General features: G+C 46.6%; 2 protein-coding genes across 2 annotated transcripts; both read right to left on the bottom strand.

Moving 5' to 3' along the window:
* Nucleotides 1–2332: 2332 nt before the first annotated feature.
* Nucleotides 2333–33305, bottom strand: SLC6A7 (solute carrier family 6 member 7). Its single transcript, XM_020964315.2, is given in 16 exon segments — nt 2333–6877; nt 11266–11433; nt 11765–11865; nt 14483–14582; nt 14920–15051; nt 15154–15266; nt 17395–17519; nt 17687–17790; nt 18376–18510; nt 19107–19245; nt 20780–20867; nt 20870–21013; nt 21794–21925; nt 26814–26997; nt 32528–32801; nt 33016–33305. Coding segments are annotated over 15 exon segments (1905 nt in total). The 5' UTR covers nt 32561–32801; nt 33016–33305; the 3' UTR covers nt 2333–6670.
* A 13991-nt stretch (nt 33306–47296) lies between these two features.
* On the bottom strand, nt 47297–59715 carry CDX1 (caudal type homeobox 1). Its single transcript, XM_020964197.1, is given in 5 exon segments — nt 47297–47624; nt 48795–48940; nt 57302–57307; nt 59275–59664; nt 59667–59715. Coding segments are annotated over 5 exon segments (816 nt in total). The 3' UTR covers nt 47297–47399.
* Between the last annotated feature and the right edge of the window lie 1233 nt (nt 59716–60948).

The raw sequence follows: 60948 nt of genomic DNA, 5'->3' as shown, positions 1-60948 counted from the left end.
GGGGAGTAGTGCAGTCCTCAGGGTAGGCCCTGACTGAGACAGGGCCAGCTCAGATCTCCTCTCTTCCTGTCTTCAAGACAGCCCTTGGGTTGCTGCTTGATCAGAGCAGATGAGAAAAGATCTCCTTATGTCTGGTGAGACTCAGTGGCCCTGAGCAAGTAGCTGTCAGGGGAATGACACTAGAGTGGGAAGGCTGGCCCTTGTACTGGATCTCTTGGAAGGGCTGAAGATGCCCTACCATGGATGGTCTGGATGATTCTCACACCTATGCCACCGAGAGCATAGGATGTTAGACCTAAATCTGTTAGATCTGTGGCTAGATCAGGAATTTGAGGGCTTGGGTTTGGGATACTTTTTCCTAAAAAAGGGCTATATTGTCCCCACTGAAATCAGTGGGATGATGAGAGAAGACCATGACATTACCTTTAATTAGGAAGCTCAGAACATATTATATAGGCTTCTGATTTGTTTACACATCTCCCCTTCCTATCATCACCATTTTGTCTTCCAAGATCCTCACAGGGGAGGAAGGCATAACAGCAATCCCATTTTACAGATTGCAAAGAGGTTAAGTGATTAAACTAGATTCACCCAGCACAATCAATGTTGGATTCAGGACCAGTACCTAATTCTTTACCTACCTGTGTATTGGACTCAAATTATTTTTAAAAGTGAAAAAAAAAATTCAGAAAACCTGCCATCTCATTTCCATACTGCTACTAATAAAAGTCGCAGCATTTGAGCAGCTCTCTAGGGCTTGAGGTTGTCCTTTGTAGCATGACGGGGTTAGGCTAGGTGACTGAGGTACTTCTAGCTCTGACAGCCTATGACTGGCACTTAGACTTACTAGGGCAGTTAGCAATCGAAACCCCCACAAGCAAAGGGGACGTGGGTAGCTCTAGGGGCAGGACAGAAGGTTTAAGGAGCAAGGGCTGAAATGGAAGAAAGACTGTTTGATGAGGCCCACTGGAGAGAAGAAGGGCCTGGGACATCAGCCATCAACAATCATCTAGGGTCCAAGGAAACAGGAAGTCTTGCGGACAGTGAAAGATTCCAGGGGTAGGGGGTGGGCAGAGGTGGAAAATGAAGGCCAATTTGTCCTCTGGCGCTGCAGCTTCCCAGAGTGACGACGTCTGTCTTCAGGACCTTTGGCCTGCAAGGGAAAATATGCCACAAAGACGCAAAACTTTCCATGACCCACTGACAAAAATATGAGACTGACTGCCCCGGCAGCTGAAGAAGCATTCTCTGCAGACTGACACAGCTCTGAGTCCGGTGGGACGAAAGGTCACCTGCAAACCCCAAGAGTCCGAGTCTGCTTTTTAACCCTTTCTCTGGCTGTCGCCTTTCCCACAGAGTCACCGGCTTGAAATAGCACACGATCTGGAGGAAAGCTGGAGGCAGGATCCTCACTCATGGGCGCTATCGAAAGAAGTGAAGCCAGCAAGAAGGGAATGGGAGTGTTTGGACCTTTGAGCAGGAAGAGGGATTTAGACATCACGGTTCCCTTTCCCCTTCCCCTTAATAAAAACTGGCTAATCTGATTTAACTGGACTCAGACTGACTTCAGACATGCCATGCCCCAGCCCAGTCAGGGACGATGTTGAGTTGTTCAGTTGTTTTTCAGTCATGACTGTCTATTTGTGACCCCATTTGGGGTTTTCTTGGCAAAGATTCTGGAGTGGTTTGCCATTTCCTTCTCCAGCTCATTTTACAGATGGGGAAACTGAGGCAAGCATTATTAGATGGCATGCCCAGGGTCATACATCTAGTGAGTGTCTGAGGCCAGATTTGAACTCAGGGAGATGAGTCTTCCTGACCCCAGGCCTGGTGTTCTATCCATTGAGTCACCTACCTGCCCCTTGGGATATTAGGGACACCAGAAGCCCTCTGAAGTGGAATTCTGTCTATCTGAGAAGGTATCTTTATTGACCTATGCCCATGACATTGGCCAAGGGCATCAGATGAGATTTCTGTTTATCACTATAATGGAAATAGCTCTTCTTGTAGCATAAGAGAAAGAGAACTGGCTTTAAAGGAAAGATACCTGATTTCTGGTCCCAGATCTACCACTAACTTGCTGTGCATCTTTGAGCAATTCACTTGCATTTTCTGAGCTTTCATTTCCTCATTTGTCAAATGAGTAGAATAGACCAGATGGTCTCTAAGATGTCTTAGGCTAGCTCTGACATTCTCTCTTCTGAAGCCTCTTCCATTTCTCACCTCTATGGTCCTATGTCCTTACTACCCTCTCTGGCCTCTCCTGAGAGCCACGTTAGAAAAGGGTTAGGAAAGGTTATCCTAGAAATCAGGCACACAAGGGAAAGATGTCTGGAAGGTTACTCACTGAGTGTTTATTAACACTGAAGTAACAGAACACTGACAGTCAAGAGAACAGAACACATCAGGAGAAGGGATATGATTCACAGAAGACCATTGCACTGTTCAACTACACCTTAAGAGAGAGTGCCCTGCACCCCTTATATAATACTATTTGCAGAAGACAAGCTGCCTCACAGATATGTGCATCCTCCTACCAGGTCCCAACAGTTCAAGGGGCACAGATACCACCTGGATAGATCCCCCTCCCTAGATAGAATGAGAAATGCCCAAGGTACTGGGATAAGAACACTGGGTTCTGCATTCCTTCTCTCTGCTTATTTCTCAATATTTCTACCTCAAGGAGATTGGTTCCCTGCCCACTAGGGTGGGCAGAGGCCCTGAGCCAGGCAAAGTCTCTGCTAGGATGCCCTTTGGTAGGCAGGGGAGCATCTCCCATGGGTGCCCTGGGTGGGACTTGTAGTTCTTCCTTTAAGGTTATTCTCATCCATGTTGCTGACTTGGGCAACCACCCTCCCCCCACCAAGCAGGGACAACTTTCTGGTCAGGGAGTTCCTATCTGGTTTCTGGGCCTTTTTGGCCACAGAGATGAGGAAGGAGGGGCAGACCCTTAGCATCATTGACTGCATGGTTGCTTGGGGCCTGGGGCAGGGTAAGTAGTATATAGAAGAGAGGCCCAGGATTGAACTGCTGTTGTGGGGAACTGGATGTCATCTGAGCTGGCCCAACTCTGGAAACATTTATTAAGTACCAACTATGTACAGTGTTCTGTACTAGGTGCTGAGTGGGATACAAGAAAACATGGCCCCCATCCTTGTAGAACTTACAGTCCAGCAGAAGGATATAAGTCATGCTCAAAGAACTATACTGTTACTCCAAAATGCTGAGATTTCCTTAATATTGGTCCTCTATACATCAACACATCACAGACCCTCTATGCCTTGTCAGGCAAGCGATGAGCCTTTAATAGTTAGCTGGGCTGGTCCTCAGATGAGAGACACAAGTCTGGCATGGGGCCAGACAAATAGTTATGTAAAGTACTACCGAAGTGCACCAGAAAAATACACAGTGCTATGTGAGGGGCCAGGAAGAGAAATGAGGGCATTAGAGAAGACTTCTTGGAGGAGGAGACTTTATGAGTGATTAGAAATTCAACAGACGGGTCTTCTACACCCAGCTTTCAGGCCTCTGGACAGTGTTTTTAGACCCACAGCTTCATCCTGCTCCAGGGAAAAGGCCCATTTGCCATCTGTGAGGAAAGGCGTGGGGACAGGAAAGTACAGGGTGTTTGGAGAATGGTGAACAGCCCAATATGAGAAGGCTGGAAAGGCGCAGTAAGTATGGTGCATCAGGCTCTGGGTGAGGGAAGTTGTCTAGAAGGTCAGGCAAAGGAGTTGGAATTCCATGCTGCTGTTGAGTCATTTCAGTCATATTTGATTCTTCAGGACCCCATTTGGGATTTTCTTGGCATCGCTACCAGCGTGGTTTGCCATTTCCTTCTCCAGCTCATTTTACAGATGAGAAAACTGAGGTAATCAGAGTTAAGTGACTCGCCCAGGGTCACACAGCTAGTAAGTGTCTGAGGCCAGATTTGAACTCAGGTCATCCTGACTCCAGGCCCAGTGCCCTGTCCACTGTACCACCTAACTGTCCCCAGTTAGAATTCTACTGAGTAGAACTTTTGAGCAGAGAGGTGACATAACTTGTAAAGATGCCCAAAACATCTGGCAGGGGTGTGAAGGAGGGGCTGGGAGGACACAGTGGAAGTGAGAAGAAGCTATTGCAGCAGTCCAGTGGGTGGAAAAGAGGGCCTGTATCATGATGGTGGGAGTGGAAGAGGAAAGAGGGGACTGAGGCAAAAGATACTGCAGAGGTAGAATTGAAAAGGACTTTGTAAAACTTTGGGGAATGCGGTGGGAGAAGGAAGAGGGAAAAATAACCCTGAGGTTAAGGGACATGGGAGAAAAGGACTCAACCAAGGCAAGGCAAACTCCTATCTCTTCTTCCCCCATCTCCACAGTGACTCATGGATAGCTGCCTGCTCAAAGCAGAAGAGGACGATTCTTCTCGTGTCCAGTGAACTTAGTGACCGAAATAATGAAGTAGGAGGAAAAGAAGTCTGGTTGGGGTGTAGGTGTGGGGAGGGTAAGGACGTAGAAGTCCAAGTTTGTCCAAGTTGAATCTGAAGTGCCGCTGGGACATGGAGATAGATTCTACGAATCTAGATAGAAGAGGTGGGTCTGAAGCACAGAGTGGGAGGCAGGGCAGGGGATGTAGACTCTCAGGTCCTAGGTGTAGAGGTGACCACTGAAGCCACAGGAGGGATGAGATCAGCAAAGGAGAAGCATATGGAGAGAAGAGAAGAGAGGGCTAAGGAGAGAACCTTGTGGACCACCCATCTTTAGGACCTTAGGAAGAGGGCAGTACTCCATAGAGACAAAAGCGGGAGAGAGAGGTAGCAGAGCCAGGATAATACAGTGTCCTGGGAAGTAAAAGAGGAGGGATCATCTAGGTGGGAGAGAGGAGTTAAGTGCCACACCCTTTTGGGAGGTCATAGACAAGGAGGAATGAAAAAGGCCATTTGATTCAGCGACAGGGGGTCACTGACACAAGCCAGATTGCAGAGGGTAGAGAAAAGAGTGGGTGGTTAGGAATGGGAGCCATGCATGTGGCTTCAATAAATTTGGCAGGGAAGGGAAGGGGAGAGAAGGAACCATAGTCAGAAGGGGTGGAAGGGTTATGAGACTCTGAGTTTTGGGGAGCTTGGAGAATGTTTGTAGGGTCTTGGAAAGAGGCCAATGAAAGATTGAAGATGCCTGAAGAACAATGGGTGATTGCTAAGGAGGGGCCTGGAAGAAGCAGGAGGAGAAGGCCATAGGATTAGCATCCCTAGGAAATAAGGGATACTTCTTTCTTTGTGGTGAGAAGGGAGGACAGGGAACTCAGAAGGAGAGCTCCTGTCAGATGGCCTCAATCTTCTCAGGGAAGTAGGAGCCTAAATCATCTGCTCTAAGTGTGGGAGGGGGAAGGGGAGTTGGAAGAGAAGAGAAGGTCTGCAACTGTTGCTGTGCGGATCAATAATGAGCCCCCTGTTGTCTCCTTGACAACTTAGGTGTGAAGCCACCTATGGGCCTTTCACATCAGACTCCTCTGGTCTGGATCCCGGGCAGTATCACTGCTGGGGACCCCTCCTGCCATAGTGTCTTCTCTGATTCTGTTTGTCCTTTCCCTTCTTCTCTCTGCTGGCATTTGGCTTCCTCCATCCAATTCAGCTTATACATGGGGACTTTCAACTTCCCAAACCCTGCTCCCCACAACACCTTCAATGGCTCCCTACTGCCTGCTCTTAGCATTTCAGGTTCTTTCCCATTTGCTCACACCCCTCTGTCCTCCATTTCAGTTCATCTCCCCCTTCTCTGTTCTAGCCAGGTCAATTTCATCCCTATCCTAAACTTCAGCTCAGGCTGTTTCTTCTTCTAGCAGATGCTGCCAGTCCTGATTCGAATCCCACTTATCCTTCTGGGTCTATCTCAATCCCTGCATCCTCCAGGAAGTTCCCCTAAACCCTTCAGATTCATCGCCATCTCTCCTACCTCTGAATTCCTATTGCACTGACTATAGAAATCTGGCATATGTTTGCGTCTGCTTGCCGCCTTATTTCTGCAGTTTTACTGTAAGCTCTTGGGGACAGGGACCAGGTCTTGTACTCTCCTTTGTTCCTCACAGTCTAGCACAAGGCTGGGCCTACAGGAAATGTTCAGTGAATGGAACAGCTGGGGCCCAGTCCACTGGGAAACAAACAAGATCCCCTTAGATCCTTTAGTCTCAGGCCCTGAAAAGATCTAGGCGGATGACCCAAGTTGCCAGCAGGTCAGTGGCTGTGCTAAACCCCTGCTCCAAACATCTTCGTGGACTCCCCTGCCCTGCCCCCCAGGTCACAATGGAGAGATTCCCCACTGTGGCATGAGTTTGGTGCAGTTTTCTGGGCCACAGGATAGGTATGCAAGGAGAGTCCAGGTGAGGAAATGGGAGGAGTCAGGAATGATTGTTTTGATGGTGACCCGGCCCTAAAGGAGATGGGTGAACAGTGAGGACGGAAAATAATTCCAGCAGGACAGGGCCTGATTTCTGACTGCACCTGACAGAAAAGATCACCTCATCCTGCCCCATTAACTCCCAGGGACCTATAGGAACACACCCTCAAACAGCCTCTAGGCCCTGGGAGAGAAGTTTCAGACTCACAGTATTACCCTGCTCAAGGGGGAGGGCCCGTGGGGCCCATAGTACTGCCTTCAACAATCCTCTGTCCCAGGGGCCCTGCTCCCCATCCTCACATCATGGACTCCTCTTCTTCAATCTCCCGGTCCACCTCAATGGCTGTGTTCTCGAAGCTGGTGATGCCACCATATTTCCTCATGTGGACCATCAGAGGTTTGGGGGACTGGCTACCCGCCAGGGTAGCCACATACATGCCTGTCCTGTTCTCCTCCAGAGAAGGACCCCAGTCCATGGCTGGACGGCTGGCTTGCTGGATCCTCTGGGAATAGAGGAAGAAGAAGAGGGGTCATTTGATTTCTTCCTCAACTATCCAGAGATGGAGGGAGGGGAGATACCTTCTCTCTCCTGAGCCATCCGGGTTCTACCCCAAGATAATAATCCCTAGGATGGAATCCAGGGGCTCAGGCATCTCTTCCTTTGGCCCCTGCTTGGGAAACTGATGTAAATATGGGTCCCACCTCCAACCAAGGCAGCCTTTGACAATGACTGACAACCCTTCACTCACATCCCTCCTCCCACAAGCCAAGGCTGAGAACCTTTCCTACCCTCATAGGCTTTTCCTTCTTAAGAGATCTAGGGGTGCCTAACGGGACTCAGTCCGGGCCTCACTCTCCTTTCTAGTCTCCATTTACATCCTCCTTGCCAAGGACTGCTATATGTGATTCATGAGCCAAGCAGGAGGAATCCCTCATGGTGCTCACTCCTTTGAAGAACCCTGACCATGAAGAATGAGACAGATTGTTTTGAACATGGTCCATGTGAGAATTTGTTTTGCTTGAGTAAGCATGTTTATTACAAGGGTTTAATTTTTTTCTTTTCTTTTTTTTTCCCAATGGGGGATAGATGGGAGGGAGAGAAAATGAATTTTTGTTCATCGAAAACAATAAAATTAAATTTAAAAAAGTACCCTCACCCTCAGAGTCAAAGAATAATAATAGCTAGCATTTATATGCCACTTTAAAGTTTGCAAAGCACCTTACAAATGTTCAAAGCACAACAACTCTGTGAGGTAGGTGCTATTATTAGCCCCATTTTACAGATGAGGAAACTGAGGCTGACTGAGGTTAAATGACTTTCCTGGGTCACACAGCTTGAGGCAGGATTTGAACTCTGGTCTTCTGGCTTCAGGCCCAGCATTTCAATCATATTGTGCCACCTAGCTGCCTTACTGGAGATCAAAGGGCCCTTAGATCATTTAGTTTCAAACCTTTATTTTGTAGATGATGCAGACCTAGGGAAGGGTGCCTTTCCTGTTTGACTTGGCCAAAGCAATGCAGCTAATGCCAGAGACACACTTTGAACCCAGGTCTCTTGAACCAAACCTTGGACTAAGGTAGCTGTTGACCTGAAAGCTTAGTCATTTGCTGACCCCACAACTTTTAGTGGACGGGGTTGGGCCGTTTGGATAGATTCCAGACAATGGACTAACTTACGAGCCTGGAAGACAATGTATTACAGTGGAGAGAATGCTGAATTTGGAGTCAGAGGACTTGGGTTCAAATTAAGGTACAGCTGTGACATAAGTGACTTTGACTAAGTCATTTTATTTCTCCAGGGCTCAGCTTCCTCAACTGTAAGATTGAGGATTGAATTAGGCGATCTTGAAGGTCCCTTCCATTTCTTTCTTTTTTTTTTTTTTTGGTGAGGCAATTGGGGTTAAGTGACTTGCCCAAGGTCACGGAGCTAGTTAGTGTCAAGTGTCTGAGGCTGGATTTGAACTCAGGTCCTCCTGACTCCAAGGCCAGAGCTTTATCCACTGCACCACCTAGCTGCCCCTAGTCCCTTCCATTTCTAAATCTATAATCGTATGACTAGCATGGCCCAGACACTAGAGAGTCGGGCTTCTTCACATAAGGTTCCTTCCCTTGGTCTAATCATCATCCTGTCCCTACTAAGACAAACTGGGCACCAGAACGCCTCGGGGGCTTTTGGCCAGCAAAGCCACCCTCATAGCTCAAGAAAGTATGGGCTAGCCTAGAAGCCTTACCCCAAGACTCCCTAACCCTGTTCTTTGAATGTAGTGAGTAGACACCATCTGGCAAGCAGATCAACCATGCCACTAGCTATATGACCTTAAACAAGTCATTTGAAGGGCAGCTAGGTGGCACAGTGGATAGAGCACAGGCCCTGAAGTCAGGAGGACCTGAGTTCAAATCTGGCCTTGGACCAACCACCTGACACTTACTAGCTGTGTGACCCTGGGCAAGTCACTTAACCCCAATTGCCTAAAAATAAATTTTAAAAAATTAAAAAAAACAAGTAATTTGATTCTTTAGGCCTTGTTCATCTGTAACTTGAAGGAGTCAGAGCAAAGTTCCTTTCATTTCCAAAGTTCTGGGATTCCAAAACTTGGCTGGGAAAGTGAATGGGTCTTGGCTAGAGCTCTCACCAGTAATGCTGGCAGAATCAGCATGTACCCACCAGAGGGCACCCTGAACACACAAAGCTCACCCCTAGGAGAGGTCGTGGAAGCAGGGAGCAGAAAAGAACTTTGGTATTTTTTCTTTTTAACAGATTTTACAGATTACTCATTTTACAGATGAGGAAACTGAGGTGTAGAGCAGACAAAAAAGCAAGATCACAAAGTGAATTATTAGCAGAGCCTGCACTTCGGACTCCTAGATCAAGGAGGCTAGCACCCTTTCTTGATATGCAATGGTCTTATTACAGGCTAGTGAGGAGAAGGGTAAAAGTTGAAGAAGTGGAAAGAGCAATGGAAGTCCAGTATTTCACAAATCCAAGAACAGACCCCACTGGGGGAAGGACTCCCTCTTCAACAAAAGCGATGAGAAAACTAGAAAGAAGTTTGACAGAAAATGGGCTCAGACCAGCACCTAATACTCTATACCACCACGAGCTCAGTGGATATGTGACCTAAGTATAAAAGAATATGTTATAGGTGGTCCCTATCAAATGTATGGTCAAGAAAGAATTGTCAAACGATCAATTGTCAAACCGAGGCTCAGAGAGTTTAAATGATACAGGTGAGCATAAAAGATAAAAGAGAATTTTGATGACACAAAATTAAAAAGCTTTTTTTTTATGAACAAAGTCAATCCACAGAGAATAGGAAGAAAGACAGATAAAAATCTTTGAACCAAATATCTCTGATAAAAGTCCATTGTGCAAGATATACAGGAACAAATATGACCAGGAATCATTCTCTAATAGGTAAGTAGTTAAGGGATAAATAATAAAAACACATCCATAGATTTAGAAGAAATAGTCCAGAGGTCTAATGACTTGTCCAGGGACACCTAGGCAGTAAACATCATCTGTGGAATTTTCAAGCCTGGTATTCTGTTGACAGGGCCAAGTGTCCCAGAGGATATGCAAATGGTTATAACACACATTTTTTAAAGTTCGAAATTACTAATAATAAGAGAAATGGAAATTTTAAAAATTCTGAGGTTTCACGCCACATTCATTAAATTGGCAAAGATGATAAAAATGTAAGTAGTTAATTTTGGAAGTGTTGGAGAAAGACAATAATAGGAATCATATAGTGCTTTAAAATTTGAGAAGCACTTTATATATATCATCTCATTTGATCCACAAACCTGAGAAGTAAATGGTATTATTATCTCCATTTTACAGATAAGAAAACTGAGGTCAAGAGAAGTTAAGAGACTTGCCTTGAGTAACATAGCTAGTAAATGACTGAGGCAATATTTGAACTCAGTTCCACCTGTCTCCAAGTACATCACTTGATCCACTATGCTACCTAGCACAGAATTACATTATTGGTGGGACTGCAAGTTGGTACAACCTTTATGCAATTTGAAATTAAGGGGGAATAGTCAACGAATTGCTCATATCCCTTGATCTGACAATTCTACTATGGGGTATATGCTTAATGAAGTTTAATGACTGAAAGAAAAGTTTTACATATAACAAAATATTCGTGGTAGTCTTCTTTGTAGTAGTAAGAAACTAGAAACAAAATGAATGTCCATCAACTGGAAAACAGCTGACCAATCTGTGGTATATGCATGTCATGGTATATTACTGAACTCTAAAAAATGACAAATAAGAGGAACTCAGAGAGATATACAAAGACAGGATTACACAGGATAACAGATCAAGGCCATCTTGTCCAATCCCATCATTTAACAGATGAGTAAACTGAGATCCAGAGAGTTCAAATGACTTAACTAAGGTCACATGGGTATTAAGTGGCCCAGTAGGAAGAAGGATTTGGATCAAATATCCCTAAGATCCTTTTCAACTTTATCATTATGCGAAACTTTGCTAAGCAGAGAAGGAGCCACATGCCTCATGGGAAAGAAGATCCCTCCCAGTCTCTTCAATCCCATCCTCTATCCCTTCCACCTTGGATTTCATCTGAGCCTAGGCTGGGTTCCATCCTTTAGCCAAGCGGCCAAGGATCTGTCTTGTGTCCTTCTCCCTGGTGGGCTTCTATCTTTAGGAAGAAAAATGCCATTGAATCACTGAGTGCTGGAAGAGAGGTTAGCAATGGCCTCGGGTAACTCTTTCATAAACATGCCCAACATTTCAGAGAGCTGGTATTTAAACCCAAGTCCTCGGACTCCAAATCCAATGCTCTTTCCGCTACCCCTGAATGGGAATGGGGATAGGAGACATAGGGTTGGGGTTGAGTTCAAGGTCGACCAGTCAGGGACTTACCTCCCACAGTGTGCCCTCTTCCTTGAGCACAGCTGCTAGCATGCAAGCAGGAATCACTATGCAAGACAGGAGGCCCATCAGGATGCCCAGGAGCTCAGCCCAGTATGGGAACCGGTAAGTGCCATATTCTGAGGGTTGGTATTTCACAACGCTGTAGACCAGCAGCGCCTGTGGGGTAGTCACCCTAGTGGTTACCATTGTGGCCCCAAGATACCTCAGCCCAACCCTGGACCAAGCACCTACCACTGACTCAGTCTAGGCACAGGCCTGGAGTCCATGTGGGACTGGTAAAGATATAAGGGTTGGGGAACCAGGGCCTGACTGATCCTGGAAGCACCACCACGTGATTACCCTCCTCCAACCCTCACTCATGGGAAAGGAAGTCATTCCTAGACTATCTGCCCTTGGACTGTCCCCTGTTAAGGGAGAAAAGGGACCTAGGATAGCCAACACATCTCCCTTTATTCCCATGGGGCAGGATCCCCAGTCTCCCAGTTACCATCAGGGTGGCTGGAGACAGGAACATCCAACAGGCTTTAAAATACAGACCAGGTTTGAAGCCCAGCATCATGTGAATGTCTCGACAAAACCTTTGGATACCTAAAAGGGAAGAGGAATATTGATTGGATGGGGGAGGGTTGGTTCTGGAAGGGTTGGAGAGTTCTTTCTGGCCACTCAGTGACAATCTTGGAGATATCAAAGCTCAGCCAAATATACCTTATCACACAGGGCAGGACAGGGACGCTGATATACAAAGGAGAAGGAGGGGTGCTGACCCTTGTTCCAGCATCGGAAAGATGGGAAATAGAAACCAAGGATCTCAACACCTGGACGGCTCTTCCTCTGTCCTCCTGCCTCCTTTGGCTCAAAGTGGGCAGCTGCAAGGTTGGGATTGCCCTGGGTCAAGGAATCAATTGGTCTACAAATTCTGAGTGGCAAGAGCTCTTTTAGCTCAACCCTCTCCGTTTTACTGAAGGAGAAAATACCCAAAGAAAGGCTGGAGGGGTTAAGTGATTTGCCTTTGGTCACAATGGGATACACAGCAGATCAGCAGAGAGCTTTGAGCTGTCCCCAGACAGGTTTGAATCTAAGCACCTGAATTTAATTTCTGGGGTTTCTTTAGGTATTGACTGAAGACAATGCTGGTGTTCAGTTGCTTCAGTCTTATCTGACTCTTGGTGATCTCATTTGGGGTTTTCTTGGCAAAGATACTGGAGTGGTCTGACATTTTCTTCTCTGGGTCATTTTACAGGTGAGGAAACTGAGGCAAACAGAGTGAAATGACTTGTCCAGGGTCACACAGCAAGTGTCTGACACTGGATTTGAAGTCAGGAAGATGAGTGTTCCTGACTCCAGGCCTGGCACTCTATCCATTGAGTCACCGAGCTGCCCTCTGAAGACTTAAATTTGATCACCCAAACGTTCTCTTTAAATGACAAAATTGGTTTATCTATAGACCCCAAAAGGTCTGGGAGGAGCTAGGGCACTCAGCCTGCTTGGTGACCTTTTTCATATAATTGATTTTATTTCTTTTGTGTCTTTACTTGTGAGTAAATAGCTATATAGTTATGCCTTATTTACATGGTCAACTCCATTATGTCATGCCTCTGTAGATTGAATGCCACTGAAACTCAGCAAAGGGAGGAAGGTGGGTGGACTCTAATTGGATAAATGCACGCACCCCATACTCCTTGACTACTCAGACTGGTGTAAAAGGCCAGGGGATAGAGGCAGTCTGCTTTCTGAGAAGCTTAGACAGCTTACAACTCCCTCAGATTCTCTCCACCCTAAGCACACTGTCTAATTACAGCTGCCAAAGTGAAGGCTCATGGAACTTCCTGGTACCATTCCTTCTGCCACCGATGTTGAGCCCCACTGCCTTCCCTGTGCTGGCACCACCTAAGTCTTATACTGCCCTGGCTCGCATCACGTACATAATTCAATTCAATTCAATCAACAAGTTTTTATTAAATGCTCTGTGCTATGAGAGAAAAAAGGAAGTTAGAGACAGCTCTGTGTAGTTTGGGGGATTCTTTCTTTCTTTCCTTCTTTCTTTTTCTTTCTTTCTTTCTTTCTTTCTTTCCTTCTTTCTTTCCTTCTTTCTTCCCTCCTTTCTTTCTTTCTTTCTTTCTTTCTTTCTTTCTTTCTTTCTTTCTTTCTTTCTTTCTTTCTTTCTTTCTTTCTTTCTTTCTTTCCTTCCTTCTCTCCCTCCCTCCCTTCCTTCTCTCCTTCCCATCTCTCTCTCTGTCTCTCTCTCTCTCTCTCTTCCTCTCTCCCTCTCTTTCTTTTGCTTTTATCACTTCTGTTTATACTTCTGCTCTATGACCTTCCTTTGGTACAGTTGTGATGAGTGTGCCTGTGTTCTGTCTTCCTAAGTGGATTATAAACTTCTTTTAGCCTGTAAGCAGGTCCTCTATTTCTCTCTTTCTCTTTCTCTTTTCTTTTCTTTTCTTTTTTTCTTTTGGCTAGGCAGTGGGGTTAAGTGACTTGCCCAGGGTCACACAGCTAGTATGTGTTATGTGTCTGAGTCTGGATTTGAACTCAGGTCCTCCTGAATCCAGGGCCGGTGCTCTATCCACTGCGCCATCTAGCTGCCCCTCTTTCTCTTTTCTTATCTTCCCTCAGGGCCTAAGATGGTGTGTTAAGCACATAACAGGTAGTAGCTGTAAGCCATGGGTTCAGAACAAGTGGGGCATAGTTATACCGTTTTAAGTCTCCAGTCCTTTTCTCTGGGCCCCTCCAGAGTCTTACTCACAGAATAGAACCTCTTATACTTCCCTGAAAGGAAGTAACTAAATAAAAAAAATGTTTTTTAAAAAGAAAGGAAGTAACTCGGGCACCCAGACTGCCCACCCTCATTGGCTCCCAAGCTGTTTTAATCAACTGAATTTTCTAGGACCCAGCAAGGGGAATTTGTGTCTCCTGATTCTTGAACTGATCCAGCTTCTCTCCAGCCATCCCAATATCACTTCCACATCTGTGCTCATAATCCTTCCTTTTTCTTGGTCCTTGCCACTCATCTCCTAACCCCTTTCAGAAACTGACAAAGGGACACAAGGGGATTCAGGAATTTTGGAATCAGGGCCTCAGGCATCCCCTGTCACACCTCCAGGTGGTTCGGTCACCTGCCTTCTTCCTTGGGGGGAGGGGCTTACATCCCATGGACATTCCTGAACTGGCCTAGCCTCCACTTCACTGCGGACTGGGCCTTCCTTACCGTACACACGGGTGACCGTGAGGCAGGTTGTGATCACCACCACCATGAGCCCAAAGCCAGCACTGTAGTCATCCAGCAGGACCAGCCAGTACATACCTCCCTAGAACACAAGCCAAGGGCCGTGGACCTTGTCCTTTCTGGGGAGCCCTCTTCCTTAGAGGATGCAGGGAGGAAGCAGGAAGTCTAGGGTAGGGGAGGGATATGGGGCATGGGAGTGGGGGACGGAGATGGGACCCTTCCTCCCTTCCAAAGAAGTAAAACAGGTTTATAATTGAACTCAGACGGGGCGCAATTGTCTGGGTCGGGCCATTGCAGGCTTCCGCAAGAGCAGCGGACCACTATAGATTGTCTCAGGGTTGAAGTGGAGGCTTATGGGAGGGGAGAGGTGTGTGAGGGGGGCAGTCCCTCCCACTGCCCATGTCATTGCAGAAGCTCACATCTGTGGTGAGGATGAGGCCCATCAGAAACATGGCCACACAGATGGTGCCGGAGAAGACAGCCTTCTTGGGTCGAAGGTAGTAAGGGAATTCATCCGTCAGAGCTGTCACGATGGTTTCTAGGAAGGCAAACTGGGGACAGAGGGAGTGTAGTATAAAGTCTGTCAGTGAAACGCGGGGTAGGGGGAAATCAAGACTTTCTGCTAACCCAGCCCCCGTACCGAGCATGCTTACCTGACTGTCCAGGCCTAGGGTCAGCAGCATGAAAAAGAAGAGAAAAGACCAGAATGGCGACAGGGGGAGCATCGTCATGGCCTGGGGGTAGACCACAAATGCCAGGCCAGGCCCTGGACGGCAAAAACAGAGGGTATAAGGTCAGTGGCGGCCCAAACATCCGGAAGAGGTCTTCCACTGCTCCCTAGATGGTCCCTCATGCCAATCTTCTTCCTATTACCCTGCCCTTACAAAGGGACATAGAGAGGTCTGGAATCAGAGTGCAGAGGGATGGTGAAGATCATCTAATTTCATCACATCTCTCTCTCTCTCTCTCTGTAACAAAGGAGGAAACTGTGACCCAGAGAGGGAAAGCAACTTCTCCAAGGTCACACAGGTGATAAATAACAGTGCTGGGATTAATACCCAGGTTCTGTGATTTCAAGTCCAGTCTCCTTTTCACTAGGCCTGCTGTCTTTCGCACTGCTTATAGCTTTTTGACCCTTGAGGCAAGAGGCAAGGCCATGTCCCGGGTCACATAGTCAGGAAGGAAGCGTTTCTGAAGCTCCCAACTATGCACCGCGCATTGCGCTAAGTACTTCACAAATAATCTCTCACTTAATCTTCGCAACAACCCTGGGAAATAGGTGCTATTATTATCCTTGTCTTACAGTGGAAGAAGATGAGGCAAACAGAAGTTAAGTGACCTTCCCAGGGTCACACAGCTCGTAAGTGTTCAAGGCCAGATTTGAACTCAGACCTTCCTGACCTCAAGTCTAGCGCTTCATTCTGTGGCAGGCATCGCAGGACTGCCCAACAAAGTGCCTCTCTATTTCCTCAGACTATCTGTCTGGCTTCCCATGAACACTAGGAAACTCGAAATCATAATAAATTAAAGGGGAACAACACGGCACATTGGAAAGAACACAGGCATGTGTATGAAGAGACCTGAATTCTAGCTGCTAAGTCCCTGTGTGGCTCTGGGCAGGTTAGTTTTCTTCCCTCTTTTGTTATATCAGGACTCGTTATGGGGAGGGCTAGATTTGATGGTGCATCTTTCTGAACTGACTCGGTGAGTACCTAGTCTACTCCAGGAGGCAATTCAACGCATTGGAAAAAAAGGCACCAATTCTGAAGTCAGAAGACCTAGGTTCAAATCCTGCCTTTGAAGCTATTTGTGTGACCTTGGATAAGTCACATCACCTCCTTAAGCCTCAGTGCACCCATCTGTAAAATGAAAGGATTGGATTAGATGGCTCTTTCCAGCCTCTATGATACTATCATCCCAAGAGGCTGCCACCATCAAGAGGACTGATTTTATTATTCTTACAATTCTTCGGCCTGATCACTGCCTTCCCTCCACTGCTTTGCTTCTCACAGTCCCACCTGGATTCATTTCTACCAACTCCCTGACCCACCTTCACGGATGCAGGGGTCTTTGGGGCTCAGAAGGATATGACAAAATAGAAAAACAGAACAGCAATGACAACAAAAAAAAACCCAACAAAGGGCAAGTTTGAAAATGAGAACGAAAGGCCCACTGTGCAGGGAAATCAGTAGGGGCTGGGGACAAGGAGACGAAAGCAGCTTTGTTCTTGGAAGGTAGCGGAGGCAACTGATGACCCATTTGGGAATGACATAGGCTGAAAATAGCACTTACATAGAAATATGGAGCCATAGACTGTCAGAGCCAGAAGAGACTCAGAGAAGCAGTTCTTAACCTTTTTTATGTCCAACCTTCGGTACTCTGGGTGGAGTCTATGTACCCCTTCTCAGAATAATATTTTTAAATGCAAAAACTAAAATATATAGGATTAAAAAGGAAACCAATTATGTTGAAATAAAGATTTTCTTTCTCATCTGAGTTCATAGTCACCTGGAAATCTATATCTCAGTTTCAGGACCTCTGCCTTAGAGATGATTGAGTCCAATTTCATACGGGGAAACTGAGGCCCACAGAGTGGGAATAACTTGCCCAAAAGAGTAGAGCCATGATTCAAACCAGGACTGCACCTCTATCACAGACTTCTAAAAGGTAGCCCCAACATCTTCTTTCAGAAATGTGGAAGTCTTCACATATTCTCATGCCCCAAACACATAACCAAGCTTCCTTTCACATTCCCCCAGATCACACCTACAACTCTCTCCACACAACAAACAAACATCCACCCATCATGTCACCCTCAAGTGCTAGACCCACACACATATGGTACCACATGCCGCCTCTCTGCCCGACACATTCGAAATAGCCCATCTGTCTACCTGCTTTGGCCACCTGGTCCACAGGGACTCCCAGCTCCTGAGACATGTAGCCCAGCACAGAGAAGATGGCAAAGCCAGCCAGAATGCTGGTGATTGCATTGCCCAAGGTGACAATGAATGTGTCTCTGGGAAAGGAAGAGGGATAGGGTGGGATAGGGACCACTTGGCATGAGAGGCCATGATGTCTCTATCCTGTTTTCCCTGACCCTATGAGGGTCAGTTTGCCCACCCTTTGACTCTCCCACCCCCAGGGAAATGACCCTCTGGGAAGAGAAGGCTGCAGGGGACTGACCTGTAGATATTTTGGTGAAAGGTGTTGTAAGAGGCAAAGGTAAGGAGGCCCCCAAAGCCCACCCCCAGGGAATAGAAGATCTGCAAGGCTGCCTCAATCCATACCTGCAGGGGAAGAGTAGAAGTGAGAGGGAGAGAGGAAAGAGAGGGGAGAAAATGGGGAGAAGCAGATGAAAGGTAAAGATGAAGAGCTAAGGGGAAAATGGAGAGGTTGAAGAACCCCTTTGGTTGAGGAGAGATGAGGGGAGAGAAGACACAAAGAAAATTGTCCTGGAAAGCCCCCCCCCCAAAGGATGACCCTTTAACCTCCTCTATCCTTCTTTCCTGATCATAGGAACTGATCCTTAGGGAATGTTTGCCTGTCTGCCCAATGTTCCAGTCCAGCTGGCTCCCTTAACTAGAGAAAAGAAAGGGAAACATGCAACCCAAACCCAAATACATTCTCACTCTTGCCCACAGAGGTACAGAACACATATGTGCCTGTACATGCGTGTAAGCACACTGAAACAACCAGAGCCCCTCTTACTTTCCATCCCTGCTCTGATTCCCTACCCGACAATATGCTGGGCTGCCCCTCCCTCAGTTCCATAACACATGTATAAACCCTACGAGGTGAACAGTCCCCATCTTGCTCTTCTTTTCCTTCCCCTTCTCATCCTGCTCCCTAACCCTCTACTTCAATCTACCTACCTTGGAAGTTAGAAGGTGATCAAACTGGGGTGTGAGATAGAACTGGATCCCCCTCCAGGCACCCTGAAGTGTCAGCCCCCGAACCAGCAGCATGAGGAGGATGAGGTATGGGAAGGTGGCTGTGAAATACACCACCTGTAGAGGAGACGAGGAGTGGGAGCCTAGGACGGAGCTGAGGAAGGGAGGCAGCTCTCCACAGTCCTGATTATCCATGCTATGGATAGAGTGTCAGACTTCTGGCGTCAGGAAGATCTGAATTTGAATCCTGCTTCACACACTCAGCTATGACCTCGGGCAAGTAATTTAACCTCCCTTGGCCCCAGTTTTCTTAACTGTAAAATGAGTATAATAATAGCACCTACCTCACAGGGTCATTGTGAGGGTCAAAAGAGCTAACATAATTAAAGTGCTTTATAAATATCAAAGCACTATATTATCATCACCTTCCTATCTGGGGCTTTTGTGGGCTTTGGAAAAAGGAAGAAGTCTGTTCTGGTGGTCATTTTAGAGCTGTCTTCCCTGGAATATTTCTTTATATTTCTCTATTAGATAATGAGGTCCCTGGAAGCAAAGATTAAGTCTTTCTCATTTCAGCATCTCCCCCACATAACCTTAGCATAAAGCCCTGTACGTGGCAGTTATTTCCCAGGTATCTCTGAGCAGCTGGAGGAACTCAGGGTCTCATAGCTCCCATCCTAACCTGAGTCAGGACAAGCCTTCTGGAGTCTCACCTTGCCAGAGGATTTTACTCCCTTGAGGATGCAGAGGAAGACGATGACCCAGGACAGTAAGAGGCAGAGACAGAGTTTCCATTGAATCTCACCTGGATCTCCGATGCCTGTACTCCCTTGTATGTGGAGGACATATCGGCTAGGGCAAAAGAAAGAGGCCTGAATGTCCCAAGGCTGTGGTTACCATATTCTAGGACAGGATAGATATACCAACTCAAAACCCACCAGGCCTCACATCCAGGACCCCAGGAACCTCAAGTCTTCCTTCAGTATCTATGCCTATGCACACAGAAATAATTTGAAATCCCTGAGTAAAGGGAAACCTTTGCCCTGTTCCTAGATCTGAGAAATCAGATTGATAGGGAATTAGCATTAAGTTCCGTGTAATGACAGTCACTGGCCTAGGAAGTCAGGAGACCTAATTGTAACTCACTGTGTGACGTTGAACAAGTCATTTATCTCTATGGGCCTTGGTTTCTTAATAATAAAATTCTAATTTATACAGTACTTTCACATTCACAAAGCATTTTCTGTACTCTAACCTTTGCAACGGGCAGATATATAAACATTTCTATTCCCATAAAACAGGTGAGGAGACTGAGGTGAGGAGAAATTGATGAACCAAGAAAATCTCACCGCAGGTGACCTTGAAAATCATCTCACTTGAGCCATCCCTGAACCAGATTCCCTCTACAGCATCCCCCAACAGCCAGCCTCCATTTACAAACCTCCAGAGAGGAGGAATCCTTTTTTTTCCCAAGGCCACCCATTCCACTTTGGGGCAGCTATAATTGTTAGGAAGTTTTTTCCTAATGTGGAGCCAAAATCCATCTCTCTGCAACTTTCCCAAAGCTGGACAAGTCCAATCTCTCTTCCCTTGAAAACCCTAAAAAATACTTGAAGACAGCTACTGTGACATGCTCCCTCTTCCACCATCAACACACACTCTCAAGTCTTCTTGTCTGGCAAAATATTCTGTTGTGCAGCCAGTGAGTCTGTTAGACCCAGGATCCAAACACAGATTTCCCGATTTCAAGCTCAGCAGTCTTTCCATTTTTTAGGGGGAGGCCAGACCTATGATTTTATTGGTAGCAAAGATTCCCTCCTCTCCAATTTATGATCTTAGAAAGTTGCCTGGTGCATTAAAAAGTTGGGAACTTGACTAAGGTCATCCAATCAGTATGTATCAGAAGAGGTCTTGAGCCTTCCACACTGCCCTCAGCCTTTCCCACTGCCTCCATAGCTTTTCCACCATATTCCATAGCAGTGTTTCTCATATTGCTATAAGAAAGCCTGAAACACCCCAAGTTCATCATTTTAAAAAATAATGAACCTTACGCTATTTGTTCGTAGGCATTAAAAATAATGATTTTAGAGAACTTTATTACAAGGGTTCTAGCACTGTGGGGAAGTTGGGGGACTACTATGCTATTGAATGAAGGGACTATAGGGTTCCTAAGGCCCTTTCCATCTATAGGAGGCTCTGGCTCTAGGGCTTGTCCACAATTCCTGAGGCATCCCAATTCATAGTCCTTTGGCGTGAGGCTACAGTGCCCACTGGGACCCTGGCACACCAAAAGCCATGACCCAGGGTCCAAGGCAAGTGGGTGCCAGGCATAAGGAACTCCCTCCTTCCTCCCTCGCTCCCCAAACCTTTGGCCAGCTGGCCTGACCTCCAGTACTCCTCGCTGGGGCTGACGGTGTTGGACATGTTGAGGGGCAGCGTGCCATTGGCTTCTCTCATTGCATGGTGGTCCAGGCGAGGTCCGTGTTCCACCAGTTACCACAGTGCTGCCAGGGCAGGTGGCTGGTTAGGGAGGCGAAGAGGTAGAACAAGACGTAGGCGATGATCATGTTGTAATAGATGGCCACCAGGGAGACGATGATGAGCATGGCCACGCCAACACCTGCAGGGCCCACACAAGGGGAGCAGTGGAGGCAGCCTCACTTCTGCCTTCTCAGCCCTCCTTCTTCCTTGGCAGGCAGAGATGGGCCCCATGACTCAGACACCCCACCACTACCCAAAGGTCCACATCAGCATGCTATGGGATTTTGGTATAGGGGAAAGAGCATTGCACTTCAAGTCTGAGGACCTGGGTTCAAATCCTGGCCCTGTCTCTTGCTGGCTATGTAACTTTGGGCAAGATAATAAAGACAGTTAGCATTTATAGAGCACTTTAAGGTTTGCAAAGCACTTTACAAACATTTTTATCCTTATGATAACACTGAGAGATAAGTGCTATTATTATCTCCATTGATAGATGAGGAAACTGAGGCAGAGAGAGGTTAAGTAAATCACCTAGAGTGTCACATAGCTAGTAAGTATCTGAGGCCAGATTTCAACTCAGGTCTTCTGGATTATGGGCCCAGCTCTCTATGTACTGTGCCAGCTAGCTGCCCCCGGGCCTCAGTTTCCTTATCTATAAAAAGAAGGGGTTGGACTAGATGATCTCTGAGCACCCTTCCAGATCTAAAACAATTATCTTGAAATCTCTTGTGAACCTTGACTTTTCTCTATATGGAAAATAGCCACGATGGGATGGCAGAGACTTTTCAAAGAGCCTGGAGCCTACTGACGTGCTCCAGGAAAGCACTCCTTATCTCCCTTTCAGTCCTAAGTTCTGCTGGGTGGGAGAGATGCAGGAAAGCCAAAAGGATTGCTCTGCGGTGTAAATGAGGGGCTTTACCTTTGAAGAGAGGGCTGATCTTCCATACAGCAAGTGGGCCCAAGCTAGAGAACTGGCCCAGGGAGAGCTCCAGGAAGAAGAGAGGGATGCCGCAGATGGTCAGCATGATGAAATAGGGCACAAGAAAGGCACCTGAAAAGACAGGACAGGGGAAGGGGAGACACCCCAGATGGGCAGCCTTAGGGGAATCTGACTGCACATATGGCTAAGAAGTGAGGAGGTTATGTGTTCTCTCTGCCTTTTTCTCCTTCCCCTCTCTCCTTTCCCCTCCTTCTCTTCCCTTCTTCTTTCCTTCCTTTTTTTTTTCTCTCTCTCTGTCTTACTGTCTGTCTCTGTTTCTTTTCTGTTTTTCTCTCTCTTGTTGTCTGTCCATATCTCTTGCCCCCCCAACTTAGTCGGTCATTGTGTATGTGTGTGTGTGTCTATCTGTCTCTGTCTCTTCTGTCTTTCTTGTCTGTCTGTCTATATCTCTTGTCCCCACCTCCAAGTTGGTCATTGTGTGTATGTGTGTGTGTGTGTGTGTCTATATGTCTATGTGTCTGTCTCTGTCTCTTCTGTCTGTCTCTGTCATTCTCCCTCCTTACCTTCCCCTGTGTGTCTCCTTCCCCCGCTTTCCTCTTTTCTCCCCCTCATCCCCCCACCCCCCATTTCTCTCTGTGACTTTAAACAAGTCACTTCCTCTATCTGGACCTATTTCTTCCTCTATAAAATGAGCAGGGTGCACTTAATTTCCCAGCACGGACGTTTTCTCTTCCGTTTGAAGGTCCCTCCCAGCTCTGATAGTCCATGTTCTAAAGTCCAGACCACCCCTAATGCCTCTTCACCTGCCAGTGGATACCAGTAAGGTATTGCCACCCTTGGAGCAGTTTAACCCAAACACACAAACCAGACTTGAAGTTGGGAAGCCAGAGGTCCAACCCAAGATTCTTTATTTACTAGCTCGGTGACCCTGGGCAATTTACACTCTCCGAGAGTCAGTTTCGTGATCTTAAAATGACCACGGTCGTTCTCGTATTCCTTTCTTCACAGGATTATCATGAAGAAAGTAAACTTTAAGCACTATAGAAATGTAAGTTGTTGTTTTTGGCTTGGACTTACGATTCCATTGGGAGAGGGAATTCCCAACGAGGAAAACCCCTTCTATCGATGCAGATCAGCACCATCGTAAATCAGCAATTTACAATCTTAAGAGAATTGCTGCTTCTGCTGCTGCGGCTGGTACTGTTGCTCAGTGGAGTCTGACTCTTGCTGACCCCATTTGGGGTTTTCTTGGCAAAGATACTGGAGTGGTTTGCCATTTACTTCTCCAGCAGCTAGGTAGTACAGTGGTTAGAGCGCCAGGCCTAGAGTCAGGAAGACTCATCTTCCTGAGTTTAAATCTGACCTCAGATACCTACTGGCTGTGTGACCCTGGGCAAGTTACTTAACCCTGTTTGCCTCAGTTTCCTCCTCTGCAAAATGAGCTGGAGAAGGAAATGGCAAACCACTCCAGTATTGTTGCCAAGAAAATCCCAAATGAGGTCGTGAAGACTCTTCCTGATCTCAAGTCTAAGCAAACAGTCACAAAATTAGTAAGTGTCTGAGGCCGGATTTGAACTCAGATCTTAATGACTCTAGGTCTGGCCCTCTATCTATTGCTCTACCTAGCTGCCCAGAGAATTGTTAGAATCACTAAAAGATGAAGAGCTCTGTTCAGGGCCATACGGTCAGTGTGTAGGAGGTAGGACTTGTACCCAGGACTTCCCGAACTCCGAGGTCAGCTTGTTATCCATGCTATCCTCCTCACTCCAGCAAGGCTGAGCCAAAACACAGTGGTGCTGAAAGGATGAGTCTCTCACTTGAGGTTAAGCAGGTGAAAGACCATTTCAAGGCTTATTACGTGAACTCCTGAACAACCCGGCTTTCAGTTGTGGGGAGGCAGCACAGGATGCTGGAAAGAATATTATAATCTAATAAAGAATATTAGAAACTGGGCTTTAATTCAGATTCCGACGCTAGCTGTGTGCCGTGGGCAAGTTGCTAAGCCTCTCAGAATCCGGACTTGCAGTCAAAGGAGCTGGATTGGAATAGTTGTTCTGCTTGCATTCCCTGTGTGATTTTGGGCCAGTCTCTCTATCTCTCCCAGGGGTGGGGAGCCTGCGACCCTGAGGCCACACGTGGCCCTCTAGGTCCTCAAGTGTGGCCCTTTGACAATCCAAATGTCACAGAACAAATTGGATTGTTTGGATTCGGTCAATGGGCTGCACTTGAGGACCTAGAGGACCACATGTGGCCCTCGAGGCCACAGATTCCCCATCCCTGCTGGGCCTTGATTTGAAAAATTAGGAAGCTTGACTAGATCTCTGAGGCGCCTTCCAGTGCTAATATCTATGATCAGGGAGCTTCAGACTCCTCATTCATTAAATGGGCCTAATTGTTCCTATCACTTCTTTGCCAAAGGAACCTTCACTGGTTTCCTATTGGATTCTAAATAAAGCCCACGTTTCTCAGTCTTCCATTTGAGACCCTATAAAATCTGGCTTTAACTGACCTAGTCAGTAGGTAGTTGGATGAACACAGTGCTCATGGGTGCTGGGCCTTGAATCAGGAAGAGCTGGGTTCAAATTTGGCCTGAGACACTTACGGGCTGTGTGGCCCTAGGCAAGTCACTTCACCTCTATCTTACCCTCCGTTTCCTCAACTGTAAAATGGAGATAATAACAGCACCTACCTGACAGGGGGGTTGGGAGGCTCAAATGAAGTAAGAAGTGTAAAGTGCTTAGCACCGTGCCTGGCACACAGTAGGTGCTTAATAAATGCCTGGTTCCTTCCTTTCCAGACTTGCCTCTGTGCATGATGTGTTCTGGATGCCCCTCTGTACCTTGTCATTCTGGCTCCTCTGCAATTAGCCACACTGCTCCCCACACTTAGCCTTCCTCTTCCATTATTGTCTGTGGCATTTCCCATTTTTTCCCAAAGACTCTCCTCAAATTCCAGCTCCACCAGGAAGCCTCCTCTGAACCCACCAGTCAGAAACTCTTTTCCCTCCTGGGCGCTCACCCACATCCTTACTGTGCACTTTCAATCTGGCATTATGGCCCTGTTCTTATCCTATGTACCCAGTAGATACTGAGCTCCTCGAGAGAAGGGAATCCACGTTGTTTGTCGCCGTATTTTCCCCAGCACCAGGCACAGCTCTCTACACAGAGTAAGGCTTAAAGCACATTTCACATGAAGGAGAGAAGTGCTTCTCACAGTACAGAGCCAGCTCTTTATCCTTCAAGCTGCGGGTGGCAGAGGCCTAGGCCCTAGGTGGGCCTAACCTTCCCCCCTGTGAATCCCAGCAGGAGGCCTGGCAGGAAGCCAAGGTCCAGGAAGAGGCTGCCCAGAGCTGTCTCAGGAAAGTTAAGTGATGAGCTAATGAGGAGAGGGGAAGGTCCTTAAGGGGGCAGGACCTCACACCTGGCACATGGCCTGGAACAAAATCAGCGTTTAATAAATTATTGTTGAATTGAATTGTATCTTTAGGGTACCACTGCTGTGCAGAGGAGGCATAGCATGTTGAAGCTGGAACTCACATTCTATAAGCATAAAGTACTGACCATGTAGACCTACACTGTGCTAGGTTCTGGGTATTCTAGTTAGAAAGAGAAGAGGCAAACAGTACCTGCCCCGAGAGCTTATAGTCTAATGAGAGTGGGGGATGGGAATAGAAGCTGTACTCAGAGAAGTAAATACTATGGATAGGCAGCTCAGTGGATAGGATGTGGAGTCAAAAAGATCTGGGTTCAAATCCTGACTTGAGCATTTATTATATGTGTGACCCTGGGCAAGTCATTTAACCTCAAGTTTTTTTCATTTGTAAAATGGGAATACTACTGGTGAGTTAACATGTGTAAAGGGCTGCATTAAGCAATTGCTAGTTAATGTTATTAAATGCAAGGGGATTTGAGAAGGGAGAGAGTGCAGCAACCAGGAACTTGATGGAGTGATTAGAAAGACATTTGAAATCTTATAGTCCAGCCCTTTTCATTTTGTAGAGGGAGAAACAGCCTTGGAATGATGTAATTAGAAAGGTAGCTGAGATTTTATAGTCCAATTCCTTCATTTTACATAGAGAGAAACAGGCCTAGAGGGATGAAGACTTGACTTGGCTAAAGTCATCCAACCAGGGCCAGAACTGGAGCCCACTTGGTCTCCTCAATTCCATTATCAGACTTCTTACCACCTCATTGTGCAGCCCATACCTTTCGTTTTGTTTCTGTTTTTGTTTTTTTGCTACGCAATGGGGTTAAGTGACTTGCCCAGGGTCACACAGCTAGTAAGTGTCAAGTGTCTGAGGCCGGATTTGAACTCAGGTCCTCCTGACTCCCGGCCCGGTGTTCTATCCACTGTGCCACCCAGCTGCCCCCAGCCCATACCTTTTGAGTGAGTTTTTTAGTCAGAGATACCAAAGTCTTGAACTGTTCCCCTTCCTCCCAATTAGAGAAGATGGGGGGGGGGGCAGGAATCAAGGTGGAGAAAGAGGAAAGGGAGGTGGGAGAAAGAGGAGAGCAGAAATAATGGAGAGGGAAAAGAGGGACCAGAGCAAGATAGGAGAGAAAGAGGAAGAAGAGAAAGACTGAGGACTCGTGGCTGTTTTCCAGGGTCTCAGCCTTCTGATACAGAACAAGAGTTGGGGGAAGGCTAAGTCTTGGCAGCTAGAGTAGATAAGGTCATGCCTGGAGCCCAGTTCTCTGGCACTTTACCCTGCCCCTTCTACTCCTTCCCCCCTGCCAGCCTCCAATTTAATTGAGTGATTATGGAATGGGCAGAAATCACACTTCACTTTGATAAAGATAGACAGACAGACAGACAGACAGATAGACAGATAGATAGATAGATGGATAGAGATAGGTACTGGGGAATACATGCAAGATGGTCCTTGCCCTCAAGGAGCTTGCATTCTAATGGAAGAAGACAACACATAGAATGGATCCACACGGGCCACTCTGTCAGCATAACCCCATCCTAGGGCAAGAATGGGTCAAAGGTCCCCTACCTCCTCCATTGGTGTAAGCTCGATAGGGGAAGCGCCAGACGTTGCCTAGGCCCACACAGTAGCCAATGCAGGAGAGAAGGAAGTCCAGCTTCCCTGTCCAGTTTCCACGGTCTGCAGTAAAGTCTATGTCCAGGTCTCCATCACCCTGATCACTAGGGGTCATCAGTAGATCTGAAGTCACAGGCTGCCAGCAAGAAATACCGGAAGGATGAGGGAGAGGAAGAAGAAATCCAAAGGGCAGAGGTGAGGCCTAACCTCACTCCACCCCCCCACCCCAACCCCACCACTGTAGGAAAGGCACCCTTCCTACATATACCAAATCAAATCAACAACCATTTATTAAGTATTCACTATGAGCCAGACATTGTGATGACTGCTGGGGATAGAAGGAAAGGTAAAGACAGCCCCTGCCCTCATGGAGCTCACAACCTAATGGAAGAGACAACACAGAAATAGCTATGTACAAACAAGCCATATACCAGACACCTCCTCTTGCTTCTTAAGTTTCTGGACGCAAGAATGATGAGAGTGGGAGAAACCTATGAAACAAGGACAGAAAGGAAGGGAGAGCAGAGCCACGAGGGCTGTCTGGAAGGCAGAGTGTCTCCTACCAAAAGACAGATCTAGCTGGGGAGAAAGGTGGTCATCTTCCCCGAGTGAGTGCTCAAATCCACCTTGTGCAACAAAGGGTAAGTGGCCAGAGAAGATTAATGTCAAATCAGGCCAAAGGCTTAAGAAATTTTAAAAAAAAAGACACCTCCTTTCTCACTATGTTGCCTGGGGAAATTCATGGAAAGGGCAAACCAGGTTGTAATCCATGGTCAGTACTCAGTGCTTACTGAGTCGAATTAAATTTTACTATCCATCTGGGGCCTAGTACAGTTTTGGGCATTCCCTGGACACTCATGTCAAATGACGGCGATGATAATGGGGACATATTGATGTGAAAGTGAACGTGGTGACTGAATAGTTATTTGTGTTTGTGTCTTCTCTCCTTCCTTGGTCGTAAGTTCTGGAAGGACAGGGCTTATTGTTTTATTTACACTTTGTGTCTCTCCTGGATATTCTCTCGGTCACCTACCTGGGGAAGACCCGAAGTCTATTATTACCAAAACAGACAGCCAAATGACTTTCAAAAACTACTGACCCACATGGCTCCTTTTCATCCATATGGAGGACCTCCTTGATAATGGTATTAAAAGGGATCAGACGGGCAAATACTCCATCGCAATATTCCACAGCAGACTATGTCTTCCCTATCATCCACTTGACTGGAAAGTATAGAGGATACAGGTGTTTATTGTGTCATTCATTGGTCATAACTAAAAGTGTTCGGTTCAACACAGTGAAATGCTTCCTTAAGTGTCAAAATGACCTAAGTTTTCTGGAAAGATTTAACAGTGCAAATAACTTTGTTTTACAGCCCTCTGCTTGTTAATATCAAGTGATGTGTAAAACACGGAGATGTGCTTGCCAAAGGCACTTGGCTCCGTCGTAGAGAAGTCCAGCTGAGCTCGTGTCAAAGAGGGATTCTCTCTGTGCTCTTGGTCACAGATGACATTTTCTGCTGATTGCATTAAGCCCTGGCACACTGCAGAGTCTCCTGAATGGGCTCCAAGATCACGTAAGTCAGTCTGGCCCAATTATCTACATAAGAAAAACAAAGTAGACAAATAATGACTACTGACCAGACTACGATATGCAATTGGGTGGGTAACCTGTGGCATTTGTCCATCACTGTATAGATCTGGGACTGATGTTGCAAAATGACAATAAGCCAAGCCCAGAATTAAATAGGAGGAGAGTAGGATGGATTGCATTTGGAAAGCTGAAAAGTTCTTCTAAGAACCTGTCTAATTCCTTGAGACAAAGACCTACTTTTTTTTTTCACCAATACTCTTTAATACTGCATGGCTGGGAGTCATGCAACACTACGGTCTCCCAAGAAGTAAAGTTGAGGATCCCCCCAGTGGGCCATGGAGAAGTGCATAGTGAACACGAGCAGGCTGAAATGCATTACGAGCAAAGACTCCATGAAAGGTATGTACAACCAGGAAGAAAAAGGAATGGGTGTTTCATGAGCAAAAATAAAGGATATCTGATGAACAGGTAAGCCTGTAGACTCATACCACTGCTACCTATGAAATACAGAGTATGTGAAGGCTTCCAGCACATTGGGTGGTCTTCCCATGGTGAACTTAAGAGAGGACATAAATGGGAGTCACTGAGGATGGGCAGACATAGGTGTATGGCAATCTATATTGTTGAATAGCTACGTGAACGAAATCACAGATTTCCTGGAATAATGGAGTACCTCCATTTACACTGTGCTCTGTACATTATTTTCTCCTGTTATTTCATTGGCAAAGAGAGTCCCCTGGGGTGACTTCTCCTACCAATGTCTTAGAAAGGTGCCTGGAGCACTGAGGGGTTCATGACTTGCCTAGGATTATACAGCCACCATGTGTCAGAGGGGGACTTGGACCCAGATTACCCTGACCATCCAGGTTGGCTCTCTATCTCCTAAACTGTCCTGATTCTCATATAGATTATGATCTCTTGAGATCAGGGAATGTGTTTCTTTGAATCCCCAGCACTTAGCAAAGTGCCTGGCATATAGTAGGTGATTAATAAATGTTTATTGGGGCAGCTGGGTGGTGCAGTGGATAGAGCACTGGCCCTAGATTCAGGAAGACCTGAGTTCAAATCCAGCCTCAGACACAACACTTACTAGCTATGTGACCCTGGGCAAGTCACTTAACCCCCCCCCCAATGTTTATTGATTGACTGACAAAGTAGACACAATGTTTGCTCAATGAGTGACCTCACTGACAGTGATGATGGAGGCGCTGATGGTGGTGGTGATGAAAGGCACCACTTTTGATCATAATGGTGACAGTGAGAGTGATACTTGTTATAGCAGCTATTCCAGAGGGATAGTACTAAGGGTTAACCATTCAACAGCTGTTCCACTCCATTCATGGCACATGCATCATAGTGACTTTTCCAGCTGGGCTTAGATCTGCTAGAAACAAGCCCCCTGCCAAGCCCTCAGCACTCCAGGCCTGCTTCCTCTCCTTCTGCCTGGTTAACCCTCTTCTAGAACCTCTCCTTCACAGCTGAGCCCTAAAAGCAATAAGAAAACACCAGGATGTGGTGATGCCTGGCTAGGGCAAGAGTAGCTGCTAGCAAGAGCGGGTAGAGTTTGCAAGATGCCAGGTGGCCCGGCACCACCCCAAAACCCCCTCTCCAGGGGCACAGGCAGCCAGAGGAACCAGCTAATGAGGCCTCTCTCCCCACTCCCTGGGAAGAAGCTGCCCTTTTCCGCTCTGTTTCCATGGTGACAAAGAGTTCCGAGAGCAGGATGCTTGCAGCGCATTTCCACCCTCCCCCACCCCACCCCATTCAGGGGGGAGGCCTGTCCCTGTTTCAGGGAGGAGAGGGGGCCTAGCAGTCTGGGCCATGCTACCTGGACACTTAGCCTTACCATGGGCCTAATCCTCATAGACCAGCAAAAAAGAATGAGTTAATGTAGAAAGGAAGAAGGAAAGCATTATAAAAAATAGGACAAGATCAGCTGTGCAATAAATAAATCCATTAGCACATAGACCTGTGAGTATATATGTGTTTCTATATGTGTGATTCTGCTTCTCTTTGATACTTCAAAAGAACTGTGATTTTATTGCTGCCAGTGTTCCTGCTGCTGGTGCAGATCACAACCTGTCCACATCTCTCCAGACAGTTACATTGAATTGTCATAGCCCCTTCCAAAATTTAAAAAAAAAAATTGCTTGGTTGCAAACCTTCTGGTGATGCATGCGTCTCTGTGCTTAGCTAGGCTGACTGGTCCTCAGATAGCAGACACATAATTCTTTGCCAGGGCCACACTCAAAGCCTTTCTAGTTTGGCAAGACCTCTCAGAGCTTACATTACACTGGCATCCACCATCTCCATTCAGTTTATATGACAGGTATGTGTGAATATGCATATGTAGATATAGATATATCTATGTATGTAAAATATTTATCTCCCCTCCCAGGAATTACACGTTACAGGGGACATGGAATCCAGAACTCAGCTCCTAGAACAAATAGCTTTAGCCCAACTGTATTTTTTTCTGGAAACAGTGGTCTAGCTTCTTTCCAGCCTGGGATGCTGTTGGTGGCTTATGGCTGGGGATTTCTAGAGGGGAGAGGTATTGGGAAGCTGGGTAAAGCGAAAAGGGAAATAGTAAGAGATCAGCTTGCGGATGGAATAGAGAGACAATGGACGGTGGATAGCTCAGCCTCACTGGATGACAGCCCCGCCACCCACAGTGTTAATGGGAACAGGTTTTGAGACTGAGCCCAAGCTCAGTCGCAGACAGCTGCCATCTCCTGATCAGAAAGAGGTTGTGGCAGGGGTGGGGGTGGTATAGGTAAAATAACGAGGTGAAAGAGGATAAACTTTTGCCTCTGGGGAATCAGGCTAAGATTTTCTGGGTTGGAAACTGATCCAAAGTATAAGAAGCTTGCTTGTTCTACACTCCCACTGCCTCAGTAACCTCTCCCAAAGGCCAAATCTCTTAAACTTTCTCCCCAACAAGGTAATTTTTCATCAGACAGGAATATAGAAATACAAGTGAGACATATCCTTATGGCCCTCTTGGGAGAATGTAAAGAATATTGAATTGGGGTCAGAGCACCTGGGTTGAAATACCCTATGAATGAAAAACATTTTGCAAATCTCAGCTGGCTTTGTGAATATCAGCTATCATCCTCAACTTTACTTGCTGAATTGATGCCACCAGTAACACTGACGAGGAAAGGATCAGGACTGGAACCTGACCTAGTTAGGTCCTGCTTCTTTCATGTATCCGTCTTTCTTGGCTTCTCTGGCTTTGCTCTCTTCATCTCTGTATTCTGCTTACCAACCCCTACTGTTTCTATTCAGTTTTCCCCGGTGCTCACTTCTAACTCTCCTGGTCTTTCCTTCTCAGTTCCCCTTCCATCTCCTGCTCTAGACCTTTCTCTCGGTCTTTCAAGCCCGAGACTGGAGAGGGGGAGGGGAAGACCGGTCCAAGAGAGCAGGTGAAGGACAAATGCTTCGATCCTATGAGACAAGACAGCAGGCTGGCAGAGAGAATTAAAAGGGTTTCCTCTGCAGGGATATTCCATGGATGTACCAGGGAAAATCCAGATAAATAGGGCTTGCTATCCTCTGGATCTCTGCTCTTTCTGGTCCAATGCCCAGAGATCTAGGAGCAGAGGGGAAGGAGGTAGGTTTGATCAACCATCAGCCTGCGTGGTGAAGGGGGACCCAAAACACATCTTTGTAGAAGAGGGGGATTTCTTTTTTTTAGCAAGAGGTTCGGCCCCCCCGCGGCCCCCTCACCCCCAGCCCCATTCCAGCCACACCTCCCAAATGCAAACACCTGTTCTCTGGGACAACCCCGCAATCCCATGGCCAGGCTCTGTCAGTGTTCGTTCACCCAGCTCCCTAATTCAGTCTTCGGCCCTTAGAAAAGAACCCACCTGTGCCTGCCAACACAGACCGTCTTCTCCGGGGCATCTGAGCCACCCGTGGGCTGGCTGGCTGGGCCGGTGGCCTGCAGAGCCCCTGAGGCGCAAGGAACATCAGTCCTTCGCCGGGGCGCCCCTCCCTCTATCCCCCCGGGTGCCCAGGCACACGATCCTCAAGCGCTCCCAGCCCCGCCGCGTCACGCTGCCTCTTACCTCGCCCGGGTGGGATGCCTGGCGCCGCTTCATCCTGCAGGGCCCCGCACCGGCCAGATGCTCCCTCGCACGCCTCCGTTCCCGCCCCCTCTCGGATTCCCCCCGCGCTGGAGGCGCGGCGTGCGGAGAGCGCCTGGCTCGCGGCTGATCCGGCTCGCCCGCCTGCCTCTGCCCGCAGCGCCCGCGCCCGCTTGCTGCCTGCCTCTCTCTCCGCGGCGCACGCGCTGCCGCCCGTCTGCGGGGAGTTACCGGCCTGGACCAGGCGAGGGAAGCTCTGGAAGGGAGCATGGGCTAAGGGCGGCGTGAGGCTGAGGGGCTCGGGCCGAGGGCAACTGAGGAAGCCAAGGAGAGCTGCATGCTCACTCCCCATCCCTCCCCTGCCCCGGCCCACCTAGAGCTTTTCCCCTGCTTTGGCCTGGAAGGAAATGGATGCCCTAAGCCCACCTAACCAAGGGTTGGAAATCAAGAGATCCGAATTTGAGGCTTACCTCTGCCACTGAGTCACTGTGTGACCTTAGGCAAGTCACTTCAATCCTTCTCGGTCTCCACTTCCTCCTAGATGAGGAGCACCATGAGTTCCAAGATGCTTTCCAGTTCTAAAAAGTCCAGGAAAATATTGGCACAGTGAAGATGTAAGAAATGGCAAGCTGCCAACTGTCTGACCCACAGCCAGAGAAAGGAAAGGAGGAGTTGAGATGTGTCTGGAAGTTACATCTTGCAGCTACTTTCTATAATTGGCCAATGAGGTAGGCTCTGCCACACTGGGCAGAAAAGCCTGCCTCAACTCTGACACCTACTAGCTGTAAGGGCAAATTATTTAACCTCCATGAGACTCAGTTTCCTTATCTAGGAACAATCCTACTCCTACTACTTACCTCATAGGTCGACTACCTTCCAATCCCAGCCCTACTTCACAACACAGACAAGGGCGGGGGCAGAGTTTTCCCCATAGTTACTACTTGTTGCTACTTTTCTTGCACCTTCCTTTCTGGGGATGGGGAAGCTGTGACCTCGAGGCCACATTGTACTGGAGGTCACAGGTTCCCCACCCCTGATTTAGTCCACCTTCTTCCCTTTACAGATAAGGAGACTGAGGGCCAGGGAGGCTAAATGAGGGTTTGAACAGAATATGTTGGGATTGGAGAAATGAGCAGGAGGACCTGAGTCTCATTCATTTCAGGATTCACCAAAGGATAGTAATAATTTTTTCTCATATTTACAGTTTTCAAAGTACTTTTATAGCCATCATATGCCATATCTACCTTGTGGGATTGGTAGGGCAGAGATTGCTATACCTATTTTACTGGTAAAAAAATTGAGGCTGAAAAGTGAAATGTCTTCCTATGGTCATACAGCTAGGGGGTAGATAAAGGCAAAACTTGAACTCAGATCTTCTGACTACCAACTCAATATCCTGCCCAATTCAGTTCACCTAGCACTGTGCTAGACACACAGTGATGTTACTGTTCAGTAGTGTCTGACTCTTCTGTGACCCCATTTGGGATTTTCTTGGCAAAGATATTGGAGTGGTTTGCCATTTCCTTCTCCAGCTCATTTTACAGATGAGGAAACTGAGGCAAAACAGAGTTAAGTGACTTGCCCAGGGTCACACAGCCATCAAGTGTCTGAGGCCTGATTTAAACTCACAAAGATGAGAATTCCTGACTCTAGGAGCAACACTCTATCCACTGTACCACCTAGCTGTCTAGACACACTATAGCTTCTGTAAATGTTTGTTAAATTAAATTCTACTAACTTTTGGACTGTTTTGCTCTGTGTACATTCACCTTTCAACATTCAGGAGTTTTCCTGATCCCCTTTTACTCACAATTACCACTCTAGACACAAATATCTCTTCTCCAATGTTTCCTCTATTTCTTCCTCTCCCTGCTACTGCCCCCTGTGTGGGCATCTCAGTCTCTGGAACTCTTTTCTTTCTACGCTCTACCCCAGTGGTGATCTTATCTAATCCCTCGGCAATTGCAGATGATCCCCAAATCTACATGTGTAGCCCTGACCACTTCGTTGAGCGCTAGGCCTGCATTTCCAAATGCACATGGGACATCTCTACTTGGACACACATACCACTCCCTCCTGCCCTTGGTACCTCAAACTCAGCATGTCCAAAACAACTCATTCTTCCTTCCAAAAACCTGCCCCTTCTCCAAACTTCCATATTTCTATTTATGGCATCATCATCTTCGCACGCAGGTAACTCGGAGTTGTCTTTGACTCTTCCCTCTCCCTCACCTTACAGATCCACGAAGTGTCATTTCTACATTTACAGTATCTCTCATACTTGTGTCTTGCTTTCTGCTCTTACTGCAGCTGTCCTCATCTTCCTTACCTAAACTATTCTAATAGTAGCCTAACAGGACTTCCTGCCTCCAGGCTATCCCCTCTCCAAGCCATCCTTTACATCTTAGCCCCGGGGCCGTCTCCAGTTGTCCTGATCCATATCTTGCCACTGGACCCAGATGGCTCTGGAGGAGAAAGCAAGGCTGAGAACTTTGCACAGCCCTCCCTCACTTAAATCCAATGCACTTGCAAGTTATGGCATTACCTTCCTGAGGTCGTGATCCTGTTCTAGTACGAAGGATAAATGACAACAACAACAACATCTTACCCCAGGTGATTTTCTTGTCCTAGAGAAGAGGCAATGAACCACACATGCATCTTCTCTCATGGAAGAGAGGTAGAGGACTAGTAGGAAAGGTTATTGTATATATCATCAGACAAGGTTTCTATATTGGATGTTTTTGTTCATTTTTCTTTTGTCACAGGGATGATTCAGTCTAGAGTGGGGTGGATGGGAAATGATGATGCAAATACATAAAGCAACAATAAAGTATATTTAAAAGCACAAAGTACTATATTTAATGTACCACTTTGATCATTTCACTCCTTTACTTTAAAAAAAATCTATATTTCCTTCTTACTTACCAGATAAAGAAAACAAGGGTTTTTTTTTTGTCTTTTTAGCATATAAGGCTCAGTAAATCAGCAGTGAAGACAAAAGATACAGAGTCAATGCTGGAGAGGCTGTGGAAAGACTGACATATTCATACACTATTGGTGGAGTTGTAAATTGACCTAATAGTTCCAGTAAGCAATTGGGATTTTGTTTAGAAAGGGACTAAAATGTCATCAAGACTCCTCCTTAGTGCCCAGAAAACTCCTTCATCCTGGAAGATCACTCCAGCCCTGGAATTCATACCTCAGAAGTACCTTTGACCCTTGTGGTCCCTCCCTCTGATTGGATGCTCTCAGAACTCCATTTAAGGGGTGAGGGACTGGACCAGGCCACCACCTCTTTATTTCTCACCAGGCTCCAATCCAGACTCTTTCTTTCTATTTGGATTCCCAGAGTTCAGTATAATGCAGAGCACATAGTAAACACTTAATAAATGCTTGTTGATGATCCAACCATTCTGGAGAGCAACTTGGAACCATGCCCAAAGGGCAACCAAACCATTTGATCCAGCAATGCCACTACTAGGGCTGTATCCCAAAGAGATCATACAAATGGGAAAAGGACCCACATGTACAAAAATATTCATAGCAGCTCTTTTGGTGGTGGCAAAGAATCGGAAATTGAGGGGATGCCCACCAGTTGGGGAATGGCTGAGCAAGTTGTGGTATATGAATGTAAGGGAATATTATTGTGCTATAAGAAATGATGAACAGGCTGACTTCAGAAAAACCTGGAAAGACTTGTGTGGTCTGATGCTGAGTGAAGTGAGCAGAACCAGGAGAACATTGTACACGGTAACAGCTAGACTTAGCTCTTCTCAGCATTACAGTGATCCAAGACAATTCCAAAAGACTCATGACGGAAAATGCTATTCACATCCAGAGAAAGAACTATGGAGTCTAAATGCAGACGAAAACATATTATTTGCACTATTTTTTTCTTCCTTTTTTTTCCCTTTTGTTCTGTTTTTTTTCTTTCACAACATGAATAATGTGGAAATATATTTAATGTGATTGCACATGTATAACCTATATCAAATTGCTTGCTGTCTTGGGGCCAGGGGAGGAAAGGAGAACTCAAAATCTTATAAAAACTAAATGTTGAATACTATCTTTACATGTAATTGGAAAAAATAAAATTCTATTAAAAATGCTTGTTGACTAACTGACTCCAGAGATCTCAGACCCAGAGATCTCACTGTTAGGCATATACCTTAAGAAGATTAAAGATAGAAGGAAAGGTCCCATATATACCAAAATATTCATGGAAGAATTCTTTTATGGTAGCATGAACTGGAAACAGAGCAAATGCCCATTTATTGGGGAATGGCTAAATAAATTGTGGCACCTTAATATAATGGAATATTATTGTACTCTAAGAAATTGTGAATGTGAAGAATTCAGAAAAGCATGAGAAGATGTATATGAACTGATTCAGAATGAAGTAAATAGAACATGGAAAATAAATAACTACAACAATGTAAATGGAAAGAGCAAAAACCTCTAAATTGAACATTGTATAATTGTAATGCCTAACCTTGACCCCAGAAATGAGAAAATGTACCTCTCTCCCTTTGGTGCCAATGTAGGGGTCTATGGATCTGGAACACTGCTTACACTGTCATATTTAGTTGCTGTTTTGGTTAGTTTTGCTGGAATGCTTTTTTTCTCTTTTTTTTATTCTTTGTAATGAAGAATTGCTTGTTAGATGGGGGATAAGCAAAGATATATTTAGAAATGAAGATGGCATTAAAAAGAAAAGACATTAGTACATTTTTTTAAAAAATGTAAGCATTCAAGGTCCTCTATAATTTGGTTCCAACTTCCCCTTTCAGCCTTATCTCCTATTACCCCCTTCTGTATGGTCCTGACAAACTATACTGTTTACCACTGGCCATTTTCCTCCTAGCTACTCTAATCTCTATGCCTTCTGCCGATATCATCCCCATGCCTCTTCTTCCCTAAATTGAAGTTCTTCCTTTCTTTAAGACCCAGCTCAACTGACCATCTCTAGGAAGCTTTCCAACAAGTCAAGAAGCATTTGTTAAGCACTTCCTATATGCCAGGCACTGCCCTAAGCCCTGGAGATAAAGAGAGACACAGAGAGAGAGAGAGAGAGAGAGAGAGAGAGAGAGAGAGAGAGAGAGAGACAGAGACAGAGACAGAGACAGAGAGACAGAGAGAGAGACAGAGAGAGAGAGAGAGAGAGAGAGAGAGAGAGAGAGAGAGAGAGAGAGAGAGAGAGAGAGAGAGAGAGAGAGAGAAAGTCCTTGTCTTCAGGGAGCTCACATTCTGAGTGAAGTAACATGTAAACAATTACATAAATACAAGTCACATACGTAACAAATTGGAGGTAATCTCAGAGAGAATTTGTTAGCAGTGGGGGTGGAGAGTGGAAACAGGCCTCTTACAGAAGGTAGGTAGGATTTGAACTGAGTCTTCAGGGAAACCAGGAGATGGAGCTGAAAAGGGAGGGCATTACAGGCATTGAAAAGACATGGAGTTGGAAGGTGGAGTGTTGTGTGCTAGGAATGGCTAGGAGGTTGGTGTGGCTGCATTGTAGAGTGCTCAAAGATGACTGGAAGGGTAGGCAGGGCCCAGTTTGGTAAGGGCTTTCACATACACAAGAAAGTGATCTTTTTCTCTTCAAATTTCTCATAATTCTTTGGATGGATCCCTCCCTTGTGTTTGACGCACTCCTGCCTATACCACAGTTATTTCTTTACATTTTTATCTGTCCCCTCCCGTTTAGATAGTAAGCTACTTGAGGGCAGAGTCTGTGTGGATAACAATACAATGCCTAGCATTATACCTTTTGCATTTGTTTTTGTTCAGTTATGTCTGCCTCTTTGCGCGACCTCGTTTCAGATTTTCTTGGCAAGATTCTGGCACGGTTGGCCATTTCCTTCTCCAGCTCATTTTTCAGCTGAGGAAATTGAAGCAAACAGGGTTAAGTGACTTACCCAAGGTCACATAGCTAGTAAGTGTCTGAGGCTAGATTTGAATGCAGGGAGATGAGTCTTCCTTACTCCAGGTCTGGCGCTCTATTCATTTCACCACTTAACCATTCTACCTTCTGCAGAGCTGGTGCTAAATACACGTTTGTTTTTTTAAATTGAATTGAAGGAAGGGGGAAAGGCAGGGAATTCAATTGTGAGGGCAGGAGAGAGGAGGGAGCAGAGGCCACAGGTACACATGCCTTGCATAATCAAGGCAAGACTGGGCAGGGGAAGGACCTCCAGCATCTTTATGGCCTCTTCTGGGCAGCACCTGCTACTCTGTGCACTGAGGCACCAGTTGTGAGGGGGCCCGTCACTGTTGGGGCACTCAGGGCCCATGGCCCAGCACAGAGGACTTTGCCCTGTACTGTGTAAACACTGGGCAGATAGAGTATGGGCTATAGAATGTTAGGAGGGTCAGGATGTATCTATCTCTTTGCCCCACCCCCTTCCACCACTGCCTCTTTCTTCTCTAACCATTCTCCTTCCCTTCCTGCCTGGGAATAGTTTAGCCCAGATTAACTGGGCATTTTCTCAACATTAGTTAGCCAGCCCTAATAAGTGGGTGCTAGTAAGGGCCTGATAGGAGCTGCGGAGCACATCTGGGAGTGAAATGAGAGCCTGTAAAGCATGCAAAACCCATTCAAATGAGCACATTCTGAGTCAAGAGCTTGGGTGCTTTTAGTAAAGAGATAGGGCAGCTGCCTGGCTCCTTCTCCTTTTGGTCATAGCTCACTCACCCAAAGCTTGCCCAGAGACAAGGAGTAGCAGAGTCTTCTTTGCCCCTACCTCTGATCTATCTCAAAAATCTCTACTATGTGCCCACAGGACAGCTGCACCCCACCAGCCCCTGAGCTGCTCTCCTGCCATCATGACTGACATTCTGATTTGATGATTCACCCAGCTGTTAAAATCCCTCTTCCTCTTCTATTAAAGCCTCCAGAGACTGAACAGAGGGGAGATGGGTGCTTCCTACCAGGGCATGGGTCTGTCTGGGCATGTGTTTGATAACCACAGCTGTCCCAACCCTGAAACCTTTATATCTCCTCCCAGGTATATTATCCTTGAAGTATATACAGTGTAAATATTTAATCCTACAAATATACATGACCTCTGTGCTATAAATAGAAAGAGTGTTGGAGTAGGCGTCAGGAAAGACATGGGTTTGAATCCTACCTTGCACACTGGTTAGTTGGGTGGTCCTGGGTAAGTTAAAGTCTCTGTCTTCACATCTATAATATGGAGATAATAATACTTTCAATACCTGGCCCCCTCACTTACTATGAGGATCAAATGAGTGTAAAGTGTATCATCATTACTATAGAACATCCTTGCAGTGTGAGGGAAGTAAGGAAACAAGTATTTATTAAAAGCCTACTACGGGGCAGCTAGGTGGCACAGTGGATAGAACATGGGTCCTGGAGTTAGGAGGACCTGAGTTCAAATCCGGCCTCACATACTTGACACTTACTAGCTGTGACCCTGGGCAAGTCATTTAACCCCATTGCCTAGTCAAAAAAAAAAACAACAACAACCAAAAAAACCCTACTATGTGCCGGCTATTGTGCTAAGAGCTTTACAAATATTATCTCATTTTATCCTCACAATAATCCTGGGAGGTGCTATTATTATCTCCGTTTTATTGTTGTTATTGTTCAGACATTTCATTTGTATCTAACTCTTCATGACCTTGTTTGGGGTTTTCTTGAAAAAGATACTGGAGTGGTTCACCGTTTCCTTCTCCAGCACGCTTTACAGATGAGGAAATGGAGGCAAACAGGGTTAAGTGACTTGCCCAGGGTCACATAGCTAATAAGTGTCTGACACCAGATTTGAACTCAGGAAGAGGAGTTTTCCTAATTCTAGGCCTGGCTCTATACCCAATGCACTACCTCTGCCTTGGATTATTATAGTAACCTCTGAACTGGTCTCTCTGAGGCCAGATTTGGACTCAGGTCTTCCTGACTCCAGGCCCAGTGCTCTAACCACTCTACTACCTAGCTTCCTCATGTGAGAGTCGTACATGAAAATTTCCAAATAGAATTTCCGAATAATGGAAACTGTCCTCTTCTAAGCAAAGAGGTAGTGTGGTACAACGGAAACAACATTGGTTCTGGAAACAGAGGACAAAGGTCAAATTCTGCCTGTGATACTTACCCATGTGATCGCAGTAAGTTCCTTAAGCCCTGTGGGCCTCAATTTCCTCACCTAGAAAAGGAAGCTGTTGAACCAGATGTCATCTGAACCCCTTTCTAGTTTTGGATCTGTGGCCAAATTATTTTGACCATCAGATATTAAGTTTTCTAAAGGATAATCAAATAAGATTGAATTCCCATCCACTTAGAAAGACTTTTACACAAATAACTATAATGCAGAGGAGAAGAAAAACTGGAAACAACATGCTATGAGATGGGGTGACGGAAAGAGCAATTCTAGGCCTGAGGCTCCATGGGGCAGGGGCACCTGAACTGGATCATGAGAGATGAAAAATACGTCGACATAAAGAAATGGGGAAGAAAAGCAACTTGGGCCTCTGAAACAGCAGGAGCAGAGACAGGGGAGGGGGCACCTCTTAGTCAGCCAGCTCGGCTGGAATATTGGATACATGAAAGGCAAGAGATAAGACTCCAGCTGTTGTTTGCCCTTCATTCTCGAAGAGGGCCATGACATCAGGGAGGTGATCCCATGACATGCTAGTGAACTGGATTAACTGAAGGAGAGCTGTGCAAAGTCACCAGCCTCACTTTCTCCTCCAGAGCCATCTGGGCTCATGGCCACATATAAATTAGGACGACTGGCGATGGCCCCCAAGACTACTCGTGAATGCCAGCACAAACAGTTTGCATTTTATCTTGTAGGCGGTTGGGATCAGGGTAGAAGCCACTGAAGGGTTTTTTTTTTTAAAAAGCAACAGAGAAGTGTTTACAAGATAAGAGTGCAGAAGGAAAAGAGTGGAGGCAGGGAGGTTGCTCAGGAGGCTACTGCAGTAGTTCAGGCAAGAAAAAAGAGGACCTGAATTAGGGTGATGGCAGTGGGAGCCGGAGGGAGACTCACGAAGCGATTGTCAACAAACTTCATGACTGATTGTACTAAAGTCACTGAAGAAGGTTAGAAGAGTGTCCCATAGGCTGGTAGATGACAGCAGAGAGGATAGAAAGGGTGGTATGATTAAATGTCATAGACTTGTCGGAGCTGTTGATAGTGACAGAGCCAGGGTCCAGGAGCAAAGATTATGTTGACAACTCTTCTTGGCCCTGTGGGGGTGACTAGTGGTGGTAGAGATCAGGTGAAGTGAGTCATGGGATGTGGTGCCTTCAGGTTTCAGGTCAGGGAAGTAAAAGAAGTGTGGAGTGGGAGCGGGGGTGAGGGTAGAGGGAACCAGGGATCTCTGGATAAGTTTATTCATAATAATTGAATTGAACTGAACTATCGTAGGATTATAGATTAAGAGCTGGAAGGGACCTTCAAGGCCATCAAGTCCAAACCTTCTCATTAAGAAACTGAGGCACAGAAAAATTAAGTGACTTCCCCAAGGCCATACAGCTAATACTTTTTGCATCACAAATAAAATTTCTGAAATAGATCACATACTTCCCTGTTTCCTTCAACTGAGTACAGACTGTCCCCCATTTTACAAACCAGCTTCATTCCAAAATTGAAATTTGGGTCACATTTCTCCATAGAAACAACATTACAGAGAGTGGTTAAGGTTCTATGCTAGCCCACAAAAGCCCATGTGGGTAACTATGGATATAGAGGAACTACATAGATTAGATGAGGTGTATCACTTTCCCCCAGAGCTTCCTCTTAGTGTGGCTACCCTGAATTCCAGGGAGCCATTCCAGTTAAAGGCAGGCTCCAGCAGGTCTGACTCAGCTGAGAGCACTAGCCCAGTGACAGAAGGTGTGTCTATCATACATTACCAGGGAGCTGACCACCAGACAATGTTCTTGCAATGGAAGCCATAGCAGAAGATCATCTACCCAGCAAGGAAGGACTACAGAGTGTAAAGGGAAGGGCATGTGTGGGCACTGTTGGAGTCAGGGATCTTTGGTCATCATTACTGTTATTTGATCATTTCAACTGTGTCTGACTCTTTGTGACCCTATTTAGGGTTTTCTTAGCAAAGATACTGGAGTGATTTGTCATTTCCTTTCTCAGCTCATTTTATAGATGAAGAAACTGAGGCAAGCAGGGTTAAGGGACTTGCCCAGGGTCACACAGCTAGTAAGAAGAGGAGTCTTACTGACTCCAGTCAGGTACTCTATGCACTATTCACCTAGCCGACACTCTCCCTCTGTCTCTCCACACACACACACACACACACACACACACACACACACACACACCCCTATGTGTGTATATGTATATATGTATGTAAGTTTAGATAGGCATAGATATAAATAGATACATAGATATCTATCTAGCAACATATTATAGAAGCTAAGAGCATTTTTTAGTCAGTCAGTTAACTAGTAGTTAATAAGTGCCTATAATGTGCCAAGCACTGGAATACAAAGAAAAGCAAAAACATAGTCCCTGCTCTCAAGGAGTTTTGGCTGTCCTGGCCGGGAAGGGGGGAGGAGGGAGATAATATGCAAACAACCATGTACAAACAGGATACATGCAGGATAAATTGGGGAGAGTCTCACAGGGAATGGGCTAAGATGGAGGAAGATGGAGGAGGCGGGACTTCAGATGAGACTTGAAGGAAGCCAGAGAAGCCAGGAGGAGATGAGGAGGGAGGGCAATGAAAAACCATCTCTAGCCAGTGAAATTGTCGTAGGATATTGTTAGAATAGAAACTCCTTGAGGGGAGACTGTGTCTTTTTATTTACCCCTGGTATCCCCAATAACTAGTTCAGTGCTTCAAACATAGCAGGTACTTAATAAAATCTTTGAATTTCTATGGGAAAACGTGTTTGATTTCCAGAGGATGACACCGAGAATCGCTTCATCCCTACCCAGCCTAGGACACCCTCCTGTTCCCAGGCCCAACCACTCCACTCCTGCTCCCACACAAGGAGGAGAGTGCATTAGTCCCTGTGCTGTGAGGGAAGGGAAGGGTCTCTGGTAGTAGTAGCTGAGGGTGAAAGTGAGGGCTGGCTACAACGGGCAGCAGTTTCTTAGGCTCTGGAGCCAGCCAAGCTGCAAGGACTGTATTGAAAGATCCCACAAAGAACTGATGACGAGGAATGCTCCCCACCTTCTGACAGAGAGACAATGGACTTAAAATGCAGAATGAGACATGGGGCAGCTCGGTGGCAGTGTGGATAGAACACTGGGCCTAGAGTCAGGAAGACCCCAATTCAAATCTGTCCTCAGACACTTGTTAGCTGTGTGACCCTGGGCAAGTCACTTAACACTGTTTGCCTTGTTTCTTCATCTATAAAACAAGCTGGAAAAGGGAGTGACAAACCACTCTAATATCTAATGGGGTCACAAAGAGTTGCATTTGACTGAGCAGCGACAAATGAGACATTTGTTTTTAGATATGATTAATGTGGAAATTTGTTTTGCTCGACTGCATATTTGTTATAAGGCTGGTGTTTTGTTTTAGTTTTTCATTAAAGAGGAGATGTTTCAATTCCCCCTCTCTGCTAAGATTCTGGTTAATTGAAAACTAATTCCAAAAAGTTTTTTAAAGAAAGGAAGTTCCAGCAGAAAGACAATTCATTCAAGTATATGAGTTGTTTGGAGTTGGGGTACCATGCTGAAGTGATACTTGCAGGTACTTTTGGGATGTGTGGGGCTCTTTGCTCCTATGATCAACTGTCCCTAATAAGCGCTGCTTTTTGTTTCCTCCTTCAATGGATTACCATAACCCCAACGTCCATCTTGAATCTACTATCTTTGCTGCACTTCAGATTGGGGTGAGGTGAGGGTAGGGATTGCCCTATCATAAGTGATCTTGGGGTAAATGAGGTATTATTTTAGTATTATTTCAGAGATTTCCTTTAGTGCTCTATATTTTAGTGAAAAACATATATTTAGAACTGGAAGGGACCTAAGAGGTCATCTATTCCAACCTCCCCATGTTATAGAAGTAGACACTGATGTCCAGAGAGGTTATGACTTCCCCAAGATCACACAGGTAAGGGGTAGAGTCAGAATTTGAATCCAGGTCCTCTGAGCCCAAAATCCAATGCTCTTTCCACTGTACCACGTAGCTATTTTGCTTATTATTCTTTCTGGCTCAGCTTTCCTTGCTCTGCATCATCTCACATGAGTTTTCCCATGGTTTCCCTCAATTCTTCACATGTCATACTTTGCAGTGCACTAATATCATTATTTTCATGTACCTTGTTTCCCAATTGTCGGGCAAATATTTTGTTTCCAGCTTTTTTATTATCACAAATGATGCTACTATGAACATTTTTGTACCTATGGGTTTTGCTTTTTTGTAACCTCCTTATAACCAAGTAACCAAGTCTTCTTGTCTTTGAGTATTAATTCACGGAATGAAAGAGGCAAGCCTACACAGAAGCACCCAAAACATCATCTTCAATGCAAATTCAGGCCAACAAATATCATTAGACACTTACATCCTCATCTCCCGTGCAAGCCAGCTGGGAGGAAAGAGTATAAAGACGTAGAATCATTGAAACCTGTGGCTAGAAGGGACCTCCAAGGCCTTCTCACCTAACTCCCTGTCTGATCATAGCTGACATTCGTATAGCATTCTGAGGTTTGCAAAGCATTTTATATACATTATTTCACTAGCCATTATTTCAAACAGCCCTGTGAGGTAAAGCACTACAGGTATTACCCTTTCCATTTTACAATTCAGGAAACTGAGGCTCAGAGAGAATTAGACGATTGTGACCTTGGGCTAGTCACTTCATCACTCTTGGTCTCTGTTTCCTCAACTGTGAATTGAGAGGGTTGGTTTAGATGATCCCTGAGATCCTTTCCATTTCTCAAGTTATGATCTTAGGCCTCTTCTATGGCTACACAATTAATGTAGAAATGGAATTGGGATGTCTCTTCTTGGCTGCAGGTTGGGTGATTTTTCCTCTAAACCCCTTCTACAGGAAAAATCTGTATGGCAGAAGGATCCCCTCTACACCACCCCATGTGCCTGTTAAATCCATCCTCTGCTCAAATCCTTCCAGTTCCCAAGCAGAGGAGGGAGAGACTAATGAAAATGAAGGAATGAATAGAATAAAAGAAAGGCTAACTTTGGAAATGAGTGAGTGTGGTTGCCTCAGTTTAATATTTATAAACATTTACTCTGTGATCTTGAATAAGTGACTCGACCTCCCTGAGTCTCAGATTGCACATCTGTAAAATGGAAAAGATCACCCTCACTTCTCAAGGCTCTATAAAACCATCATGAGAAAATTGCCTTAGGGTCCCAGGAAATATCTCCCTTTAGCTCTGCCCAGACACCTGCACCAAAGCTCCTACTTTAGAAGGAACTGAAAGGCTCATACTTCTCTTGTGGGTTTAAAAGACATTTAGCATCCAAACTGCATCCTCCAAAGGCATCATTTTATATACAAGACATGCCTGGCAGTCTATCCCACCTCCTGATAGGTCCTGAGCTCCTAGAAGTCTTGGCTTCCAACCCACCCAACCATGGGAGGAAGCTGGATCTACTGGGTACCAGGTAGCAACAGCAAGGTTGGTATTTCCCCCTTCACTTGGGCAGTGTTTCTGGAAAGGATGGGCCTTGGTATATTCTCAGGCCTTCTTTACTTTCTTTACTTCTTCCAACCCCTGATGGGATGAAGAAGTGTTGATTGTTCTTCTGAGGGCTGAGACCAGAGGTTTGGAGGGGACAAAAGAGAGTTCTTTTCTAACTCCCTCCTACGGGAAGCAAGATTGTTGTCCTGTCTAGGGGACACAGAGGCCTGGTAACAATGGGAGGGGCTGGGAGGCCCAATCTCCCTCTCCCTCCCTTGCACAGACATGCATGAACATGCTTTATATATGTATTTGTCCTGAACGGGTAGGAATGGAGAAAGAAAAAGGAGCTGTTTAGGGAAATGTGAGGGCTGCGCAGTGCGAGAGAATGCCACCAATATTTTCTCCAGATTGCAGGACTCCAGGCAAAGGTTTGAAGAAGGCCCAAGAAGAAGGGGGAAGTTTCTGGAGAAAGGTAGAATACAATCTATTTGGAATGATGCGGTACCTCCAACCGGAAAGAACCACAAGAGACCATTTCCTCCGTCTCCCTGCCTCTGGTTCTCTGTATAACTCTAGGTGTCCAAGGTTCTAGTTCTCTTCTAGAGGACATGCTGCAGAGGCTAAAGTTATCGGTGGCTCAGGAGCCTTTGCTGATAGGAATTGGTCCTCCCCAACCTTTCCCCTTTGCTAGCCTCTGACTTGCCCCCGAAAGTTCCTCTATCGATCCTTTTCAGTTTTCTACTTGAGCCCTCCCTGGGGCTTCCAGGACCCAGGTTCCCCCAGTTGATGTCCAACTGATTGCTTCCCTTTGCCCTCTGAGATGCAGGCTACCAGAAGGAAGAACATGCCCTAGGGCAATGGAAGGACCATCTCTCTTCCTCTCACCCTTTTTGGATTCTACAGAATTATAAAGTGTTAAGGATTGGAAGGGACTTCAGAGACCATCTAATCCAACCCCCCTCCCCATTTTACAGATAGAAAACCAAGTCCCACAAAGAGGGGAGGTGACTTGCCTAAAGTCCCTCAGGAGGTCAGTTCAGCATTAGGACTAGAGCCCAGACCCTCCTGGCTCCTAGGGCAGGAGTCATTCCACTTCACAGGTGATACAGAAAGCCAGCCCTCTTCCCCTTTCATGCGGTTGACCCAGGAGCCCTCTGCTGCAGCCCTAACTCCCACACCGTGCCCCAGTTTGCTGCTGTGGCCTGGACCGGGCTGGTTTGGTCGCCCATCTCTCCCAGCCTTGGGGGGCTCGGGCCCAGGGGTGATTCCTAGGGCAGGTATTCCTCTTTGATAGTCAGTGGTGAGGAGGCCAACAGGCCTGTGGTGCTGGTGCACAAACTTCCCATGGGAGTGTTGGGAGGAAGGGGCCCCAAGCCCGGAGTCGGTGTGGTGGCTGTGGTGCTGCTCGGCTGATTTTGTTGCTGCTGCTGCTGCATTTTTTTCTTGTTTGCCTTCCGTTCCTTTGCCCGACGGTTCTGGAACCAAATCTTCACCTGCCAGGGAGGGACAGATGGATGAGGGAAGCGATGGATGAGGGAGGAGGGGCGGGAGGCAGCGGGAGAGGGAGAAACACATGGCAAGAGCAAATGAATTTGAGGTGAGGCTGACCTTACAGGGAGCAGGGAAAGGGTCAGAGGTCAGAGAGCTCACACTGGGAGGCAGTACAGGGCATGGAAAGAGTCTGGGATTTTGAATCAAAAGAGACCTGGGCTGGATCCGAGCTCTTCCATCTGAGACTGAGTCCTTTCTGGACCTCCATTTCCTTATCTATAAAAAAGAGGGGGATGGTCTGGGTCTGGCTCTAAGTCTATGATCTATTTCTATAGTACTCCATGATATACAATTGCTTTCCTCACACAACCTTGTACATTATGATTTCCATTTTACAGATACGGAAACTGGGACTCAGAACAGGTAAAGTAACTTGCCCGTGGTCACATAACTGAAGTTCTTGAGCATAAACTCAGGTCTGCCTACAAGTTTAGTGGAATCCCTCCCTGATATCTCAAGGACCCGTTGATGATGGAAATTCCTCCTCTTTTTTTTGCCCTTTACCAGTTTTTGACCATTATTCTAAAGATGCCTATTAGAAGATGAGAGAGAGAGAGAAAAAAAAAAAAGAAGAGGAGGAGAAGAGGAAGAGGAGAAGGATGAAAGGAGGAGGAAGAGAGGAAGGGGAGGAGAAGGAGGAGGAGAGGAGGAGGAGGAAGAGAGTTCAAAGGGATGGAGGAGGGAAGGCAAGCAGAGGCATCTGTCTGGGGGAGTGGGCAGGAGAGTAGCATCTCTTTCTGCTCCTAAGGTGCCATGTGACCATGGCCAAGTGGCCATCCTCTCTGGTCTCCTCCCCCTACAGGCCTACCCTGATCAGGCTCTTTCATAAGATCAAAGGATTTAGGGCTAGAATCAACATTAGATCTCTTCTAGCTCTTCACTCCTTCTCCCCCCATTTTACAGATGAGGAAACTGAGGACCAGAGAGATGAAACCATTTGCCCCAAGTCATCTAGGTAATAAGTAGCAGAGCTGGGATTTGAACCCAAGTTCTCTGGGGCTCCAACTCTAGGCCTCTTTCTATGACTTCATACTTCCTGTGTGGAGAGTTGAGACCCTTCCTCTCTTCTGGACAAACACTATGGCATCTGTGGTGTCCTGTGGGGAACAAACCTGCCTCTCCGTGAGCCCTAGGCTGACAGCAAGTTCAGCTTTTCTCCGGATGGTGATGTATCGGCTGTAGTGGAACTCCTTTTCCAGCTCCAGGCGCTGGTGGTCTGTGTACACTACCCGGTACTTGTCCTTTGTTCGAGTCTTACCTAGGGAGGCATGGAGCCAAGGGGAAAAAGGTGAGCAGAGGGCCATCCAGGCTGGAATGTGCCAAAATCACAGTTCAGGAGGAGACAAAAACCCTCACTTTCATGCAGGAACATCTTCCCCACCATCTCATGGAAGAGCATTCTGCCCAGCCTCAGTGAAAAAAGGTAGAGAACACCTTAGTCCTGAAGACTGAGTCCCTAAACCCAGCCAGAGAGACCCCCTAATGCTGGCTGTACACTGAGATCTAAGCTTGGCCACAGAGAGTGCCCTTGTCTCAAACCGAGCCCTAACCACTGGTCACTGTCACTGGCTACTGGGTCGCAAATTGAGACCTAGGCCCGACCTTAGCTTGAGCCCATGTCCTTGCCACAGACCAAGCCTTGGGTCCCACACTCAGGTTCCAACTCTTAACTCACGCCACAGATTAGGACCTAACCTTAACTAGACTGAGACCATTCCTCCATACACTTTAACCCTGGCCAACCTTCTAAAAAAGGTGTTGAATATATTGTCACAAGGTGAGGGAGTACGGATGACTTAGAACAGTCTATCTCCATTGCAGGAGGCATAATGTAAAATGCAGTCTTTACTGAAAAGAATCATAGATGCTTTTCTGTTTGTCTGCTCTCCCCATCCTCCAACCCCTCCCCACACTCCAATCCTAATGAAGCTACTGAAGGCTTAGCACCAAAAGGTAACACCATGTTAGAATCCCAAGTCAATCAATCAACAAATATTTATTAAGCACCCTACTATGTGCCAGATAGTATACCAATCACTAGGGATACAAAAATGAACCTGAAGCAATCCCAACCTCATGGAACTTACCTTCTGTGGGGAAAGATATTATATACATATATAAACATACACAATAGATGTTTGCTAATTTAGCAGAGGAAGCTGGGAGGATTAGGAAAAGCTTCATATAGAGAGTGGCTCTTGAGCTGACTTTGGAAGGAAAGCAGGGAATCTCAGAGGCAGAGGGGAGGAGGAAATGCATTTCAGGCACAAGGAACAGTCAGTGCAAAGACAATGAGATGGGAAATGTGATGCTGCAAATGAGGAAAAGGTCAGGCCAGGTAGAGGAGACCCCAGAGTGCATGAAGGGAAATGATGTATACAATTAGGCAGGAAAGATAGGGGAGGGCTCGACTGGGAAGGGCTTTTGATGCCTAACAGAAGGGTTGACATTTGCTCCTTGAGCTAATAGGGAATCACTCAGGTTTGTTGAGTAGGGAAGTGACATGCGCAGACTGGGCTTTAGGAAATCATTTTAGCATCTATGTGGAGGATAGATTGGAATTGGGAGAGATGAGGCCTGAAGACAAATGTGGAGGCTGGGGCTGAGTACATGATTCAGGTTTCCAGGAGATCAGGAATCTTACTGGACTGCTGGCCTTTTTGCAAGAGTTAACTACTTTGGCCTTGTGGACAAGTGATCTATGACCTGGTACAAGAAGACCCCAGCCTTCATCTTGAGGGGGATTTGAGAGCACGGAACATGGAGGTAGAAAGAACCTTAAAGATGATTTAATCCAATTTTCTCATTGTACGTATAAAGAAGCTGAGACCCAGAAAGGAAAAGTACCTGAGACTTGGCCAAGGTCACACCATCTTAGAAAAGCTAGTACTATACTAATTAACCAATGGAGGGAGTATGGTTGACTTCAGGTTTGACAAGGAAACACAGGACTGAGGTACCCGGGGAGTGGTGCAGATTTTCTAAGAAGAAGCTAGCCAAAATCTCCCCACATTGTAGTTTTTCCTCTCCTCTGCTCTTATATCCCTCTCAGGTACCCAGTATGAGCCTTGGACATACACCCTCCATGCTTCTGTGGGACAGAGGAGATGGTGAAAGAGGATAAGAGATGAAAGGGAAAAGAATATATGGACTCCAGGGGAATTGGGAATGGGGCTGGGGAAAGAGTCCCACATTAGACTGGAGAAGATATTTGTTATTCAGTTGTTTTTTCCAGTTGCATCCAACTCTTCTTGACTCCATTTGGGGTTTTCTTGGCAAACACACTGGAGTGGTTTGTCATTTCCTTCTCCAGCTCATTTTAGAGATAAGGAAACTGAGACAAACAGGGTTAAGCGACTTGGCCAGGGTCCCTCAGCTAGTGTCTGAGTCTGGATTAGAACTCAGGAAGATGAGTGATCCTGGGGCAGCTAGGTGGTGCACTGGATACAGCACTCCTGAAGTCAGGAGGACCTGAGTTCAAATCCGATGTCAGACCAATCACTTGACACTTACTAGCTGTGTGACCCTGGGCAAGTCACTTAACCCCAATTGCCTAAAAAAAAAAAAGATGAGTGATCCTGACTCCAGGTCCAGCACTTCACCCACTGCACCATGTAGCTGCCCTGAAGAAGATTTAGGAGAGCCATAAAGAGGAAGAAGATGGAGAAGAAGATGGAGAAGAAGATGAAGAAGAAGAAGAAGAAGAAGAAGAAGAAGAAGAAGAAGAAGAAGAAGAAAAAGGAGGAGGAGATGATGATGATGAAAAAGAAGAAAGTTAGAATTTATATAGCACTTTAAGGTTTACAAAGCACTTTACATATTTTACCTTGTTGATCCTCACAGCACCTGCTATTATTATCCCCATTTTACAGATGAACAAATTGAGGCCGAGAGTGATTAAGTGACTTGCTCTGTGTCTGAGGCAGTTTCTAAGCTCAAGGCCTCTTGATTCCAAGTACACCCTCTCCGCTGTACTTCATTGAGCTGCCTATGAAGTATTAGATTTGCTCTCTTTGGCCCCAGGAAGGATTTCTGCAGAATATAATAAAGAAGTTTCTAACAATCGAAGCTATCCAACAACAGACGGTATTCCTTTGGGAAACAGCGATTTCCTCATCACTGGAGTTATCAGCCTAGCGTGAGTCAAGAGTGAGATGGGGCAGCCAAGGGAGCTACTATTATGTTAGGCTGAATTAATACAAGTCTGGGGTGCAGAGAGAGGCCTGTTACCAGCCTGCTGCATGCAGGCCTGGTCAGATTACATATGCAGTATTGTATTCAGTTCTGGGGGTGGCACTTCAGGAAGGATGTTGACAAGTTAGAGCGCATCTGGAGGAAGATCACCAGGATGGTGAGAGGACTTAACTCCATATGTAAGGGTTGGCTAAATCCTTACGAGATTTGGAGAAAAGATTTGGCTGGGGAATGGGGTCGGGGGGAGAGGCTGATGGACAAGGTGGATGTCTTCAAATATCTAAAAGGATGTCTGAAGGAAGAGAAAGAGGCTTATTCTGTTAGACATCAGAGGGCAGAAGTGGGTCTAATGGGGAGAAGGTACAGAGTCAGATTTCAACTTAACCTGAGGAAAAACCTCCTAACCACTTCAGCTGTCTGAGAGTAGAAATGGCCAGTCTCAGGAAGTGGTAAATCCTGTATCACTGGAGGTCTTCCAATCCACTGACCTGGAATGTTCCAGAGGGGATCAGCTTCTGCTCAGTTACAGACTGGACTAGAGGGTCCCTGATGTCCCGTCCCAGCTCCAAGTTCCTATGGTTCTAAGCAGAGGCCGTCAGGGATGCCTTGAGAGATTTCCTGCATTGGGCAGTAAGTAGTTTGGACTGAATGACCTCTGAGGTCCCTTTGAGCTCTGAGAGTCCATGACTCTGGATGGGCTAATTCTCCTCCACACTTTGGAGGTATCACTGGGGCTAGCACTCAGTGAGTATAGCTGTGGCAGATAACAGCACAGGCAAGAACTAGAGTGGAGCACATAAGGCACTGGACTTGAGAGTTGGTAAGACCCATGTTCAAATCCTGCCTCAGACACTTTCTAGCTGTGTGCCCTGGCTTCATTTCCCAGGGCCTTAGTTTCCTCACCTATAAAATGTTGGGGTTGGATCTGATGGCCTCTAAGTTTCCTTCAAGTTCTAGTTCTCCAGTTCTGTGATCATATGATCCATCCAAGGTGGGTCCTTCTCAGCAAACTGAGGGGATCTCTAATGGAGTGAGCGCACCTCTCAGGGGCTGCTGGTACTTATGGTGTGTCTCTATAGAGACTCGTGTCAGGGTTGTTGTGAGCCAAACTGCCCTTGGCCTCCCCCAAAACTCTCCTCAGTGCCATTCAATGATTTTTAGTCGCTCTCTTCCCCACGGCCTCCTCCAGTTCTGGAGCCAAAAGGCTCCAGATGCCCAAGAGAGACACAAAAGGAGTGGGAGGCAGGATTAACCCCCCAGAGAAGGCTGCTCACATCAGATTCTTCAGAGGAAGACCAATCACCCCAGAGCAGGGTGACCAATTCTAGAACTCAGCTTATTCTAGGCAGCCTTGGGCCAGGGAGGAGGCAGGCTGGTTCAGGAGAAAAGCACTGGCCATGGAATGAGAGGGTCTGTGTTCTAATCCTACCTAACTACCTCTATGACCTCGGACAAATTGTTTAACCTCCCCCCGGGTCTCAGTTGGCTCAGCAAAAGGGACAAAATTGGGCCAAATGGTTTTGGGGGTACCTTCTAGCTCTAGATCTGTGACCCTAGTTTGATGGCTAGCACATAGCAGGTGCTTAATAAATGCTTATTGATGGTGACATGAAGACGTGGTCAATTCCTTTGTCTATTCTTTGACAAAGAGCTTTCCAGATGCTTCACCATACTGGTAATCTTCATTTGGACTCATTCCAGCTTGTCAATGTCCCTTGTAAAATGGGGGCATCTAGAAATAGGTAAAAATCCTCTGGAGGGGATTTGATTAGAGGAAGGCAGGAGGACCTTCAGTGACTGGAGAATAGACTGTTCTATTAATGCAGTCAAACATGCATTTTCTTTTTAACTTCTTGAAGTGATTTTCATCAATTATCACACTTGGTTCTCACACCTCAGAAGCAGGCAGGTCATAGGATTTACAGCTGCAAAGAACCTTAGAGGTCACCTAGCCTAACCCTCTCATTAAAAAAACAACAACAACCCCATTTTAAAGACATACACATATGGTGGAGCCCAGATAGACTATTTTGCCCTAAGCTCATTCAGTAAACATTTCTTAAGCATGGTGCTTGACACAACAATGTATTTGTATTGTTGAGCTGTTCCAGTTGTGTTTGACTCTCTGTGACCCCATTTGGCGTTTTCTTGGCAAAGATGCTGGAATGGTTTGCATTTCCTTCTCTGGCTCATTTTACAGATGAGGAAACTGAGGCAAACAGGGTTAAGTGACTTGCCTAGGGTCACACAGCTAAGAAGTGTCTGAGTCCAGATTTGAACTCAGGAAAATGAGTCTTTCTGACTCCAGGCCCAGCACACTATCCATTGTACCAGCTGGCTGCCACGGAAGTGGGAACGGGGAGTAGAGCAGACCTATTATTTTATTGTGTAGAAATTCCTAGGGTGGACACTGTGCCCACAGCTGTAGATTTGCAAGTTGTTTGTAACTTATGGTCTAAGACAGAAGTATCAAACTCAATGCCCCAGTAAGGCCAGAACCAGACTGAAATGTAATTGGAAAATTTTTTAACGAAATAAATAAGAATGTAACACAAGACTGATCGTGTTAATGTGTGGTTTTCTAAGACAATATGGGCCTGCAGGGATCCACTTCACTTTGGGTTTTACCCCACTGGTCCAAGAGACCTGCTTGGGGCACCAGTATGGTTAATGCCTGGTTCAGGGCCTCACAACAGGCATATGTCAGAAGGACATGAACTCAAGTCTTTGTGATCTCTGAGTACAGTATTCTTTCTGTGTTTCAGTTAAATGAACTGCCTAATCACACCGAGCTGACTAATGCTGTACACATTGACTTTTTTTTTTTTTGGAGGCAATTGGGATTAAATGACTTGTCCAGTGGCACACAGGCTGAATTCAAACTCAGGTCCTCCTGATTCCAGGGGCTGGTACTCTACCCACTGCACCACCTAGCTGCTCCTGTATGAAGTGATCTATGCTGGCTTCTTGCTTATAATAAAGACAGTGTTTTAATGTTCCACGGGCTTGGTAGTATTACGCACCATGGGGAAGTTGGGTATGTCTGATCAGGAGCCTAGAAAAGGTGTGGAGGTGGCAGAAAGGCATGACATTCTCTCTGAAAGGACATAGGATAGTAGGTTTGGGAGCTGGAAGGGACCTTACAGGCCATCTAATGACCAGCTTCCTCATTTTGCAGATGAGGAAGAAGACAGCCTGACTTGACCAAGATCATAGAGGTAGAAAGTAGCAGGGGCCTCCTTTTTCCTGCTCTGGGCAGGTCCTCTCACTGCACATCCAGAGTTCCTTCCATGAACCCTGTGCCGTCTCCCTGGTTTGAGCTGGGCAGCTGTGTGCCCTCAATATGAGCTGTGACCCTTGACATCTGTAGAGTCCCTTATCCAGTATCTATGGGGGTCCACGTAACTGGAGGATGGCCTGGACATAGGAAGGATGGCGAAAGTGCTCAGGCATGTCAGAATGGGGAAATTGGGACAGCGAGGCCTTCTGCTGTCAATCTCCTAGACAAAGAAAATTCTCCAAGCTCAAGGCCCATTAAGGTTCATTAAGCTTCTGTCCAAGAACTGAACCCCAACTAGGCAGATCAGGGAGCAGTTTGTCTGTTAGGGCAAAGGGGACCTGGGCAAGGGATCCTTGTCCCCAAGATATGTCCACCCTCCCATTTCCTCATCTCCCAAAGTGTCACATTCAATAATAATAATAACAATAATTACTCACATTGCTATTACACTTTTTTTTGTGTGTGTTATAGAATCTTTTGGCAGTCTGGTAAAGCCTATGGATTCCTTCTCAGAATAATGTTTTTAAGTACATAGGATCACAAAGGAAATCAATTATACTGAAATAGTTATCCAAATATTTTGGATACTCCAGCTACAGATTTCTAAAGTTTACAGGGCTTTTCTCCGTGAAGGGTTCTATGGAGTAGGTTTGTAAGCATTATTATTTCTATTTTACAGATAAAGAAACTGAGGCTCAGTGAAAGCCTGGTATAGTGGAAAGAAACTGTATTTAGTGTGAGAGGACCTAGATTTCAAACCTCAGCTCTGTTTCTTGCCATCAGTATGATCTTAGGCAGTCATTTAACTTCTCAGGACCTCAGTTTCCTCATCTAAAAAATGGGGATAATAACAGTACTTACCTCATAGCCATGTCTTGAGGACAAAATTTCGTATATGTGAAAATATAGGGAATATGTATACATGTATATCCGTACACACATACACATACATATATACATACACAACAGCCTTAAAGCTGCTATATAAATGCCAATTATTAGCACCCAAATGTCCCCATTTACTTTTCCCTCTTCTAATGCTCTTGAGAGCTGAGGACAATTCTCCCTACTTTTCTTTTTTCTTCTGGTTCAGGGCTGTGATTTCATTGGCATAAAGAATTCCACGCATGGAAACTCTCTCCACCAATGCTGATAGAAGCTTCGTCTTGAACACTGAGAACTGTTGAAGGTCTGAGAAATGTCACTGGTTTGTGCCCAAGGCTGTGTTTGAACCCAAATCTTGCTGAGCTCAAGACCCTGTATGCACTACATGGTGTTGCCTCTTTCCACTTTACAGCTGGAAAAAGTAAGGCATGGAGGTTGCGCTCTCCAGATAATCTGCTTGTGTATCCTCTGACCTGCTAGTGCCTCCCCCATCCCCCATGCTTAGAGGCAGCAGAGAAAGAAAGCAGTCTCTTTGATAACCTGAACAAGGGTTTTCTTTGAAGTTTACTATCTCATAGGCAACTTCCTCAGCTTTAGTAAAGGAATCCAAAACAGTTGGAAGGGACCCAACACACCTGCTTTATTGCAAGCCTCCCTCCTTTGTGCCTCAGTTTCTCCTTCTGGGGACAAAATGAAAGAGAGCATTTTAATTATCTCTTCCCTCGCTAAAATCCCACATTTTGGAAATCTCCCCAACTAGAGGTTACCTAGTACAACACTCTCATGTCAGAGATGTCCAAGAGAAGGGAAACGACCCAAAGTCACACAAACAATGATGATGATCATGACGATGGCTAGCGTTTACATAGCACATACTACGGACAGGCACCGTGCTAAGAACTTCACAAATATCTCATTTGAGTCTCACCTCGAACTTGAGAGGTAGGTGCTATTGTACCCATTTTCCAGTTGAGGAAACTGAGGCAGACGAAGGTGAACAAGTCAATGACAGAATTGGGAGAGGAGCCTGCTCTCCTGATTCTTAATCCCATACTCTTCCTACTCTACTGTCCCTGGGAAGAAAGCTGAAGGCAGGTTTTGGGTAGCTGGGTAACAGGACCTAGAGCTAGAAATGACTTTGGAAATCTAGTCTAACCTCTTTATTTTCTAGATGAGGTAACTGAAACGTGAAAGATTGAGTAACTTGCCCCAAATCACTCAGACTTTAGGTAGCAGAACCGGCTTCAAACTCAGGTCCACCGGTCCCTCCAAACTCCAACCTTCCTTCTCTTACCCCAGCTGTCTCTTAGAAATTCTAATGAGTGAGGGTGGTCCAGTTAACATTTACTCAAAGAGATGGAGTGACTGAAATCTCCTGCAGAGGGCTCTCGCAGAGCCAAATTGGGGTGGGGGAGAGGGAGCAGTGAGATAGAGATTGCCTGGGCACAGGACCCTCTTCCTCCAAGAAACTGGACTGTCCCTGTGCTCCAGGACCCTGAATGAGGAGGCTAGGTGCTGGGGAGGGGGAAGGAAGGGAGGGACCCTATCTGTTCACTGAGGCCTGGGTATTGGGTGCGAAAGAAACAGGCAAAAGAAGATTGTGGAAGATGTCCAAGAGTTGGCCCCTAAGTCACCGAGGAATTTCCCCCACCCTGCTGCTACCTAGCACCTGCCCTAAGGCTTGGGTGGGAGGAAAGGGAAGTAGGGGAGAAGCTGCGGCCACAGCTTTGGGAGCAGCCAGAGGTAGCGGGCTACATCAAAGCCTCCCAGGCAGGCCGTGTTCCCCCGCCCCCAAATCCAGGCAGCTTTTGTCAGGGACAAGGTCGGGACAATGGGGTGCCCCCTCACCTTCCTGCAAACAGGAGTCCCCCAGTGGGCCAGGCGTGCCCCGTTTGCATGACAAAGGGGAATCCTTAGAAAGGCACTTGCCTTTCCCTCATTAAAGTCTTGGCCTTTGTCCTCTTCGATCCCTGGGCCTTTGAAGAAAGGGGATCAGAGGCAGTCCTAGGGGAGGAGAGGAGAGGTGCCCACCAGCTTCACTTGGGTTTCCACTTTCCCACCAGCTTTCCCTCCCCTAGGGGAGGTCAAGAGTTCAGACAATGGTCAGAACCCACCCTGGCACTGAGGAAGAGAGGGTTGGGGAGAAGACTAGAAAGTGCCATCTTGTGCCAAGGCCCATGGATGACCTCTCTGGCCCTTGACTCCCGAAGTGGAAAACGGCTTTCGGGTCCAGGCCCTTGGGTCCTTCAGCCAAAATGTAGTGGAAAGAGGGGATCGAACTGGATTCAAATAAATTTCAAATAAGCATTTATCCAACTTCCGCTTCTGGCCCCACTTAACAACTGAAGAAGATATAACAATAAATAATTGAGGACGGGCTCTGCCTTCAAAGTCTCCTTTTGTGAGGCTGAGTCAAAGGATCAAGATACACGAAGGTGGGTGAAAATAAGATGTGAAATAGGGGTGTGTGTGTGTGTGTGTGTAGGGGGGTGGGCGAAGTAAGTGAGAGGTCTGTAAAATAATTGAGAGTTGGGGGATCGTGGACCAACTTGGGCTCCCTTCCTCCTAACATTTTTCAGGGGCCTTGGACTAGTTGGCTGCCAACCCTGGCAGATAGAGGTGAGATTCCACTGAACTCCCCAAGAGGTGAAGATGGCCGGAACCAGCTAAGAGGAGAAGCCCAGGGCTCATTTGTGGCTGCTGGTCCAGCTCCTACAAAACACCTGTTTCTGAGCTGGGTGCTGCTAAGTTCAGGTGCTAAGGAGTGAAGGTGGGGGTGGGGATCAGAACCAAGAGTTTATTACAACTATGCAGCCAGAGTGGGGCCCCCAAGGAGCTTACTTAGCCTAAGGTCTGAAGGCAGAGAAGGTAGGTAAACGAACAGGGTGTGCCTGGTGATAATCTTTTAAAAGAAGCAGCCTGGTAGAAGGGGGAAAAAAAGCTGGATAAAAAAAATTAGACATGGATTCTAATCCTGTTTCTGTCACTTATTTACTATGTAGATGACCTTGGTTAAGACACTTAACCTCTCAGTGCCTCAGTTTCCTCATCTATAAAATGGGGGATAGCAATCCTTGCTGCCCTAGCCTGCCACTCTGCTAATCTTCTCACTTCAGACCTCCAGAGTCTGACCCATCACTACTTCTTTATAGCTCTAGTCAGCTCTGGGTGTCACCCAGCCCCGAGGACGGTGGGAAGGGGTGCAGGCACGGGGCCCATCGGGGCCATCTTACCGCTGCTGTGGCCCGCTGACCCACTGCGCCGCATCCACTCGTAGGGTGTGCGCCTCTGCGTGCTGGGTGAAAGTGGTGCCCCTGGGGTGCTCAGGGAGGATGGCAGGAGGCCCAGGCCGGAGCCTGGGGGAGCCTGGACAGCACCAAAGTCTGCCGGGCTGTAGCTGATCTGGGCCGGGCTGGCAGTAGGAGCCGTGGGGCCTGGCCCATAGGCAGTCCAGTCATCCTTGGCTGGGGGGTAGGGTGAAGACCAGGCTGCCCCAGCCAGTCCGTGGGGAGGGTCGCTGTTAATCCCCTGGACATGTTGGTAACCAGAAAAGTCCGAGTACTGAGTTGGAGGCGCAGAAGGCACATAGCTCTGGGGGCTGAGGTTGAGCCCCGGGTGCCGACGGGGTTGGGGTACATGTTGGCATCCTTCTCGAGCAGATAACCCACGTACATCTTTGGTAGGGAGCCCCCGGCGCATGCTGGGCACTGCTGCCACCTTCCAATCCTCTTTTGGCTCCAGCCCTGGCCCCAGTCCCAGCCTCTGACCTGGCCCCAGCGCTTTCCGGATTAACTGTTCGCCTGAATTTACTCGCCCCCAGCCGGTGAGGCACCACCCCGACCTTTTATAGGGCCTGGCCTCCTGGGCCCTTTGCTTGGAAAGGCGGGTTTGCATTTCAAAGCCGAGGAAAGCTCAGAGTCCCGGAATCAAAGGGGGGAAGACCCGGGAGGGGGCAGGGTTCAAAGGGAGACAAATTGCTCTGGCCTAGGGGGCAGCTGAAGGAGTGGTCACCCTGGCAGGGGGCCTGGGGTTTGGGAAGGAGGGGAAACTCTGGCTGGGGTCGTGGGGGGTGGGGGAAGTAGGACAGAGGGTCCTTGGCAAGGGGAAATCGGAAATCTTAGCTAGGAAGGGAAAGTGTGACCTTAGGGAAATTTCTTCAAGTCTCTGGACCTCAGTTTCCTTATCTGGAAAATAAGGGACTGAACTAGTTATCCCAATCCTATCTCTAAAGTCTAAGACCTTTTGCTCCCCAGCTTCCACCCCAAGGATTTCAGGTCTAATAGGAGTTCTTTTGGGCATGCTTGCCCTCCATCCTGATCCCCCTCCTCAGAAGAGCTTGAGTCCCCCTTTTCTTAGAGGTGGTAGTGGAGGAAGAGGGGTGCTGCTTAGGCTGATGCCACCGAGATGCTAAGAAGGGGCAAGGATTTGAATTGACAATGGGGAGCCTGGTTTGCTTTGAAGCAAACCTTGAGCCTGGGTCCCCCTTTACTCCGAGGAGGGGAAGGGCTAAAGCAAATCTGGAGATATCTCGTGTGTCAGGATCCTGAGGAAAATGGGACTTAGAGATGGCAGGGACTTTGGAGACCACCTAGGCAGAAACCCTTATTTTTCAGCTGAGGAAACAGCCCCAGTTAAGGAGAAGTGACTTGCAGAATTGGAATCCAGGTTCTTGGATTCCAAATCAGTTGCTCTTTGAGATAGGGTGGGGAGGGAGTAGAAGGAGGAAGAGGTAGGGAAGAGCTTTATTTATGGAATTGTAGTATGGGGCAGAACTATGGCTTATTTTAGAACTACACGATAATCTCCAGGAGCCAGCCCTGAAGCCAGGAGAAGTGTTTGGATCTGTCTATGGTGGTGGGGGTACTTGACCACACCCACTTTCTTACCCCTCCCCCCCTTTCTTTTTT

The sequence above is a fragment of the Phascolarctos cinereus genome, unplaced genomic scaffold, assembly GCF_003287225.1.
Source record: "Phascolarctos cinereus isolate Bilbo 61053 unplaced genomic scaffold, phaCin_HiC Scaffold_2;HRSCAF=192, whole genome shotgun sequence".
Taxonomy (NCBI): Eukaryota; Metazoa; Chordata; class Mammalia; order Diprotodontia; family Phascolarctidae; genus Phascolarctos; species Phascolarctos cinereus.
Note: the sequence above shows the minus strand (reverse complement) of the source record. Positions and strands in the feature narration are given on the sequence as shown.